General features: G+C 33.8%; 2 protein-coding genes across 2 annotated transcripts; one reads left to right on the top strand and one right to left on the bottom strand.

Annotated features, from left to right (window-relative positions):
• Nucleotides 1-24,374: 24,374 nt before the first annotated feature.
• On the top strand, nucleotides 24,375-26,552 carry LOC128558014 (uncharacterized). The gene has a single exon (XM_053546752.1). It carries the CDS (start codon nucleotides 24,375-24,377, stop codon nucleotides 26,550-26,552), a length of 2,178 nt encoding a protein of 725 aa, XP_053402727.1.
• A 5,318-nt stretch (nucleotides 26,553-31,870) lies between these two features.
• On the bottom strand, nucleotides 31,871-62,366 carry LOC128558013 (uncharacterized). Its single transcript, XM_053546751.1, has 2 exons — nucleotides 61,583-62,366; nucleotides 31,871-31,998 (listed from the first exon to the last, which is right to left on the bottom strand). Exons 1-2 carry the CDS (start codon nucleotides 62,364-62,366, stop codon nucleotides 31,871-31,873), a joined length of 912 nt encoding a protein of 303 aa, XP_053402726.1.
• Nucleotides 62,367-72,089: the final 9,723 nt, after the last annotated feature.

Raw genomic sequence — 72,089 nt, 5'->3', positions numbered from 1 at the left:
AATATTGCCAATGTTTTATTTTTGTTGAAATCCGCAAACAAAATTCTACACAAAAGTTGCAATCCAGCATTGAAACTTTAAATTTTCAGCAAGTTCGAGTTACATATGCTGACTACAAAAACTATAAATGAAAGAGAAAAAAGTAGTCTGCCGTAAAACCAAACACATTTTACATTTTGCTCACAGTTAACAGTACATCTTTGAATGATTTAGGGAGAAAGGACAAAAAAGAAGGCGTAAATTGAAGCCGCAAATTGCAATTTAGAAAGTTTATTGTCAAAATGATTGGTTTAAACATATTCATTCCAAAAATATACATCATTGTATTTATATACTAACATTACAAGTACAGTTGATGGAAAGGATTAGAACGAAAGACAAGTCTTATAGAGTTTTTCTCCTAAAATGGACAGATAAATAATTGTTTCGCAAAAGTACAATGAAGCTTAAAATATGATAAATACGGGAATGTAGTCTAGTATATAAAATGTGTGTGGAACATTAATATGAGCGCAAATGAGAGTAGAGAAGTTAGAAGTAGTTCATTAAAGTTTGAAGAAACTAGAATTAGAGAAATATCATAAGGTGGGGGGTGGGGGTGGTGGTGTTATAGTGTCTCATTGAGGTTCAGGAATCTCTTACTTTCAACTGTCAAAATGATTGAAATAGATTCAGGAATATGTCATGATAACTACTGGTTATAGCAAAATAGAACGGCAATTAAAATGTTATAAAGTAATGACCAAGAAATCTTGGTACGAATAATAGAAATGAAATGATTATTTTCTATATTCATCCTTAAAAATGATAAAGTCTTCTCGATATGTGCTTGGGATGTATTTCCTAACATTTTCGTATGGAGTAAATTTTCTACCTATGGACATACCTGCAACGACCAACAAGCTTGCCTTTTTCCTACCCAAACACATCTTTTTTTATAACAATATGTAAATATATCTCTTTAAGTTATGTCTTATTTGTCCAAACATGTTTACATTAGATAATCAAAGCCCTGAAAGGACTGACAGTCGGTGCTTATTGAGTGAAATTTCAGGGTTAGGGTTAACTTCGACTTTCCTAGAATATGGCGCCACTTTATGCTGTTAACCAATCAAAACGCCGTCTCTCCATGCTGTTAACCAATCAAAGCGCACGGAATTTTATTTATGCGTGTTGCATTACGAACAGAATTTTAGGTATGAGCGAGAGTTGGTTCATGTAGAAAAACTGATACAAAAGACAGAGAGAGAGCGGAGTTATTCCGAATATTCTGAATGTGAATATAAAGTTCATAATTATTCTAGAATCTGTTGCTGCTTGTTTTTGTTGTTTGAAACAGAAATCCTCAGTTGCTCACATACTCACAAAATACCAAGCTAAAAAATATAAATATGGAACTGTATTTTACATGTCCAGAATATATGTCTGATGCTGTCACATAGAAATAGAATGAAAACTCAAACGACGCGAGGTTGAAACTTGGTAGTTGATTTAGAGCTATAACCAGTGGCTAAAGTACTCACTAAAATCACAGTCGCAGTTGAAATAAATAATGTACCACAAAGCTTTTAGTTGCGTTACCTTTGATATTATACCTTAAATAATGCAAGACAAAGAACAATTATGTTCTTAATCATGGATGTACAATGTAAGTCAATCCTATTATGACCGTTCTTTTCATAATACATTATGTCATCACAATTAAATGAAATGTAGATTAAACTGGTACAATGTAAGTCAATCCTATTATGACAGTTCTTTTTATAATACGTTATGTTATCAAAATTAACTAATATTGTAGATTAAACTACCGTGGCTACAGTTTTTATAAATTGTGAAGCCACTTTGCTAAGTATTACAATCGTTCTCAAACTGTCATAGCAAGCTGACAGTTTACCGAAGATGTTAGTCAAATCATGTATTGTTGTATTGTTTCATTATAACTGAAAAAGTGTGTGGAGTTTTTACATTTAATCACACAGGTGCTTATAGATACGTACATTAGATTAGTAGTTATTGCAACTGTTCACAACATTATGTGACTTGTTTGATCCAAATATTGCCCTTTTGTAAATATTATCTACTTTTACATACCCAGTATTATGACGTTCAGATATGTAGCCAATCAATCTGATGAACTGGCCACTAAGAAGTTTTAATTATTCACTTTTGCGGAAAAAGGCCTTTGACAAGTCGTACGCTCATTTGACATTTAAGGGAAGACTGTTTCATTTTTTCTTTCAATGGCTTAAAATTCTTCGTATTACTATTAATTTTCATAGCATTTATTATCCTTATTTCAGTAATTTTTGTACGACCTCGCAGTCCTTTCTACAAGTAAACAATAACTACAAAACCATTCAAATTAGCAAACTATCATTTTACCAAATTATTTTATGTTTTGTTCATATTAATACATGTAATTGTTTTGTCAATATGAGTAAATGTTTGTGATTACAAAGAACTGTGCAACAATTTGCTCAGATAGCTATATTGCAGGTACTTGTAAGGTCAATAATGCATATATTAGTGGACATTGCTTAAAGTAAAAGGGAAAACTGTATTATATTGATATTAGTTTGTTTTCAAATCTGAGACGAAAAGTAAAAAAAAAGAACTTTGCAACACAGACACAGATGTGTAGTTATGATAATTTACTACTAACAATAGTACAAAAATACAATTTCCAGTCCAGATCACTGGCACCAGATCAGAAAGAAAATGCCTCCATACGTGTTATACCCTACCCCTAGGTATTCTATAAGAACCATGGTCGTGAACGGAAAAATATACTAACCCGTTTCAATCGCGCATTTCATACCTTAAACACGCAGTGGGGTAAATGTGTACTATGGATATCAAACAAGTGGTAATTTATCTTCCATTGTGTACCGGTCACATGTTTTCAATACATTTTATCTTAGAAAAACAACGCGTAGTTTATAGTAATTTCAACATTACACAAAAAACCTGCTTGAACTTCCCTGGTGAAGTTCCGTTCTAGATTATAAAACGATTCTGATTGGCTGTTGTAAAAATGTATTTCAATGGTCATTTTACTACACGTGTTCGCTAAAATGTGAAAATGCAGCAAAATGTGCAAAATGAATAAAATATGCAGAACAGATGCAGACCAATGTACGATTTCAAATTAAAGATCATATACAAGATGAATTTCATTCATCATTTCGAGTTTTAGTGTAAAATTGTGATTTTTGAAAAATCTGTTTTTGTTTGTTTACGTTTCGCCAGACATGTGCGCACTGCCGTGACCTCTAGACCGGATGTTCATTAGGGAAGTTCAAGCAAGTTTTTTCTGTAACGTTGACGAAAGCATAAAATATGTTTATAATCTCAGCAATATGGAATATTGAGACAATGTGACTGGTGCACGATGGAAGATAAATTATCGCTTGTTCAATATACTAGGTACCCATTCACCGAACTGCGCGTTTAAGTTGAGAAATGTACGATTGAAACGAGTTAGTGCACTTTCCCGTTCATGACCATGGTTCTTATAGAATACCTAGGGGTAGGGTATAACACGTACAGAGGCATTTTCTTTCTGATCTGGTGCCAGTGGTCCAGATGTGTATAAAAGGTATATAAAAGTTGTGAACTACACATTTTGATATTCAAATCAATTAACTTGCACAATAAAATACAGTTTGTAAATGTATGAATTTGGAAGAACTATCAAGTACTGAATTAATGTTATTGTAAATGTTTTGTTATGTGTATAAAAATCCGTAATTTGTGCTACTTACATACTCATTAATTTTTAAACAACTTACCCACCTGCTGCGATTATTGTTATATTACTGAAATTACTATACTATACCTTAGAACTGTTTACATTTTCTTTCAGCATATAACAACGGTAATAATACGGCTAGTTTTTTTGTCGTGGATTCAATGTTGTTATATTTTAGGGTTCTTTAGGATTATGGAATCCATTCAATATCTATAGAATTCCGCTAAAGCCAATGCTAGGTGGCGTGAGGGGAGTTGCACTATCCATCACCTCTCATGAACAGACTCTGTCAAACCGAGTCTGCTATTATTTTGCTTGGTTGTATTCTATGTGTCCAAAAGATCGTACAGATTTTATTGCTACGGCATAAGTAGGGTGTTAAAATAAGGTATTGTCTTATAAGCCAAGAAACTGTCAAACATCCACAGCAATGCCCTGCAAACCTGAATCACAGTAACGCAGACTTTAGAGAGGAGTTGTACCACTCAATGTACATTATCAAGGCTACTACCCACCGCCACAATCTCCACTAGACTCCAATTACGACATACGAACAGCTTCTGTATGCAATCCAATCGCCAAACAGATAAAGCGGAACAGGCCAATGATATATGGTGAGAATAAGGTTTTGATCACACTGAGTGGATTGTATATAATATGGAAGCCTATTTGTGACCTGCGAGACAATAGTAGATGGACTGCACACTATACGTCCAGACTCTGAATCAGTAAAATACCATGTTTTGTTTTACATTCGACAAGAAGGTTATCCGTTGACATCTGAGATGTTGTCATCCTATCAGAAAAGAATCCTGACATGTTTCGTAAATTTTCTACATTCTACCCAGTTAACTGAAAAAATAAAGTTCATTTTCGGTTCTCTCCACATTGGGTAATATGCGGTCAGAAACAATTCAAGAACTACTGTCAACACTTGAGAATATGTCTAAGAGTGTCACGACTACTGAAGCATCCATAATAAATACAATGTTATTGGATGGGGCTGCAATTTTGAACAGACTGAAAACGTGTCCCACTATTAAAGCGTTCATTGAGTATTCACCATAGATACTTCAACCATACATGTAAAGGTTCTTCCAAGAATTTTCAACAGATGTGACATCGTATGGGAAATCTACTTGTAGGATATTCTCAAAACTAGTTGCGATCAGACCCCATTCTTCTTTTGTGAAAACTGGAAGAACCAAGCACTACCCTTGAAAGCAACATCGGGGCTTATAGTGTGGCATCTGGTAATTTAATATTGCCATTATGTGAGTAGTTTGTTGTCCTTGCGTATGATAGAACATGTGCAACAGAATTATTGTGTCAATACTGCCATAATGGAGTTGTTAACACATAAGGGACAGCAGATTTGTCTACATTGCAGCCCAAGAGAGGGGTACCATGCAGTGCTATTTCTTCAATTATTTTTTGTTATTTGTTATTAATTGCTGGAATGAAACATGTTTAAGCTAAAAGTGAAGGTTAAATCTAGGGTCAGTCTATAACAGAAGAACAACATATACTAACATAAGCAATAGGGGCTGTATATGAATAATTAATCAAATGGCAATTATTATGATATACGAGGTCAGGTGTGCATTTCCGAAGTAATTCCATTCCTTCTGATCTTTTGCGGCCATCTTGCATTTCATTGGTCATATTCATGGACTTATTTACCTAATGTAAGTGTTAAATTTTTATGAGCATATTTTACAAATCTATATACCATCATGCAATGTTTCACAATATTCATACAATATGCCCAACTGACTGATTTTCATGAAATGATTTTTTTATGGCAACCATCTTGAATTTTATTGGCCATATTAAATTTATTTATTCAAAAGGTTCAGTGTCAGTTTTACAATTGTTTGAGTAGCGTATCATACCAATATATATATATTACCCATGCAACGTTTTAAAATTTTCACACAATATGACCAAGTGACGGACAGATTTCAAGGAAAACCTATTTTGTGGCAGCCATCTTGAATTTTGTCAGCCATATTGGATTAGGGTGCCGTAATGGACTTCTTTCTGTTTGCATATAGGGCTTATTTGCAGCTAAATATTACTTTCTGTTACAGTTTTATTTTCTCGCCATGTATACAATGCTAAAGCATTTTTTACAAAAATGTTAATCATGGTGGCCATCTTGAATTTTGGCGACAATTTGGAATATCTACAACTGCATCCCAGTCACAAAATGAAGGACAATACATCCATCTACAATCATGCCAAGTTTCATACTTTTCACAGGAAGTGCACAATTATTTCACGAATTTCTTGCACTATACTTCTAATATCAGGTCACGAGCAAATCTCCCATGTGCAAATACAATTAGCAATCTCCTTCATGGAGATGAGCACCTCACGTTCGAGCAATAGTCAGATGTTTCTAAAAGTGCTAAGCTTTTATCTTCTTCTAAACAATTTGGTTAATGTCCTCGTATTTGGACAGACGTCAACAGCTGTGTGAGCCCCTCCTTTCTCTTGTTTTCTTATCTATAGATTTCATTGTTCTAACTATTAGATTCATATTTCACACATTAAACGTTTTACTTGATAGTTGTAACGTGATACACACACATATTTAGCAGTGTCCGTATTATTTAGATTACTTCTCAATTTTCTAGCTCTTGAAATATTGCTCTACGTGTTAATTGAAATATCTCGCTACACTGTTTAACAACGTCTTGTACATGCAATTCTGTACATTTATCTACTGGAAAGGAATTTATATAACTACTAGTTTGTTTTTCAGTCCATGAATTTGAACTGTACATGTTATGTGTTATGTCATCTCAAGATAAATATCGTTTAAACTAAATCTCACTCTTCAATCCTCACAATTTTCTTACATAATACGACAAAACAGATAAAGTCAACTTCTTACATACTCTACAGAACACATCGTAAAACAAAACCGGATTTGTTCTCTTATTTCATACAGAAGACTGAAAGTGTAACGATATTATTCCACTTTCTTGCATAAAAACTACTTTTTTTCGCTGGATCCGCCCATGTATAAACGGGAGAAAAATCGTGTGCAAACAAGGCAATTCACGTGCTGTTAATACATGATTTTTATTTTTGAAATGCTTTGCCAGGGACGTATGTATGTATTTCTGCGCAGACTGATATTTGGCATCTGCATCTTGTTTCTTCCATAATAACCTCTTCTTGTAGCATGATAGATGCAATGTAATCCATAGTATGTTTAGCTGTATCAGTTTCCAACCCGAAACGTACTGCCCCCATCATTATACGCACAAGCTTCTCTTAGAGTTTACTCCCTTTACAAAGCGTCTGTTCAGTTATTGTAAATAACTGTGAATAAATAAGTATCGCGTGTAACTTGTGCTATTGCCCGTTTTTAGGTATTATATTATTGATTTTTGTTAGTATCAGCCGGTTTGTTTTTACCTGATTTTTCGCAGAAATCATATAATAAACCTCGGAAGCTAGTCACTAGCTTCGTACCCATCCGTACTCTAAGTGTGTTCGTATTCAAAATAATTCGAATGTAAAGTTGTTGTTCTTAAAATTGTGTTCCTGTTAATCAAATTTTTAAGATATATGCAAAATTATGTGTAATGTAACGTTTGTAATAACTAAAAATAAAAATAAAATGCTCAAAAACCTTCAAACCACGCTATTAGTAGTGTTTTGTTATGTGTGCCCCGGTTATGGATATTTAAAACATGTTTACCGTTTCCAAGAAGAACCGAATGGTAACTAAAAATGTACCGGAATCGTAAAGTCATCACATATGAAAACAATGCATTCAGTCGTCGTGTAATGTTTTTTTATGCAAGAATAGCGACAATACACGTTTGTTTTGTGTATTAACGCCTGCAGAAGCTCTTGGGATATGTTTGTGACCTCGACCTTCGGTCTCGGTCACAAACAATCCCGCGGGCTTCTGCAGACGTTAAGACACAAAAAACGTGTATTATCCCTACAAAATCACTGCTTGTACGTCACATTCAGTTTACCGTTATGTCATAGCGTCAACGTCATAGCGGGACGCTGGAAACAAATACAGCGCAAAATGGCAAATAGATCTATCATGTTGATGTCTTAAAGCAGCATGCTAATGATTCGTTTGACGAAACACATAAATTTTTTTTTAGTTTTTAGATAAACTTGAATAAATGCTATATTTCTTAGAAGGCTTTAAAACTTTAATTTTACTGAGACGAAACTTTATTTTACCGGAACGCATGGAATTTGGCTTTTTTATTCTTTTTGTCACGCTTTTACTCATGTAAAACTGTCTATTCCTTATAAATATCTATATTTTGATAGTCATATTCACTACTTTAGCTATAGCGCTATTGGTTGTCAGAACGAAGGGAAAATTTTTTATTGCCGCGGCGGCGGCGGTCGGGTACGATTTCCCGACGGCCATTTTTTCTTGACCTAGGAACTTTTACAATATGTGAAACAAAAATTCATATTCTAATTGCGATAATATGACCAAAGTTCAATTTGAAAAAAAGATATTTTAAGCCAAAACTGGAGGCATTGACATTATAAAGATAACGCTGTACTAAAACCTTCGTATATGGTGTCAGAAGCAAAACGATAATTAATTTTCTGCCAGCCATCGAATACAAGATTGCCTCTGGCCGGAATATAGCTCACAAGCGTATGACCCTAACAACAGTTGTCACTATGATCAAAGACATGACCCAACAAATGAAAACTTAACTTCTCAAATCAGCAGAAAACAAATTAGAAGTTCTAGAAGGTAAAATATTTGATAAAGAACAAGAAAACGACAAACTAAAAACTGATATTAGACATCGTAATAAAACATAGAGCCCAAAAGGTGTAAACGAAGCTTCGACATACCATGAAAAAACTATGACAGGCAAGGAATACAGTGAATAATTTGACATATGGCAGATCAAACAATATCAAGATTAGCGAGCTGAAGAAGAACCAAAAGGAGAATGCGCATTCAACATACGCAAAATGTAATAGACAAATAAATTTGAAAAAATCCGGATAAACGTGAATCCCTTATGATGTAGCCATTTCTTACAGATTAGGGCCTAAAAGGCCAAATAAAAAAGACAGGTTATAGTAAAATTCCTGTCCAGATTTTCAAAGAATATGGTGATGAACAATTTGAAAAAATTCAAAGGAACCAAACTATGTTATCTCATGAGGATCTGACCTGTTTATAAAACATGATGCATTCCTTTGTGTAAAGAACAAATTACAGAAGACCTAAAATCAGCGTGGACAAGAAACGGAAATATATTACTATGAAAACAAACGGAAATTTACTCACAGTGAAGGGTTTCATGAATACAAATTGGTTTGATCTTCCGTGGCGAAGGATTATAAGCAAAAGTAAATGAACAGAATAACGTAAAATAATGAGAAGAAAAAGTGTCCTGTATAATTTTTAGGAAACAGACAGTATATTTTCAGTGATTTAAATAATACATGTCGCAGTGTTTTGGAGGTATGATCCAAGTAAATATGATGCATTTTAATTTGCTAGTTTTCTTGCTTTGTCTATATATTCGTGTAATACTACAACTGCTCTTGAGATTGAAATATATAAATTTATAATAGTGGAAGTAAAATTTGACAATTTAAAACGCTTTTTATGTTTAATTTTAATGAGAGTATTACGTGTTTGCACCTGTTTGCACATAAAAAAGATCAGTTGATAAGTATATAGTAATAATTTTAGTAATATTTGTTGGTTAGTCTTGTTGATAATGATTCATTACGACAATACGACAGCATGCTTGCAAGGCTATTTATCTGTTATGAAATTTTTTTGATATATTGAACAACGGTATTATTCTTTCTAGGTGAAGTATATATGCATAATTATTTCATAGTTGAGACAGTAAAACGAATACAATAACAATTATAGACAAGAAATAATTTCATAAGAATGTTAAAATATGTTAATTGAAATATTGTGACATTAAGAATAAAACTATCAATTTTTTCGTTAGGCCTAACATACATATATAAATCATGGGTTGTATGATGATATACATAGGTGTGTCATTTTTTCAGTGGCATCATTGTACGGGGCAAATGGGAAATTAAATATGTGCAATCTAAATAGTATGCATAGCTTTCAATTTTATTTAGCTATTAGTGTCAGAATATGTTCAAGTCCTTAATATGAGCATCATGTCCGATGAGATGTTCATCTGGGGAGTACAACCCATTATCAGATTTTAGAGGCATATGTAGTGAAGTTAGAACTACTTCAATTTGTTGTTTGAACAAAAATAAATATAAATGGACTTATTAATAAAAAATATGTAGGATCTTTATGTATATATAAAATATAATAATATAAATTATATATATATATATATTTGTTATAATATATATATATATATATATATATAATATATTATGCGTATATATGTGTGTAACTGTACATTATGTATGTATAATGAAGATTAGGGTTATGTACTACATTAATAAATTTGTATATAATATTATTTAATTACAAGGTAAGTTATACATGACATCGAGAATTCTAACAGGCCTTGTAGAAAGCTGCATTTTCAAGACCTGAAATTCCCACTCTGGTTAAAAAGCACTTTTTACAATAGATAATGACTGTACTAACAGAAGGTATATAAAAATACCCTTGATCTAGAGAATGCTTCAACCTACTAAACCTTGAATTTAAGTTTTGAAAATTAATTGAACACGTTTATCTTTAATTTAAGGTGAAATATAAACTAGAGCTCTATGATAAAAACTCAATAGCTCATTGCGACAGTTAGACAGTGAGAAATGCAACATATCGTACGTATTATTTAGTATGGATGATTTTCACTGTGAATACATACTTTTTACACTTAACATTTAATTTCAAGAGTACATACATGTATACATATGAGCCACGCCATGAGAAAACCAACATTGTGGCTTTGCGACCAGCATGGATCCAGACAAGCCTGCGCATCAGCGCAATCTGGTCAGGATCCATGCTGTCCGCTTTTAAAGCCTATTGCAATTAGAGAAACCATTAGCAAACAGCATGGATTCTGACCAGACTGCGCACATGCGCAGGCTGGTCTAGATCCATGGTTGTCGCAAAGCCACCATGTTGGTTTTTTCATGGTGTGGCTCATATATATTTACCTTTACACAAGAAATATGTTTTGTTTTACATGTAAGATCAAAGCATTAATCCCTCGTGAAAATATAATGCATGTGGCGTTCACTGTTGATATATAATTGTAATATTATATTTTGACTTTACACTGAAACAAACAAATACCCTTTTTGCATATTCATTTATACAAACATATAAACAAACATACAAACAAAACGGGAACAATGTTTATTTCGTTTGATTGAGAGTAACATCGAAAGGACAAAATGAACTTTTCCCAGGTTTTGTTGTAGGGGAAAGACTCCAGGTGCCCCTCCAGATATTTTTGGGGCTCAGACTAGTACCTAGATGAGACAATAACCTCAGCTGGATGGCTTCCTTATGTGAAAAGTTTTACACCTCAAGTGAGGTTTTGATCCCACGTAGGTGATGGGCGGGGAATTCAACGCCAGCGACCATGACCATCAAGTTAACTTTTTCTTTTGCAAGTATAAAACTCAGATATTTAATTAAATTTCGTGAGCATAAATGATACTCTCAATATTTACCACGTCAGAAATTACAAATGGTTTGCCGAACACACCACACTTTTAATTACAAAAGTTTAATTACATACCATGTAAGGAAAGCACGAAATTTACGTTCTTGGACGTACATGTGAATCGTCATGTTTGAAATGTAAAAAAAGGAATTAAAGTTAACTGTTTTCATGTTCATGGTAAAGATCGACTTGTGATTGTCAATGTTCCCGATACGGAATATATATATATATGAATGTATAAACACGAGACGTTTCATCTTACAGGACTTACAAGAACATAGTTAGTGATTCTTTATTTATTGTATTTATGTTATAGTAACCTTTGACACTGATTTCAAGGACAAACCGGGTTTGTAACATATACATGTCTGTTGTTGGCCTGGAAAAATATAGGTCAAAAATTTAAGGTGATGTCACTTTTTGAATTCCGGTGAATAAAAAAACCAAAGAAATTCATTCTTTCTCAAAACTGTTATATATGATTAACCAAATAGTTCCATTGTTCTAAAAGAAAGGAACAATTTTTACTTATCTTAATATTGAGATTTGAAATCCTTTAACAAACAGTAACTAAAACAATAGACATTTCATATGTGACGTCGGTGAGCTCAACAAAGCAATTTCAAGCAAAATTTTTAATGTGAATGTAAGTAAGTTACACACGACAAAAATCCGTCCAAGATCTATTTTAAAAACAATGCATTTGCAGATGTGAGAGATAAAATTTTTTTGAGAGCTTGGAAAACTATTGACAAATTTGGACAGGTATATGATGAATTATGACCTAATTAATTGATTTCTGTTATAACTCAGTTTGATTTCATAAAATGGTTAATTCTTTATTGTAGCTTAATTCGTACATTAAAACATAAAAAATATATTGTTTCTCACTGTCGTTTGTCTATCATTCTCGTACGAATTCCTATTTTATCAGTCATTTGTCAGTAATTAGAGCAACTCACAGTGTATGCAATCATACAAAACACCATCCTTATTTTCACATAGTATTGAGTATTTATCTAATGAGCACAAAGTAAATTGGAAACACATTATTCAATACCGACTGTGTATTGTATAATGCTAACTATTCTCAGCGTGACATCTCCTTAAGGTAACTTCCGGCCATCTTGAATTTAGAGTGACCTTCATTGAAAAGGGGTGAAAATAAGTGAACAAAGGCTTCAATATTCAGTTGTTCCATAGCACCAAACAGCTCAGTTTTGCAAGACCTGAACTAAAAGTAGCTTATAAAAATAAATACTAAAATTTTTGAAAATAAACAAAGCAGATATTTTCCTTTTTTTTCAGATTCTTGGTTAGATTAAAATCCTTTCAAAATACTTGTTATTTAAAATATTCCTGAATGGTAAAAGATTAGTTCAAAGTTTCAGTTAGTGCGTAGGAAAATGTCATTTCTGAATAGAATGAAACGTATTACAAAACTCTGTTTCAAATCTACCATTCATGTTTAAAAGAAAATACATTTGTACATATTGCTATTTCAACATACATAAAAGTAGTGCAATGTGCGGGCTCTATGATTTTTTATTTAGGATGACATGGTAAAAATGAATATCTGGCCAGAAGAGTGGAATGGCTATCTTTGTATAGAATTTGATAGAAAATGACAATTAAATTGCAATTATGTTTTGAAAAGAGATAAAACCCAAAAATATTAACATTTTTCACATGTTTGGTGTATTTTTTTTCAAAAAACTTTGGTATTTAAGTGTTGTCGCTGACTATTTTCCTGGCCAAGCGTAAAAGTGAACATTATTTAACAGTTTAAAATGTGTACTTTGCATACAGATCAGAGTTTGAAAATGTGAAAACAGGCAAAACGAGGCTGCAATTTAAGGGTAACGCTCTTCAAAATTATGTCGCGAACAGCTATTTTTGACAAAATCTGACGCTTTGTCTTATGGTACTGAAAATGCCGTCAAAACTTGAAACTGTGATATCAAGCTAAAACTTATTTTTTCATGCTTTGGGGTTTCTTGTACATTCAATATAACCTGATGCCAGTGCGGGAAAAGAAAAACGTTTTTTCCATAAAGCAACAGACACTAAAAGAAAATGGCCGAAAAAAAATTGAGACATAATGGCCGGATACAAAAAGTCACTCAAAGTTATATTTTTTGCACTGTAGTAGCTATTTTCCTTCTTGATTTTGATTTCAAATTTTTTATGGCTAAAAATCATCATACAATTCTTCGTTTTTGACATGTAGATAGCATTTATAATGAAAAAACAACAATGAAAAACAAAAAAATTACAGAAAACTTAGATCATACACACCCTATATGGGTCTCATTTTTTGCTGATTTTCCAGTTGTGTGTTTGACGGAAATTTATTTTTCTTGCATGACATGACCCCACTTTCTTGATGAATTTGTTTTATTTAGCAACTGACATATTCTTCATAGAAAATGTAAGTTACAGATTTTAAAATGGGTCCTGATGTGTGCTGCGGTCATTGAAAATAGGTCAATTTTATATAGAATAAACAACAACAACTATTTAGTGTGTTATAACCTACATGTTCATGATTTACTGAATAATCTCATAAACATTTCTTTAATGTATATTCTCTGAAATTAACAAATAACTGGCTCAACTGAGATACCATACTTTAAAGTAAATTCAATTTATTCACCACGAGGTTCAAAATGCACGGGAGTCTCGTGGTAGTACATGCCTTTAATTTCACATGGTTGAAGTGTAAACAAATAGTTAAAATTGCTTCGTTTTATTTTCCACGGAAAAGATCGGACGTTTTTTTTATACTGGAATAATTATAGAACATGTATGCATATAAAGTTGAAAGTTTGATTGTTTTCTACAGGACGTAAAACTGAAACAAGTAAACACTTTTACTTTTTCAGCAATGTCCCTCAGGTGAACTTTGACATTGTTTACAAAGAGAAATCAGTTTTGTGTCATCTTGAAATGTGTTGTTCGGCTGAAACGTATAGTTCCCGGAAAAGTTCTAAAATGGTTTATTTTGGGGATTTTTGTTTTATTTATAGATTCAACACAATGTGCAATATTTCCAGTTTTTGAAAATGATTGAAATTGAACTTTATTTTAGAAAAAGTTCCGATCTTTCATTAATATTTTGCCAGCGGATGCTTACAAAATTTAAGTGGAACGGCTTTCTTGTCCAAGAGAGGTGAGTAAGGCGAAAAACTATCATTACACATTGCGTTTATTCTTTAAATGTAAAGGTTCGGTAACAGAATATGGAGATCGGACAGTGCAAAACTATACTAAATGGATATCTTTAACCATGAATAAGGAGGCATATATATTTCAGTGAGGAAATCTGTGGTAAAAGAGCAATCGCATATTTAATTCCTTGAAATAGACATGGCGGCGAAATATTTTAGAAAAAACTGTGCACGTTTTTGCACATTAAAATGTTTAACGACATTTTCTTGAAAAGTAACGCTCGTGTGCACTATTTTGGCATTTCTTTGATTTGAAAATAAATATTTGAACAATTTAGGTTGCATACGATACCAAAATTTTGCACCAAAAATGTTCACTCATTTTCTTCCAAAGCACTGTGGAGATAGGGTTCAGCGTAGGGTGTGTCCTTGCATTTCGAGGATTTTGATTTTTCACATGAATTTCTAATTTCAATGTGCGGAAGTACCTTAAACCTAAAGCTATATTGCATAAATTCTTCGTTATTTCTATGCATACAATTCGGTTGTTTAAAGGTTAGAATATCAAAAAAAAAAAAAAAAAAAAAAAAAAATACAGGAAATAAAACATATCTTTGAAAAAGTCCTGATCTTTCATCATCTGTTTAGTTGGCGCGTGATTACAAATTTAATGTTAGTAGGCCGTGATGTATATGAAGCCGTGTAGAGTGAAAATTTTGATGACACGTTGGTTTTATTTTGTAACTGTGAGTGATCGTTAAGTGATCAGAAAGATCGGACAGTGGAATGTTATAAAAAAGTGATGCTTTATTTAGATTAGAAAGTGAATCGTACTCTACAATAAGGAAATCTAAGGTAAAATACTCCTTTTATTTCGTTCACTGAAGGAAACATGGCGGACATATTTTTGTAAAAAACCGGTGCACGTGTGATTTGTGTAACACAGTTTAACGACGATTTCTTAGAAAACTAACGCTCAGTTCATTTACACGGACATAGCCTTAATTGATGAATATTAATATATATATATTGTATAGATATGGGAGACTTACGGTACCAAATACTGTCACCGAAAATTTCTATGCATTTTCTTCTACTGCACTGTTGGGACATGCTTTTGAGACTCATTGATACTTTATAATTTACTGGGAGATTATAATTAGTTTCTTTTTGATCCCCGTGCATTTCTCACGCTGTTACGATAATCTCAGTTTTACATCGGAATTTCGCATTGTCAAAATAGCATAGTCCTTAAAAATAGCGTTACACGCGGTCAGAATATGCTAAATGTAAACTTACAAGACTAAAAATAAGATTCACTCCTACTTAGCTACTTACCAGTTGTTATTTAATTTGAATTTGGTAAATAATCATCGTGAGCCATCGCTGTTTGTTTATATTCGGGTACTCTTCGGATTTTATCGCAACGTTTGAAATACGTAAGCTGTCTCCGCCAATGAGAACATTCTTTTTAAGTACCATTTTGTCATCGGTAATCTTGGCAGGCGAAGGCATTTTGCGAAAAAGTTAAAAGCGGATCTGTAAGTAACAAAGTAGGATCGAACCTGGTTTTTGGTCTTGTTAGTCTGCATTTAGTCTGTTCTGAACGGTTATAACGTTAATATTTTAAACTAGCACGGTGTGTTTGGTGTGTTTTAGGGGGAAGACTTTGGTACTAAAATTCGGATAGAGAAAACGGTTTGCAACTGGACTTTGAAGTAAGATTTTTCTGAAAGAGTATTTATTGCCAAAAAGACGACCAACCATTGGTAAAGAAATATTTTTTTGGAAAAAAAATACGGACCTGGAAGCAATGCACATGTCAAACTGTTCCTACTTACCTTTCTAATGGCTCATTCTTACGGGTGCAAAGTTTTTTCAAAATGGCTTTTTGGTATTTCTTTCCTTAGAAAACATAATAATTGTAATATATTTAAGTTTATATGACTCATGAACCCATACTGTATTCTAGGCACGCTACTGCCAGTTGTGGTAAGAAGTAAAGCCTCTTCTTAGGAAACTCCATAACATTTCAATCCTTTGATTTTCTGTAGGTCTTCCCAAAGAAACAGCGTTATAGCCGAAAATATTGTCGGTATGGTATATTCTTAATACAATTTGTAGCTTTTCTAAGATGCAGTGGAACTCGACCAAATTTCTTAATTAATTACATAAAATAAAATGCCACGAAACGTGGATTTTTGTTTGATCACACTGCCTTTAACCATGCAATTTTCCGGGAAAAGCCGTCTATAGCACCATGTATTGATACTCCAAAGCGTTTTATATAAGCCTAGCCGTCAACGTAAATGATATAAATCGGTCCGTTATTTAGATAAACTCTCCGTCTTAATCTTCTTGCTTTTCTGTTGTTAATGCCTACTGGATCTAAACCTAGGAGGGCATGTCTTACCGTATTCTGATGGGATCGTATATTGTACTTCAGAAATAACATTCGGCCTACCGCTCTGTAACCCAATGTTGTATACCCGCTTCTGTGTAGATGTAAAATCCCACTAACAATGTCCTCTGGCCTGCATTCCTCCCGCTGGCGTAAATTGAGACAATGTATTATTCGTTTTTTTTTTGTTTTTTTTTTGTACTTTTACTGAGTATTGTGTGATGTACAAACAATAACATTCAAAAACCATTTCTTCTACTGTTTATCTAAGGTTAACCCTTAACCTGCTATATTTCCGTAATGGACTGGTCCATCTTTCAATCTGGACAGTACCACTTATTACTCAAAGGGGTTTTCACTGAAAATTTACTGACTGAATAGCGAACAGTGCAGACCATGATCATACTGCACGGATGTGCAGGCTGATCTTGGTCTGCACTGGTCGCAAATGCAGAATCATCTGCCGCCAGCACGCTAAGGGTTAAAATAGTATCTGATAACGTCGTTAGTTGATTTCTCCACTTCAGAAGACAGACAGAATGAAATGAACACTTCACTGCTGCTAAAAGAAGCTGAAAAGAAAGTAAAAAAAAAAAAAAAAAAGAAAAATCGTTGAACATGCAAAACTTCTTGGCAATCTAAAATGCGATTCATTTTTAAAAGACTGTTTACATGCAACATATAATGTGTCACAAAAACTTAACGAGCCTTCTAATAAAACCATCTTTGCAAAATGCAAGATATAAAATATTTATAGCTATTAATAAAACTGAATAGGCAATCAAGGGAGGTAAACATGGTCACTCTGCCCTTTGTAAATATGATTACTTTTAAGAGCAAAAAAAGTAGACAAAGTCAAGTTCGCATAAACAGAATTATAGCTCGTTTGGTCCAAACTTTATCCTAAATGCTTCAAAAACAAAAGCATAGGGTTAAAAAGGTCACGGTCACCCAAGGCCAGCATCGAAGCGAGATAGATAGTCCGAGTTTCAAAAATTGGAAAGTATGTCAGAAAATTGAAATAAAGGTAACCCGTTATCCTAGGTAAATATTGAAAGTTTACAAAAGTGTATATAATGTCAAGTGTTTGTGTCACAGCTTTAACGTAATTGTCACCCATTGTAAAAATCTTGTTGGCAAAAGTGTACATATGCATGCTCCAACAATGATTGAAGTAAATTAAGAAACAAGAAAATACATGTATGTTAAAATGTCACGACAAAAAACTGACTATTGTTCATTAATAATGGACCTTAAAAGTGGCCTTTATGGCATACAATTTTTTTTTCAACATTTGGTTTTGTGACTTGTTTACGATTCAGGGCGAAAACCATCCTTGATTTCATCATTCTTACAAACGTTCAGAAAAGTCTTGCTATTGACATGGCCTCATCAACGTCCGTGTCCGTGTCCTCTTGAACGTAAGCATATGTAAGTCAATATTTCAATTCACAATGCTTGCATGACAAAGAAATTTTACAAGTGACAATTCTAAGTCGAATGTTGCAAATACTATAGTCCTTATGCAACAGCTTAGCAATTTTGAGACGTTTTCAGCCCAGGTTAAAGATCATCATCATTACCATCATCCTCAGTTCCAACATTTTCATCATTGGTCATTTTCAACATCATCATCACGCATAATAACTGATGATAATCATCATTATTATGATAGCAATAATAATAATAATTGATCATCATTGATCATAATTTATGATCATCACCAGTCATCATCCTCACAATATCTAATTTAGTAGCCACCATAATCAGTCATTGATAATCAGTCATTGACGACATTATCATTGCTCATCACCCGCACTTGTAACAAAAGCAAGTTAAAAGAGTTCGTGCCGTCCCCTGCGCTTTTGTTTTGGGGTTGTGGCATTGTGTCAGCAGAGCGATTGTAGCGTTGCGATGCGCTCTGTCCATGGAGGACGTGGGTTCGACCGCTAGTAAGTTCATAATATTGATATTACTTTGTAAGTGTTTCTTTGGCTTAGTTCAGCAGTCATACTTCTTCTAGTGAGTTTTCCTTCTAATAAATGTAACAATAAAATCATTTTTCTTAAGTGTACAATAAAATTATCTCTAAGAACGAAGAACTAAACACATTGAAATTATTCGTGAATATTGTAAAGTTTTCTTACCAGTATAATATATTTCTCGAGCATTTTATCCAGGTGTACCGTCTTTGGACATGTAACTTATTTTGAAAGATGAAAAGCAAACCATGTCGAAAACAAATGTACGAAATGTTAAAAGTTTTTTTTTCTTTGCAACAAGCTTAAGTCGAATGTCCAGAATATAATCTCTTCAAAGCGAGTATTTTAGGCGAGAATAGCAAATACATGTAGCTTTTAAGTGTTGCGTATAGATTTTTTTCTGCGATGTTATTAAAAAAACTATCTCGACAATAAAAATACGAAAAATAAAATGCGTCTGTCTATGTACGAAGATTCAAGTCAAGTTGTTTGAAAAGTTCGAACCAATCCGAGAATTTTAACGCGACAAAACCGTAATATTTAAGGGATCTCGCCTTAATTTTCTGTGATTGTGAAAACATTTTCTCACAACTTAAGGCCCTTCTAAGCTTCCGTACGCAACAAACCACTTATAAACTTAGTATCATTAAGCAAATAATTAAGTTGAGATACATGTTCATAGTTTGCTTATTCAAGGTTGTAATAAAGAATATGATGCATTTACAGCGTTTAAACGATTATGTTTCCCTATCCCACCCCTCACTCGAGACTGGATGACCTGGTATATTGAACCATGCCACTCCCACTCCCATCCCAAATCTACTCCATCTCTAACTTCGACACACTACGACCTTGTATATAGGAGCATGCAAAACAATGATTTTGGTAGTTAAGTACTGCCTGTTAAAAGTGGAGTTTTATGTATCCATGTTTATGCATACAGATTTTAAAAATACCGCCTCGGTGGGTTCGATCCCTGGCCGCGTCATACCAAAAGACGTAAAAAATGGTACTAGCAGCTTTCTCGTTTGGCGCTCAGCATTAAGAGGATAGTGCTAGGGCTGGTCAGCCCGGTGTCAGTTTAATCTGATTGGGTGGGATATCATGCCACGTGTCTACGGCGTGATATTCCATCGAGGCAGCACTATAAAGTTGGGCATTGTGCTCACTGCTACAAGTAGACACCGTCGTTTATATGAGTGAAAAACTGTTGAAAAATACGTTTAACCCGAACACACACACACACACACACGCACACAGATTTTAAAAATGATGTTTGATGTAAATGAAAACGAAAAAAATCAGGCCCCACCAAACAGTTTTTATTGCCAGGCACTTTTATTTTGAAACAAATGACAAATCCCCCATTTTAAATCTTCACGCAACATTGAATGCATGAAGAAGTAGTTTGAACGTGTTAAAAAGATAAATATTAAATTATTTTCAAATTCTTTAAATCCTCAAATTCTCAAAATTTAACATGAAACATGCATCAGATATTTAGAAAAATACAAGTGAAAGTTTGTATTGCAGCCATGTTTATAATTAAGGGATATGTGTCAAGAAGATGAAGAAAAAGAAACTGAAATATGCAAGGCTGAAGATGAAACAGATACAGAAAACGTCTGTGTGACGTAAATTTTATTTTCTCAGCAAACTTGAGAATGTAAGAGTTTTGTGAATTAAATTGTTTTAACAATGTTTAAAAGAGCATACCAATAAGTTTTACAATGAACTGAACACAGTGCTGTTTGCTATTGTCAGCTAGTAATCATCTCAGTAACATTACACACTTCTTTGCCATAATATTATCAGCTACGTTGTACAGGTTAAATACCTGTTTCTTTCATTTTTATGCTGAACCTTTTTTTTCATTTAATGTATATATATTGTAACATTAATGCTATAGAAAATCACTTTTTAGCTCACCTGTCACAAAATGACAAGGTGAGCTTTTGTGATCGCGCAGCGTCCGTCGTGCGTGCGTGCGTGCGTGCGTGCGTCCGTAAACGTTTGCTTGGGACCACTCTAGAGGTCACATTTTTCATGGGATCTTTATGAAAGTTGGTCAGAATGTTCATCTTGATGATATCTAGGTCAAGTTTGAAACTGGGTCATGTGCAACCCAAAACTAGATCAGTAGGTCTAAAAATAGAAAATCATTGTGACCTCCTTGGACGCCATATTTTTCATGGATCTTCATGAAAATTGGTCAGAATGTTTACCTTGATGATATCTAGGTTAAGTTTGAAACTGGGTCACGTGCAGTCAAAAACTAGGTCAGTAGGTCTAAAAATAGAAAATCCTTGTGACCTCTCTAGAGGCCATATTTTTCAATGGATCCTCATGAAAATTGGTCAGAATGTTTACCTTGATGATATCTAGGTCAAGTTTGAAACTGAGTTACGTGCAGTCAAAAACTAGGTCAGTAGATCTAAAAGTAGAGAAACCTTGTGACCTCTCTAGAGGCCATACTTTTCAATGGATCTTCATGAAAATTGGTCAGATTGTTAACTTGATAATATCTAGTTTAAGTTCGAAACTGGGTCACGTGCCATCAAAAACTAGTTCATTAGGTCAAATAATAGAAAAACCTTTTGACCTCTCTAGAGACGAAATTTATCATGGGATCTGTATGAAAGTTGGTCTGAATATCTTGATGATATCTAGGCCAAGTTCGAAACTGGGTCAACGGCGATCAAAAACTAAGTCAGTAGGTTTAAAAATAGAAAATCCTTTTGACCTCCATAGAGGCCATATTTTTCAATAAATCTTCATGAAAATTGGTCAGAATGTTTATCTTGATGATATCTAGGTAAGTTCGGAACTTGGTCAACTGCGGTTAAAAACTAGGTCATTAGGTCTAAAAATAGAAAAACCTTGTGACCTCCCTAGATGCCATACTTTTCACTTGATCTTCATGACAATTGGTCAGAATGTTTATCTTGATGATATCTAAGTCAAGTTCGAAACTGGATTAAGTGCGGTCAAAAACTAGGTCAGTAGGTCAAATAATAGAAAAACCTTGTTACCTCCCTAGAGGCGATATTTTTCATGGGATCTGTATGAAAGTTGGACTGAGTATTCATCTTGATGATATCTAGGTCAAGTTCAAAACTGGGCCAACAGCGGTCAAAAACTAGGTCAGTAGGTCTACGTCGTCCGTGTGTCCGTGCGTAAACTTTTGCTTGTGACCACTCTAGTTTAAGATTCAGCCTTGAAATTTGGATGACATATACAGTTTTGCACACCAATCTTTAAACTGTCTTTCAGTGACCATAAATGTGACCTACTGATCTACTTTCTAATATTTTAGCATCAGTTTGCCATTTGAAACATGTGGTTCAATATACTTAGGTGACCGATTCAGGGTCATCATGACCCTCTTGTTTATTTCTATTCCCGCATTACCGAGAAATAAGGAATGCATGTCTTGCTAAATATTAATGTCATTGGCCTACATCACAGAAATTTAAAACACTTTAACTACTCAACAGTCAAATGTTTTAAATGAATTAGCAAAGTTTATATATTTAGCAAACATAAAACGTTCTTCTTATACCGAATAAATTGTAAAATTTACTTTGATTTATCACATATACTATTCACTCTGTTTAAACGTAACATACAACTTTATTTTGCTTGGCCTTGGCCACATTTTGATTTTCAAGTTTTACCCAGGTATGTACTATAATTATATTTGTCCGATATATATTTTACCTCCTTACAATAACTATAATCCGTCATTCATGATCCATTTTAAATTTAGCCGTATGCACATAAGGTTGTGTGCGTACGCATTCGTGTGTTACGTTTAAGGTTATCATTGTATAATGACGAGAATCATCATATTTCATCATTCATTGTATATTGTCCATACGTCTCATTTTTTTTGTCGCCGCTTATCTATGCATAGACAAAGAACTGTATATTTGTTCATATGACTGATAAAACATTGAATTTAATTGAATATAATCCAAGAACGGTCTTAAACTCTATTCATTAATCTAAAAAATACCCATTGTCGAACATTAAACAAAAATGCCATTACTTCACAAACTCAATCTTTTTTTTTCAATATCTTGAGTTAGATTTGTTTCATGTTAGATTATTTCTGTGACCAAATATGAGAATGAATTCTTGAATGGAGAAATCATAAGCATTAAAATCCTTTCACTGAACATATCAATGGCCAGCCAAATAATTCTTGATCACTGGCATGATGTACCGAATTACCTAGGTGATTTTAAGAGCCATAGATGCCAATCAACTCTCCCAGAGTATTTCGGAAGATACCAGACTGGCATTTGTAACTAAAACATTAAATAATGCAGAACTTGAAATTTCTTTATTATCAGTCTAGTGGCTAGTCTAGGAGGTTGGCCGGTGGTTTAATGGTAACACGCTTGACTGTCAATCCAGAGGTCCGGAGTTCAAATCACTGTCCTGGCACTGGAAATTTCTGAGATGCTATGGAGTGTCTCCCACCTAACTAGAGGCCTGGTTCTTCCCAGGAAAGAAGGCTTCGCGTGTATCGGTGCTATACACCGGTCACGTCACAAAACCAGTATGTCTATTCGAAAAGAGCTAGGCTAAGTTAGCATGACACGTCTGTATCTGAAAAGTTCTCTCTGTCTGTTCTGGGGGCTTTGTCTAGCTCTGTCCGTCTGGTCAGATCGCTTTGTGTCTGTACTAGTAGAGTATGATTTCGCGCCCTGTGTGGCTGCAGTAAAGCGCCTTTGAACGTGTTTATCATGAAAAGGGCGTTATAAAAATCTGGTATAATATATGACAAAGACAGCAAACCGTTTAAATTTGAATCTGAAAGAAAACTGTGAAATATCAGCATTCAGCACCTTTTTTTCTTTATAGGTATCTCGCTAATAAATTGCATGGTAAAAAATATCCCTGATCTGCTGGTTACACTCTATTGGTAACACATAAACTCTGCCTGACCTTTACCTAACCCTAAACCCTATGGACTGGAATACCTTAAAGTGGCATTACAGAATAACTGTATTCTTTTGTGTTTTCATGATGGTAATTATACATGCTTTGCATGAAGAAAATGAGAAATAACAAGTGAATAGTTACAAATTGACAGTGACATATATTAGGCCAAGACAATGTGTGTAATGTCTTAACCTTTTATTGAATAACTGTAGCAATATGTACAGAAATCAGTGTATTTGGCGAAATTTCAATCACATTTTGGAAGAAACACAACAAAATTACGAGAAAAAAAATGTTAACTTTATTACATTAGCCCTGTTCCTTACGTGTAATTTGACAAGGGGTGTAATATTTCTAAAACTGGCAACTATATCAAAATTTGAGATCAATAATGTAGAGGCACTCTACTGTATGTTAAAACCTCTATTTAGTTTACGCCTCGACATGATGAAGTTTAATAAAGTAGATATTTGCCTTGTACTTTTAAGTGCATTATACAACACAGTAGATGCGGTCATCTCAACCAATGCCACGTTTCAGGGATATAGAAAATGGGCACCGGCCAACAGCACTCGGAATGATATGTATTGCCCTGAAAACTGTTACAACAATCCTGGTGAAGATGAATGCTGTTGTTGTTGTAGGGCTGTCACGTGCTGGGAACTTGATACAGCGGCTTGCAATGTGACTGTTGGACAGTTAAGTGTAGAATATAAGGATGTTTACGGATCGGCAAAATTTGTTTCATCGGAAAATCATACATGGTATGAAGCAGTTCATAGAAATGGACGACTTACCAAATTTCCTGATAATTTGTGCGACTTTGCTGACAGTCTTGTAAAGTTAGATCTTAGCTATAACAGAATTAGGAATATTAGCGACATCCGATGCTTGAATAAACTTGACACTATCAGACTTGATGGTAATAAAATAACGGAAATCAGTAATGACACCTTTTCGGACATGGAGTATTTAAGGATCGTATCACTGTCGAGAAATAATATTGAAACATTACAGCCGAACACGAATCAGAAAAAGAATGGTAACATTTTGATGATAGATTTTTCATACAACATTGTAGAGACTATAGACATTACAAATATAATCCGGCCAGGTCCATTTTGTAATTTCAGTTGTGAAGGATGTGAAGTAACCGAAAAGACAAACTTACTGAGTTACGTCATTGACGAGAGCAACATTCATGGCCCTGGTGATATTAATCTAAAAATCAAAGGTACTTCAGGAGAAGGTTTCATAAACTTTACTACGCTTGGACTAAATGACTATTCAATGCTTGGAAAATACTTCAAGGGTCGGTTGAACTATAATGGAAGTTCTGTGCATTGTGATTGCAGCCTTTATCCCTTTTTTACGCATCTAGGTAAAAACGCACATAAATACTGGCCAGAGATAGACAATCAAGATATTATCTGTATAAGCCCAGAAAATATGAAAGGTAGGAATCTTACAAATATGTACCAAACACAAAAATTTGAGGAACTAACATGCAACATACCAGATTGTCCTAAGAACTGTATATGTACGGATATACCAAGTGATGGTGTTGTTAAGGTGAAGTGTACGGGTTTAACTAGTATGCCAGATTTTGCACCGATAGGGTATTGGAAAAATGATAGAATAGACTTAGATTTGAGTGACTCTAGTAATAAAATATCTCACTTTTCTAACAGAAACTTTGTGAAGAGAATCATTACGATGGACCTAACAGGAAACACAATTCAAACTTTTGATGTCAATGCAATAGAAAATCTTGGGGAAAACGTACAAATCGATATGAGTTATCAAAATCTCAAAACTTTACCTGTCGCATTTAATAAGTTACATCCAAGAAGAATAAAATTTGGTTCACATCCAGTTGAGTGTGATTGTGACAATTTATGGATAGGAGACTGGATCAGATATAATAAAGCGCAAGGGAGTCTGCAGTGTATGACCAGGAAAGGTGTTGTACCAGCTGAACTTGTCACAACAGAGTTCCTCGAGTGTCTTATTGAAGTGGAAATTCCTGGCTTCTTTCCTGTGCTCCTTGCTTTGTTGGTTTCTTCTATTTTTGTTGTGAGCCTCTTATGTTACTATTTTAGATATGAAATTATGTTGCTTAAACGGAAATGTATAAATAAGAAAGCAAAATGTGGTGAATTTGAATTTGATGCGATGCTTACATTTTCAGTAAAAAACCCTAACGTTTTTAGATGGGTTGAACGCAAAATCGTCCCCGCTCTGAAAAGAGAAGGATATTCGCTTTTTGTTCCATTTTATGACATCATATTTGGCGGAAACAGAGAACTAGAAATAGCTAAAGGTGTTGGCAAAAGCAGAAATTATGTGGTATTTCTGTGTAACAAATATCTCTGTGATGAAAACTCTGTTCAAGAATTTGAAATATTATGGAAGCATTTTTGCATGGATACGAAAAAGAACATCATTGTTGTAAATTTTGACAATTTTGAATGTTCTGAGATAAAAATTCGCCGTTTAAGAGCTTTCAGAATAATCCGAGAAGATTTGAATTTCATAGAACGAGAAACTAAATTGTTTGAACGTCTAATACAACGTCTAGGTCCTCCGAGTAAACTTCTAGGTCCTTCTAGGTCCTCCAGGTAAATACGCAGAAAAGAGGAATATTTTTATTACAAATGACGATACAGAAGATGAAAGTGGTGAAGGAAACGACTCTTCTTTGGAAAACGGAAACGCTGTATTAGATGAAACTTCTGAAGATGGCGAACTAGACTTTGGCAATAAAAACGAAATATCAGACAAATTTACAGAAGAAAACGGAAAAGACTATGTAAGTGAAAGTCTGAAACCCGGAGATATTAGCAGAAAAGCAACCAGAAAGAAAAGATGGTATAATAGGTTAGCAGTAAGAAAAACAACTTGTAACTGCACATATAGAAAGTGTTATTTACATGCGGAGAATTCATACAATGCAAATGCGAAAAGTGACTGGCTGAGAAAACGTGTAAAGAGCGCTAAAAAACGGCAAATTGAAAAGCTGAATTTTCATGACACCTTAAAAGACAGACCAGAATCGGTTCTCTCAACCAGAGCAATTAGTTCTATTTTTGAATCAGAACAAGGTGTACTATAATTTCAACAACTTTAATTTTAAGACTTCATTACATAAATATGTCAGATATTCGCATCCACCAATATAAAATGGTGGAAAAAAAACTTTTGTTTGCAATATGACATGTAATAATACAGATGTTTATATTCTAATGATTTGATACTGTTATGTACAAAGAAGTATATACAGTTTTTAAACTTTCTCCATTCCATCGATGATTTGGTATATGGAAGGGTGCGTACAAAGAGAATGCCGAAAGTGACAGACTGCTTAAAAACGGCAAATTGAAAAGCTGAATTTTCAAGACACGTAAAAAGGCAGACCAGAGTCGGTTCTATTAAGCAAAGTAATAAGTTCTATGTCGGAGGCAGGTCAATGTGTGCTGTAATTTCAACAACTTTAATTTTAAGATCCTATAACAAACATGTCAGATATACGTTTCCACCAATATAAAGTGGAAAAAACGTTTGTTTGCAATATGACATGTTATAATCGTAATAATATTCAATACTATTATGTACAAGGAAGTATTTACAGCCTTTTAATTTTCCACCACTCCCCGGTGATTTGGTATATAGTAACATGCACAACTATTCGGAAGATTTTGTGCTCTCACTCCCTTTTGCATACAACATGATTTTCTAAATACGATGTATATTGTATGATATTTTTTTCTGCGTTCCTCAATCTATTATTTGTTTTTTGTTTTTTTTTTCAATATAATAAAAGCTCATATGAGCCATGCCATGAGAAAACCAACATAGTTGGTTTGTGACCAGCATGGATCCAGACCAGCCTGCGCATCCGCGCAGTCTGATCAGGATCCATGATGTTCGCTAACTGTTTCTCTAATTCCAGTAGGCTTTGAAAGCGAACAGCATGAATCCTGACCAGAATGCGCGGATGCACAGGCTGGTCTGGATCCATGCTGGTCGCAAAGCCGCTATGTTGATTTTCTCATGGCACAGCTCATATATAGTACAGCTTAAAATGGGATTTTATTTTGCGAACTTGCCAAAACCAGTCTATACAATAGCAGTTTTATCAGATCGATAACCATTTTCAGCGTGTCGCAGCTGTACATTTTATAGGACGCCTTAATAGATCTGAGAGAAATAATGTACTATGCCCCAACGATAACTTGATATTTACAAACATGACTATAAATAGATTAAAATGGAACATAGGGAATTCAGCATTTTTCTAGCATGTTACAATCTAAATATTTCTAGATTTTGTTCCAATTACAAATTAGCTCAGTGGTAAAGCATACTCTCCATGGTCAACAGATCTTTTGCCGTGTGGGTTCGAAACTCAGCATTGAGAATTAATTTTTATTTCACTTTTGCATAAAAATTTAGTTTCCTTCATGAGCTCTGTGACAATACGACAGAGAGGTATCTAAAGCCGATATGGCAGATCAGAATAGTTTATTATATATCAAAGATGATAGATTAAATGCATGCACTCAAGCCATGCGAATAATGAACATGCTATTGTGTTATATAAAGACATATATACAAATTCAAACCATCAAAGAAAGAAACAAAAGTAATGAAATAAAAATGAAAACGAATAGAAAAAAAATCTGAAAAAAAAACCCTCATGAAGATTCGAACCCACAAAACGATTTGCTTATATCCAATTGTTGTCTGCAGTTTACCCAACTGAGCTATGTTGCCATATACATAGTGGCTATTTAAAATAAAAGAAATACTAATATTTAATTGTCAAGTAAATGGGTAACCATTATGAATTATTATTTCATCAGTTATCATGAAATAGACTCGTCCTTGCGTTTCGGCGGGAATCGCGTTATCATTGGGGATTAGTATCTGGTATTCCCCAGTTCTATCCGATACGAATCGATTGTTTGCGATAAATAGTGTTTAATAGTTATACAATAACGTTATTGGTTGAAACAATATTTTTTTAAGAAATATCATGTAATTACAATAAATACATATGTCACAAAGGCAAGGGATCAAGCAGAAAGCTAATAAGCTTTTTTAGAAGCTCTTTCTCAGCACAGGTTCATATTAATATACAGTGACAACATTTTACTTCGAAATTAATGTATGCTTGCTCTCATTTCTTTACAAAACGTTAGGTTCGAAATATTTGGGATTTACTATAGTCTGCCTATATATCCAAAAAAGAGGCCTAGAAATTGCCTTTGATTGAATTTTTTGTTAATGCCCGACAACCATGTTTATTGTTAATTTTATAAATATTGGAACCTTTTCAAGGGGCTGTCGCCTTCTAAGGTCATAGAAAGGTCACAACACAAGGTCAAAAATGCATTTTTGTTATAAACTTCAGATTTTTTGCTACAAACTTGTAATTTTTCGGTGATAATTATGAATCTGAGAATTAAAATAGATTACTTCAAATAGATTTATTGCATTTGAGACTGGCAAAATTCAAAACGACTAAAGTTATTTCTATAGAATGAGCTTACCTTTTCGTACGATCTGATATTTTGTTTATTTCTGGAAGTTATCTTTCACATGTTTCTTAAATTTCCGTTTCCAGGCTAACAATTTCTAAAATGGCTAGTTGGTTACCTGTATGATTGTCTGTAAAAACAGTACAGGTAGAAAAAATCTTTGCCGCGTATTTCATAAAGACTAGTACAGTCAAACTTCGTTTGCTCGAATTCGGATTATCCAATTACTACTTTTTGCTCGAACTCAGCGTCAGGTCTTTATAATGTATACTTCACGTTGGTTTGTACTACTGATATCTCGAACATATTTTGCTTGTCCCGTTGAGCTCTAGCGAACATAGTTTGACTGTACTAACTGTTGAACGATCTAAAGATTCCTTCGGAAGCATAGAACTCAAGGACGTAAAAATAGCAAACTCGGTTTGATTAAGTCTGTTTATGAGATAGTATGAAATGTATGAAATGTGCAAATTCTCTCAAGCATTATCTAAAATGGTCTATGCTGTCAATTAAAACTCTCTTCTAGTGGTTTATGCATGTGCTGTAGCAATTTCATGAATGTGTGGGCGTTCAGAAATACTACCTATGTTTAAAAATCAAGCGATATCAAAGTGTAAATATAGATATTAGATAACTGCAAATGTTATGTTTTTTTATGTTTTTATTCCATCAGCATGAAAATAGTCTTTTTCATATTTTTGAATCAGCTAAAAAATTATTTCTTTGCACATTAGCATTAGGCTATTATAAGGACTGGTAATCGCTCTTCAAGTGTTTTCAATACATTTGTATCTACAATTTTGTAAATATTTGTTCATGTCGGTTCTTTAGATATCATAACTTCAAAAAGGCTTGATAATTGTCAGTTAATTTGATAGTATATCGAATGTTATTAGTATGACCTTTATGACTGTGAATATAGGGGCAAAGCATGTTTGTTTTCCTGTTACAACGCCTTTAGATTTCCGAGTGATTGGTTGGTGATAGGTCCGGGTAGAGCAAACTTACCAATGTGTCACGAAGGAATCTACTGATGTTATAAAATAAACAATTGTGAGCTAACGCTATTGTAGCCTTAAACGTGTTAAAATAAATACATTGTCAATTAAAACCAATGCGGAATGTTAGAATGAACTACCCTTATATAGAAATAATTTCTTAACCTTATATAAAAAATGAATAAACCCCAAAACACTTCACAAGCTATATGTCTAAGCCTAACTTATTCAATCGGCATTATTTGTTCATTGTAAATCTATCGTTTTGAATTTCAAATCTCTTCTTCATGCTCTTCTCATCATGCAGGAAGTTATTTTACGCATTGTATATATCTCTTGGTAACTATCGAACCACCATATTTCATCATTTTGATTAGCTGAACCATCATCTGTCAGTAATCATGAAAATATCGGAAGGTATAACTTCAACATTTCAGTGAATGAGCCTTATTTTTTCTATTATAAAAAATTCTAGAGCAACCTTCTGATGTTTTTATATCTTTATTTTTACATTTTTATTTGTAAAATATCTGAATGACTAATGTTCAGTGTCAAGACACAAGCTTTGTTTTCACAATGTTATCAAGGACATCCTGTCTGAAACCAAGTGTCAGATCTGTATATTGTTACGATCTGAATCGTTTTCAACTTTGTTTTGAACAGGAAGTAAGAGTGTAGAAGTAAAACCAGATGGAAACAGAAATAGCGTGCTGAATTTTCAGAATAAAATGATACAAATATCGAATTAAGAGCTTCACTGATAGAAAATCTAGTTCTTGAAAGGTGCTACATAATTGCAAATACATAAAATATGATGATAAATGCCTGACCGATAGTAAAAAAAAAGAACTATATTACAGGAAATTAAAGGAATATTGTATAGATTAACTAGTTGAAATCCTACAGATCTGTTCTGTTTAGTTAATTACCGTACATGTACTGTGTAAACCTATGTTGTGACCAGTATTTCAGTTATTCTTCTAAAATGGTCCTGTTTAACCATCCCCGCGCGGACAGATTAACATAAATATATATCGTATAACGAATCATCACCAGATTTGAAATCATTTCTTTAGGAGCTGGAGAAGGATTCCATGTAATATTATATATGTTACTTTCAACAGTATTTCAGTCATTTAACGGCGGTCAATTAACCTAATCAGTGTTCTGGAGTCTCTGCAAGTAGTAGCCTTTTCCCCGCAAATAACTGCCGAAATTAACCCTGACAATGTCTATTATCAAATCGTCATAGAAAACATTCACCTCTCCCGGGGATCGAACTCACGATCCCGCGATCCTTAGATCTGCGCTCTACTGATCGAGCTAAAAATACTTATTTGTATACATGACAGTAAAGTAATTGTAACTATTTACGTGAGAATTTTATACATTTATATGTAATTCATTTTCCGCTGTAGTATTCTTCCTCAAAACCTATCATATTTTCTCTTTCACCGACATTTCTCAAAAAGTGTACAATATGTAAATATTCTATTCTTTTTACAGTCAGTTCAAAGCTTTCATTGCTGCCTGAAATGCAAGAAATGCATTTGCAGTGTCATTTTATAATCATTTATTCAAAATTTTTTCTAACTCCACACCTGACTTTTGTTTTTATGTCGCCAAATTTTGACAGATTTGAATCAAAATTGGACACATTGTTTAATGACCAGTTAAATTAAATAAACATAACAGCGATATCAATTGTGCGTACATTCGTTGTAACATGACAGTTCAATTAAGACACCCCTCCCCCCATCAAAAAATGTCAAAGTATGAATGCAACTTGGTCTGTGAGCGGCAGGTACTGCCATCTGCGGGATTAAATGTTCCATATAAAGGGAAAAGCAGGTGTGGAGTTGTTGAGTATATCGTTAATATACGCAAAATTTTGCTACCTTTAATAACTTAGAAGTCATTTTTAAAGATCAGTTTTGATCTTGACATGTCTGTGACCTTGAAATTACATAGAAATATGCCTTGGATACGACAGTTTCAAAAATATTTCTCTAGTTAATCCACATATAAAGATTAGCAAACATGTCAAGTAAAACACACTTTGCCATCGTATGCCACTTTTCCCAGATATATATTATTCTATATAATATTACCGTATATATATTATATTATATATATTATCATCAGTTTTATTTATAAAATACTAAAGGGCGTTGAGACACAATATTTAAACCAATTAGATGGTATATGAAAATAAAACGAGTGCACAGCAGCACAGTTTATTTGTAAATACACTTATTTGACCTTTGGCTCCATTGCACTGTAATAAGGAACCCTAGAAGGTGACAGCCCCTTTTAAATTTCATGTTCGATCCTAATGAACATTTTTATACTATTATCCGAGCATTAACAAAAAATGCCACCAGAAGTCACATTTTTCCAAGATATTGGTGGACTACTATGTACTAGTAACTTGTGGACGTGAAATAGAAATGTGATATTTGTAACGTTTTGGACTATTAGGAAATAGCCGATGACTGTTTAACTTAAATGTAGAGAGAGAGAGAGATAGAGAGAGAGAGAGGTGTTTGGTTGCTTTTGGGATGGGGTTACTTGTGGGATGTTAATAACGTTTTCTTGCATACCAGACGGGGATTTCTGGTGATTTCACCGGTGCTGGAAAATTCCATCTTACACCCCGGGGTGTAAGATGACTCTCGTGCTGTATATGACGTATAACGAACTACATATGTACGAACTACATATGTACAGAAGATGTGTGTAGTAATAATACGGGAAACCCGAAGGTTTTACCGTCTATAGATAATGTGTACGTGTATATGTCAAAGTAAACCTATATACCGTTCAACTTGGGAATATGTTCTGTACCTTCACCGTTTTTGTTGTTGTTGTTTCTACCCATAATTCCCGGAACTGCTGCTGCGCAGTTCGGGCACTAAATAATTTTCAGGACGACATTTGATCAAATAAAATTGCTTATGAACGGTCCGGCGCCGCATTACCGTTATAGATGTGTGAAAACAACAACACATTATTCTATCGTATTCTAACGAGCTGAAAATTCGCGGTATTCATAGAATCGGTGTTATTCGGGTTTCTTCATGTAACGAGTTTACGGATGATACAAGCGGCCCGCGTTTTGTTTCCAATATGGAATAATGATGTATATTACAGCAGTGTTTGAATGACAAAATCATCGCCATTTTTTTCTTTATTAATGTAGAAAAACCAATAATTTCAAAAATGTCGAAGTAAAACGAATTTAGACACGCTACCGTAACAAAATTTATTTATATACATAATTTTATCACCAATTAATGTCAAAGTCTTCCGTGGTCCATTTTTTTATTGGTATTTATCACAATTTTTGCAAATGTTGGAACAGAAATAAATAATGTGTATAGTTTTAAAACCAAAATTCTGTCTGTAAATTTTGAACAAAAATTCAAAGGCCTGGAAAAGCATATCTCCCTCCCTTTCACAGTCTTTCACTTATATTGCAACTACTTTCTTAAAAAATCAATTTATTGATTAGAGTTTTACACTTGGAAAACAATGCTGGCTATAATCTTGAGAGGCCCCAACTACAATCCCTATCGAGCTAAGAAATTAACCTTAATCCTATTCAAATAAGGTTCCAGACTGTTAGTTGTTAGGTAAATTAAATTGGATTTCGACAAAGAGTGTTTGTGTTATGGATATAATTCTGGTCAAGAACTTTTTAGAATTAATTTGAAATAAGAATTTTACATGTAAATGGTTGTTTGTCGTTCTCACATACAAGAGGTTTAACATAGCTGTATTAGTGGGCCAAAATTTGTCCTAAAAGAGAGTCATTTGACAATAATGGCATTTAAAAAGAATTGCAATAGTCTGTGTTTAGGATAACAGGATTATGGAAGTTCCGGTATCTATACTACAAAAGAATATTAGAAGAACATGAGGTTGAGCGTGATGTTACATAGGCTTAATGTGTAAATTGTTGTGGTTTTATTTTTTTTTATCATTTTTAAAAACTATTAGTAACAAATGAACTGAAAAAAAAACTGCATTCCCTGATTCAGAAATTTGTATTAGAGAAACAAATTGACAGCAAAGGCATGATCGTTGAGGCGCATAGTGTAGGTATGTACCGAAGGGGGTATACTGAACAGTTTTTAATATTAGTACGTATGTAATTGGTGGTCTATGAATGCATTTTGGGACTAGATTCTTAGCATCCAAATATCACTAGATCTTATTATCTTTAACTCATTAATACTGTTTTCCATTGTCTGTCTAGTTTTGACACATTTGAAGAAATGGTTAGATCTACGTTCATTAAAAACAAAACTTTTAAAAATATTTTCCTTTGTTCATAACTTTTATAACAAGGGCAAAACCGTCAGGCTTACAGTCAAAACTCAAAATATCAGAAAGAACAATTTATGCAGAAAGAAGAAAGAATCCGTATGACGGGTTTTCCCGTCAGATAGGCAGCGCCTAATTTCATATTAGGGGATGAAAATCCCCGAGACGGTAACGTTCGTATATAGTTATTCGTCTTTGTTGTCTGCATATACTGAGGCAATTTTTTCGATGTTTTCCGGTTCCGGTTTATGTACACAACGCAGACTGGTTGTCTGCATGAACATCCGAGCACCCCAAATCAGTCACAGAAATTCGTAAACCGCTCCAACATGATTCTTTTACAGTAACTTCTTTTTCGTAATGAAAAAACATGCAACAGAAAAACACTTTTAAAACGCAAGTAAGGAAGTGTAAAGACCGTCAAGTTTCTGCGTGGAGTGCAAACAAAAAAAATAATCCTAAAGCCAGTGCGAGAACGCGGTGAATGACGTCATGGTCACGGCTTCCCGTAAATTTTGTAAAGTATAATAATCGCTGTAAGAGGTATGATGACACTAAATGTAAACTTCACAGTTTAGAGCGAAGTTTCATTTTCTTTCGAGTGTTGAATATTTCTTTGTAAGTGGATATATAGAAGATAAATCCCAATGCTAGGCGGTGTCTTAATTCATATTAATGTTTTTCGTAAAACGGGATAAAAATTAAATACTTTGATAGTTCCTCTTTGTTCTTTATAACATATTTCTCGATTCAAAAAACGTTATTTTAAGGAAATAACATAACGTTCCATTGCAGATGATGAAACAAATCCGGAACTCTTACGTTGTTTTCGTCTCTGTAACGTCATGACATACTTCCTATTTACGGATGTAAAGTTCCCGCGCTTTGTTAATACGCTACTAAAAGAAAAAAGTGCTATAAGAAATCATTTGTTTGAATTAATTTTTTACTCTTTTCTGTTGAATATGGTACGCAAGAAAAAGATTCTATCACTGGCTGTAGGTGCAGATGGGAATATCCGGCTCTCGGATAACTGTTTACGCAGTCACTAGGCTGGAGCCTCGTAACCGCCTGAACAGTTACCCTCGAGACCGGAAATTCCCATCTGCACCTACAACCAGTGAAAGAATCTTATAATTAACAACTCAATACATAATTCATTATTGACGATATAGAAGTCAAGGCGATACTGATGAACAAAGCAACCCTCGAGAATGAAGAGGACAAATCAGATATAGCCATTGAAGAAAGCAAAATATCAGGAAGAAAAAATATAGAAAAACATACTACTAGTACTGCAAAACTAGAAAATATTTTAGGGGGAGAAAAACTGAAACTGGATAATTTGATTAAACGAATATTTTTATACTATGATATATTCAATGGCGTTGTACATTATAATAATTATTATAACACTAGGCGTAAAAAGATGTTTGTTTCCGGTATCCCGACCTACCCTAAATTTTTGGCCCGACCCTAAATGTTTTATTGCCTTGGAGAGTATTTTTTTCAACCTTTTAATAAAAAGTTGCAAAACTGCAGTGCGTGATGTTAGAAATCAACTTACTAGTGCTCTAAAGGTATTACCCCCTTATTTGCATTCATTTTTGACACAAAAGTAATTTCCGAAAAGTCTCACAATAAAAAAAAAATCAAAAAAAAAAAATAGAAATCCGACCTACCTATTTTTTTTAGCATGTTACCGGAAACAAAGAATTTTTTAGGCCCTATTAATAATGACAATAATAATAACAGCCTTATTGTAACAAACAGTCATGACCGCATCCCTCCCCTTGAGGTCATTGTATCCCTATTGCTTATACCAGTGCCTAAAGCACCACATAGCACGCCAAGACAAGCCGCATAGTAGAGGTTCAACCCCCAACCCCCTCCCCGCCGGTTAATGGTGCCATCATATGCTATTTAAGAAAGAAATACTACACACTAGCCTACCCATAGAGCCTTACCAACAAGTGCGTTTGATTAAACAAACCTTCGAAATATAAATGTTGAAATGTAAAACTTTTTACAAACATTTAAGACCTATTACCTGCAGTTTTCGCATAATAAACAGTTATCAAATTTTTTAAAAAAAAATCGCGAAGTCTCTGAAATGCAACTCGTCTTAAGATTTTTTTTTATGTGTCAAGTGATTTACTTTTGCGTAGTTCTAACAGAAGATCTGTTTGGTAAGAGGGGGGAACAGGTAAGCAGAAAGACAAACAGAAAGAGACGCTGGTGCAAACGACTTGTACATATAAAAAAATTGTGATTTAAATCTATCCAGATGTCAAACTGTGTCCAGGACATGTACCTACATTTGCTGCTATATTATTTCTGCTGGTAAGGGCTCGATCTAGTTCTTAAACTTTCCAGATACGGGTAAAATAGAGAAATAAGTCACAAGTTCGAACACTACCCGGTCGCATTCAACGACTTCTCAAAATCTAGAGCTACACACAAGTATCAGATTTTGATCGGAATTATAAGTACACGTTCAGTTAGGGTATGCCAATATTTCCTTGCCATATGGGCTCAGACCGGGTTTAAAACCTTCCCGACTTATACATGGTTAAAAATATAGTGTCAGTTCGCAAGAGAGAACTTATATGACTTTCTAAGGCTGCACGGGTTTCATGAGATACCTAATCTTGTATTATGGTTACTAATAACGCGTAATTTCAAGTTATAATAATAATAACATAAACCTGACATTATGCTGTTCCGTATAAATATAGTGTACTTTGAACACGACCCAATAAGTATTTACATGGACTATTAATTGGAAAGACAAACAAATCGCGCAACAAACCACTTGTAACCTTAGTCGCTTTAAGCTAATAATTACGTTGAGGTACATTTTCATAGTTTGCTTATTCAAGGTTGTAATAAAATAGATAGAATGCATTTACAGCGTTTAAACGATTATGTTTCCCTATCCCACCCCTCACTCGAGACTGGATAACCTGGTATATTGAACCATGCCAATCCCACTCCCATCCCGACTCTTCCCCAACTCCAACCTACACGCACTACGACCGTGTATACAGAAGCATGCAAAACAATGATTTTGATAGTTAATTACTGCCTGTAAAAAGTGAAGTATTTTGTACTCATATTTATGCATACAGATTGTAAAAATAATATTTGAAGTAAATGAAAAAGAAAAATAATCAGGCCCCACCAAACACTTTTATCTGAAAGTTTATCTGAAAATAAAATGGGAATTCATACCGCAAACGACGTTTTCTGAAAAAAGTTAGATACAAAGATCGTCACGTGCTCAGACATAAGCACTTTCTTTCATTTGTGACGGATATTTCTCGTGTTTTTTTTTTTGCTATTTAGTTTCTTCATTTTTTTCACATTTCTACCTGCTGATGACTTCAATAATGATATTTCGTCGTGTTATGTAGTGGCGTAACGTCATTTATCCGGAAAGCTAAGAATGACATACTTGGCATATGGAAAACAAAATCATTCTGCAAAAAAATTACAGCAACGATAATACAAAGTGTTCACACGCGATAAAATTCCAAACTATATCAGGTTAATCTTTGCGGATCTCTTAAACATCATAAGAAAATATCTCAAAGATACTCATGCTGTACTTTATTTCACAGGATGGACAATAAAGATGCCATCAAAATACCATACTTAGTGATTTTCTCATAGATTCCCAGTATGAAAACTTGCTTAAGGTCCATTTAAAAAAAAAACAATCTAGCTAAAAAGCAAGCCTATGAACCTCTCTTACTTATTTACAGAATTATGAAGTTTAAAATAACAAAAGTTTAATGAATTCTACATTGCAGGAAAAACAATTATCCAGTGTTGGAAGACGATTAGTTGACAAACAACAAGAGAAGTCTTTTAATGACGTATTTTTCCAAACGTTTTCGATGTCTTATTCAATATTGAATTTCGTTTTTACTTAATATACAAAATACTGACCCTTGAAAATGGGACTCAATTGCGCGAATCTGCCAAAAGAAACCCCAAAACATAAATATTTAAAACAAAGTACTATCAGAGTATATGCAGCTCACAACTGTTCAAGCTCTTTTTGTTCGCTTTAATTGGTTGAGTAAAACAGAAAAAATAAACCATGCATCTATTTCTTCCAAAAGAGCCTGCGTATCTCTTTAACCTTTACCCTGTTGAACTTCTAAACATCATTCAATTTAGGCAATACCATTTATTATTTGAAGGGATGTTCACTGATAATTTACAGACAGTTCTGTTCGCTATTGTCAGCAAGTTATTATCTCAGTAACTTTACACACTTCTTTGCCATGGTATTATCAGCCGAGTTGTACAGGTTCAATACCCATTTCTTTCATTTTTTCAGCCTTTTTTTTCAATTTGGAGGCAGTCGTCAGTCTGTCAGCCACGAATTCTTTAAAGAACATCTTAAACCAATAAGCCAATTTCCGTTAATTTCCTTAAAGAGAAATATGAGCACTTTGGTATTAGTAAATTGTTCGACAGTTTACTTAATATTGATACCAGTTCCCTGTGTGGTGTAACTTCTCCAGAAAATTAATGCAGTCATTTTATATTTCAACATGAAGCTGCAACTCCAATTATGGGTTCTTTTTCATGCAGTGTGCAAGCACCACAGTCGTGCAGATTTAAAATCACATCGAAAAAAACGTGGTGAAAATTTTAGGTTTGAATTTGTGATCCAAGGTTTTGTAGTTTAACAACCTATAACTGGACAAGTTTTGTTGTAATCCCTATAAAAAGCTGACTAAAAATACATAAAATCTGGAAAGTAGATCCCTCGGAAGCAGAACCATACCCGCTTCACTGACCTTTAAGATGAGAAATGGTGTCTTTGCATTCAAGTCTCAATAACTGCTGTATGGTGACCTCTCTGGGTCCAAAATTCACTTTTATGACATACACTGGCAAATTTCCATTTTCAGCTTCAAAAAATATGCTTGACATTAAGTAGACATTAAGCCTGCTGGCGGCAAGTGATTTTGCCTTTGTGACCAGTGCAGACCAAGATCAACCCGCACTCACTGTTCGCTATTCAGTCACTAAAGTTTCATTGAACACACTTTTGAATAATAAAAAGTACTGGCCAAATTGAAAGACAGACCAGTCCATTTTAGAAATTTAGCCTGGTAAAGGTATTTGATCATCAAGAACATTCTACTTTTCTTGTATTCATCATCATGATAGGCAGTTGGCAGCGCAGGTAAGAACGAACAACATGATTATTAAAGCAATTTATTCTAGTTCAAAGCATAAACAGGATTGAACTTCTCTTAAACAGATAAAATAATCTTCACATACATAATCAGTATCATAACAAGTAGGGCTCAACGTATGGAGTACTATTGAGGTCAACAGGAAATACACCAGAATTACCATGCTCAATGATTTGATGCAAGGATGAAAAAAAAATATATATATATATGTATGTATGCTATGTGTGAGGATGCACAAGCCTGTTATTAATGATTTATATATAGAGGTACTATAAAGCATTTTGGTTCATGTTGAACCATTTCAGATTTGTTCACTGAACAAAATATACTACAGAGATACGCTTATCAATGCAAATTAATATGTTTTTCCTAAAATCACATGTTTTATATTTATTTTTTGATTAAATTTTGTTTGTTCAAGGGCTATTTAATATACACACGGTATAAGGAGGTAAAATATCAGTTTGGCTAAGGAGCGTCTAGGTAGCCCGGTGTTGGTTTTCGTTTTCTTAGCATTTCCTGTGATTGAAAAAAAAACCCCAAAAAACAAAGAGAACGTTAACTTTCAGAACAAGGAATTTGTACCTGATTTTAGTGTCAAAGAATGGTCTCCTTTTTGCACTTGTAACCTTATATCAAATTAACTGGTGCTTAATATATAATTTTAGTAATACTGTCAGCAATATAGAAGGAATATATCGGTATATGGAATCCGAAAGTTTGACATAAATTTTCGCCCTGATCTCTCTTTTATAACAGATGAAGAATGTGATTAGATCATCCCCATGTATACGCTCTCTTCAAAAATGTACTTTATTAATATATCGTGGAAACTTTGTATATGTGTTCTCTTAATGTGCGTGGTTTAAGTAATTACAAAAAACGTCAGCAAATATTTCAATGGTTACGTGATAAGAAATATAAAGTATGTCTGTTGCAAGAAACCCATTCAACAACCGATATAACTGATAAGTGGAAAAGTGAATCGCAGGAAGAAGCTTTCTTTAGTGGGAATAAAAGTAATAGAGCCGGAATATCCATACTTTTTGGCGAATCATTTTCTTTTTTAAGCCACAATATGACTTATAAGGAACTAATTACAGGTCGTCTAGCCAGTGTAGAACTCACTATTAATGTTAGAAAAATAACAATATTTAATAGTTATGATCTAAATGATGATACTGCATTAGTATTTGGTCAACTTTTGGTCAAACATCATTTTAGGGGGAGATTTTAATACGGTTTTAAACATTGGCTTTGACAAAAAACATGGAAGAAATGATACCCATAAAATGTGTAAGAAAAAAATAATCGATTTGATAGATTCCTGTAACCTTGTTATTATTTGGAGGGAACATTATCAAACACAGTTAAAATACACATTGCACTCTAATACAAAATCAATAATGTTTAGTAGATTGGACATTTTTTTGATATCTGATACTCTGGTAAATGTTACTCATAGTTGCAAAATAAAACCAGGATACAAAACGGATCATTCAGTTGTAGAGATTCAAATTGATTTCACCGATATTAAAAGAGGTCCTGGTTATTTTAAAATGAATAACAATCTATTAAATGAAGAGGAATATCAAACAATCATAAAAGGTAGTATAAATGAAGTCGTTGAAATAAATAAAGAATGTAATCCAAATACATTGTGGGAAGTCATAAAAGGTACAATTTGAAACCAAACAATAAAATATGCCTCAAATAAGAAATAAAATATACGCGGAAAAAGAAGAAAACTCACAAAAGAAATAGAAGACCTAGAAGACAAATTAGTTAATGTGACTGATGACATAGAAAATAATAAAATTAGTTTAGAAATAAAAAAACAAGAACTTGAAAAACTTTATGATTTAAAAATAAATGGAATTTTGGTAAGAAGCAAAGCAGTAAGCATTGAAGGGAATGAAAAGAAAAACTAAATATTTCGCAAGTTTAGAAAAGAAAAATGCAGAGAGGAAAACATATTCAAAATAAAAATTGGAGATGCTGAAATAAATGACCAAGTCGAAATTTTTAAAGCAGAAAAAGCATTTTAGGAAGATTTGTATTCAAAACGACCAAAAATAAAAACAGATTACGACTTTTTTAATCAGCCTATAAAACACTAAATGAAAGTGAAAAGGAACCATGTGAAGGGTATTTAACTGAATATAAATGTTTAGAAGCTTTAAAAGAAATGAAAAACCAAAAGAGTCCTGGTTCAGACGGAATTACTAGTGAATTTTACAAAGTTTTTTTTTTGGAAAACAATTAAAACACACTACGTTAAAGCAACTAACTATTCATATGGAACAAAACAACTAACAGACCTACAAAAAACAAGGAATTATTACATAACTACCAAAAGAGGGAAAAGATACATTGTCTTTATCAAATTGGCGCCCTATAAGTCTCTTAAATGTTGACTATAAAATTGCAACCAAATCAATAGCAAATCGTCTTAAAAAGTTATAAATTCCATAATAGATAAAGCACAAACAGGATGTTTGAAAAACAGATACATCGGTGAAAATATTAGATAACTATTTGAAACTATGGAATATTTACAAATCCAAAATGAACCCGGCCTACTAATGTTTGCAGATTTTGAAAAAAAGCATTTGATAGCATCAACCACGCTTTCATGTTTCAGTGCTTACACCACTTAAATTTTGGTGTTTCTTTTATTGGTTGGGTAAAAAATTTTTACAGCGATATAAGTAGCGTAGTTATAAATAACGGAAACTTGTCCGAACCCTTTCCAATAAAGAGGGGTGTAAGACAAGGATGTCCATTATCATCTCTGCTTTTCATAATATGTATTGAATTCTTAGCAAATTATATCAACACTGATAATTCTATTAAAGGTGTGACGTTCAATGGTAAAGAAATTAAACAAACAGTTTTTGCAGATGATGCTACTTTCTTAAATATCGGACAAAGAAACTTATTCGAAAAACTTCTTGATGTCATCACTAATTATTGATACGTATCGGGTTTAAAACTTAATTTCAATAAATCGACAATTTTAAGAGCTGGGTCTTTAGTAAATACAGATATGAAACTATGTAATGATAAAAAATTTAATTGGACATCTGAATCAACAAAAACACTTGTCATGACATTCTCGAACAATATTGATAAAAATTTAGACCTTAATCTAGACCCAAAATTAAATAGCTTTAAAAACTGTTTGAAACAATGGGAACACAGAAAACTAACATTATTAGGAAAATTTACAGTGATAAAAACCTTTGCATTACCGAAACTTATATATCCCTTTACAGTTTTACCGAGTCCGTCTGAATAAAAATTGAAGGAAATAATAAAAATAATGTATAATTTTATATGGAACAATAAACCAGAAAAAATTAAACGAGATGTACTACAACTTGATTACGAGAGAGGAGGACTAAAATGATAGATATTAATTTTTTTTGAACTCGATAAAAGCATGTTGTGTAAAACGATTTATGTGTAACAGCGAAAGTGTGCTTTAATGTACTTTTTACAATGCAATTCTCAACACAGCAGGGGGAAAGTTAGTATTTGAATGTAATTTGAATGATAAAAGACATTGAAAGTATATGCAAAAACAATGTATTTATTAAAGATCTTCTTGTTTTTTTTTTATACATAATTTATTTTAGGTCGATTTTGCAGCAAGTTCTACAACTTATATTAATCACTCTCGACACCTCATTTTTGATGGAATCCATCGCCACGAGGGTATGAGAGAAGAGCCCAGTTTCCCGTTTAATGCTGGGCGCCAAGCAAGGGAGCTACTGGTACCATTTTTCACGTCTTTGGTATGACGCGGCCGGAGATCAAACCCACGACCTCCCGCACTCGAAGCGGACGCTCTACCACTAGGCTATCGAGGCGGTTAAGATAAGATGTTCTTATTGCCTGGCATAGCATTAAAAAGGTTAAATTAAATGATATAAGTGGAAAACAGATAATCTGGAATAACTCTGACATAAGGAATGGAAATAAATTGTTTTATTACAAAGAATGGCATGAAAAAGGAATAAAATATTTAGAACATTCATTTGAATATAGAAAAAATGATTTTATTCCTTTGAACAATTCAAGTACTTATACAGTCTTTAAAATAATGAATTCCTAAAATATTATCAAATCATCACCAGCCTTAAGCCGGTGTAATGAAGTATTTCGACCCCCATAGAATAACGACCCCCCGGTCATTATTCTATAGGAAATGTGACTCCTTTCCTATAAAATATTGACTCCCCTTATAAAAAGCTGACTCCCTTTGAAAACTATATAGAATAACGACCCCCCGGTCATTATTCTATAGAAAAACTGACCCCTCCAAGTAAAATACTGACTCCCTAAAGATGACTCCCTTCGAATCTCATAGAATAACGACCCCGGTTATAAAGTGACCCATTCCATGTAAAACACTCACTGCCGAAATTACTACATGTATATTCGAACTCTCATACAATATCGATTCCCGGACATTATTCTATTTAAAAAAGTTTCCGTGAAAAACACCGGCTCCTAAAAAGACTTTCGACGATAATATCTATTAAAAAGTGATCCCCATCCAACCTAACGGACAATTTTACTAGATCTACAACTCTAATACCCTCCATTGCCAATAGTTAACATTTTGATTGTACTACTACTACTGGTGCCGCTACTTCTATAGCTATTACTACATGTACTTCTTCTTCTACTACTACTACTACTACTACTACTACTACTTCTACTACTACTACAACTGCTACTACTGATACTGCTATACCTGCTTCCACTAATACGTCTTGTACATCTACCTCTTCTTCTCTTTCCCGCTGCTGTTGTTGCTATCACTTATTCCTCTGCTGCTGCTGCTGCTGCTACTACTGCAACTGCCACTACCACTGCCACTACTACTACTACTACTACTACTACTTTCTATTGTTGCCGTTACCGTACTTTACTGCCACTGCTAAGTATTGCAACTTCTGTTAATACTAAGTTCTATGCTAGCAGTTTCTTGTGCAGTTTTCTTCTGAAGAATTACTTCATACCGAAGTTTGCAGGGATTATTGACACTGGTGTGTTTTGTGAACGTATTGTGAATTGTTATTTTCCTGAAAAAAATGTATACACCAAGATACAGCGTCTAGAAATAGAATCCCTTTTCCCGTTGCGGAATGCTCTGATTTCTGTGTCAAGTGATGGTATCTGGGGCTAATGGTCAAACGGACGGACGGACGGACGGACGGACAAGGGCAAATCTATATGCCCCCCTCCCCGAGTGAGGGCATAAAATGCAGCAATTAGGCCTTAGATACATGAGTTATCACTAAATTTGACCAAATGACCGGGGGCCGTTTTTTTATGGGAGTCAATATTCTTCGTGAGGTTCAGTTTACTTCACGTGGGGGAGTCATAGTACTATGATTTGGAGGTCATAATACTATGACCGGGGGTCACTTTTTCTATGGAATAATGACCGGGGGGGTCATTATTCTATGGGGGTCGAAATACTTCATTACACCGGACCTAAAAGAGTCACTTAAAAAAAAAAACATTATCTACACTCCTACAGAAAACCTGCTAAATAAAAGACAGCTAAAGCACCAAACAAATTACTATACACCAAGCAATTAAACGTAAAACTAAAACCAGAAATAAAATCAGAAAAGAAATGGTTGAAAACAATAACATAAAATGGAACATAGTTTATGGACAAATTTTTAAAGCAACGATAGACACAAAAATTAGAAACTTTCAGAATAAACTTTTAATGCGAATAGTTCCAAACTAATAAGTGTTTGTTCAAAGTGAAATTGTCTAGAACAAACTTATGTGATTTTTGTAACATGCAAGTGGAGAGAATAAAACAACTATTTTGGGAATGTAATCATGTTCAAATTTTGTGGGACAGACTAAGTAACTTTCTTGCAGCAAAGGGAATATCGTGCTATTTCAATCTAGAATATATAAGTTTTGGCATTTTTGAAACGGGGTTAAAACGCAATATTATAAATTTCATGATTTATTTGATGAAATATTTTATTTTTTTCAAATGAAAAATAGACAAAAGGTTCCCGTATTCGACCAGTTTTTATCCTATTTAAATATCAGAATTTTTCTAGAAAAAGGAATAGCAATTATGCAAAATAAAATTGATTATCATTTGAAGAAATGGTCTTTCTTAAATCTATAGTATGTATCCTTACCACGTACAGCACTGAGACACATGCAAAAAATATTTAAAATAAAATGCAGTAATCATGAGCACACATGGGTATACTCTATAATTTCTTTCTCTCCTTTTATCTTTATATGGTGTTAACTTGTTTTCACTTTTAGCGTCTTATCATGTAAAGTGGATACATTTTTTGACATACAAAACAATTCTATAAACAGAATTGAACGGGAAATAATGCAATTGTTTTATATATTTCAAAGATATTATTTCTGTTTTGTTATTATTTGATAGGTCTGTAGAATTATACAAAAAAACAAAAACAAGTGTAACATGTTTGTATGTATGTCATAAAAGAGAAAATAAAAAAATGAATAATAAAAGAACGAACAAAAAACAACAAAAAATAATAAATGTCACTGTGTAGGCCTTACAACACAGGCATCATGAAAAGCACTTTCTGTACTTGTGAAAGAAATTAATTTACACAAAGGAAATGACGATATGTTATTAAAATTGCTGTTAACTTGTTATTATATTCAGTATAAAAATATCTAAAACTTAATGATTTAGAAGAAATTTATCTTGAACGTTTTGTTTCTTTCGCGGGTCATATCACGAAAATCATACAATTCATTCAAATTGTAAAATAAGCGAAGAATACGAGCTCAGACGTAGTCAAGTAATGTTTACCTTTGTTGTGTTCTTTATTGAACTTACGATTATGAGATCTTGAGTGTTACATATTGTAACAGTTTTGGATCTGGCGTTAATGATAGCGACACCTTGAACCGTTGTTAAGCAGCAACGTGTTATATGCCTTTATGATTTATTTCCAGCATGCAATGATGATTTACAGAATTACTTATCTTTTTCTAAACACAAAAAACATACAAACCAAGCGTTTACAAACATGTACATCATAAATAGATATTTTAACAAATTCGTAAAGTTATCAAAGTTTGCTCATTAATATATCTAAATAATCAAAGAGAATGTAACACTATGTGGATCTCTAGAACAGAAATATAGAAGAGACATTCAGTTTTCGGAATTCATATGTTACGAGAAATAAATTGGAAGGATTACAAACTACACAGGGATCTATCACATGATATGTTGAAAACTGGGAAATGTCGTAAAAGTATACTGTGAAATCATTTAAATTCGCTGGCATGAAATTTCGCGCAATCATGAAAAAGGACTGTTTCGCGCGGACTTTAATTCGCGCATTTCAATCTTAGAAATGAAGAAATAAAATCAAAAAGTAATAATAGCGCGGTCTTAAATTCGCGCACTGGTCCTAGCGCGAAATACGCGAAAATTCTTCCTACGCGAATAAAACTGATTTCACAGTAAGTGAAATTCCCTTGAGAAAACAGAATTCTAAAATCTACACATGATTTTTAAACTAATGGACTCCTGATTTTTTTTATCATTTTATGCACATTTTCATTGTATTTTTTTAATATTTACATTCACCCTATTCTTTTCCATTGAAAATTTTGATGTTTATTTTGTATGAACAGCAAAAGGAAAGGGGGCAAAATTACAATAACGCTGCTTAGTGATAACGGACCGCTGTTTTGACGACGTCCGCGTATAGTCAGGGAGAACGTTCCTTAGATGACGTCGCAGTTGTTCCATCCGGTGAACACAATGACCGGAAAGCTGATTTTAATGGTGAATGCCACAAAATGTACGCAATTCATAATATAAACTTGTTTACAGATGGAAAGGAAATAAAATATAAATGTAAGAAATGAATTAATTTTTTCGGAATAGGATCGGCAAATTAAAATGAATCGCTAGTTATACCCATAAGAATAAGACATTTCTGTCATTGTTTTTTTATAACCTGTCTTTCACTTACTGGTAATAAATGACTTTTTTGAAATAAATGAAACTTATTATTACTATGAAATTTTATATTGTAGATGATTATTTCAAAGTAGAAAAATACAGCTAATTAAAAATCTTCCATATTTTCTAAGAAAACAATGAAATTGCGTTACTCTGGCAACATTATAAAATAGTACTTAATAACAACAATAAAATATGAATATAAAATATAATATGTTAAATATTTGAACGTATAAGAATTCAGAAAAGAAATCTGAAAATTTCACATTAAAATCTTTAAAATATCAAAAGTAGTTATCGTAAGAATGAACCATTTCAGTCATTCCTTCCTCATAACTTGTTTTTCACTGGCTAGTTATAACTGACAATATTGAGGAAAGTGAACATTCTATTACAATAAAATTATATATTGTAGATCCCTAATACAAATAAAAATCCATAATTTCTATGAAACATAACTTGACTCATGTTAATATGGCAACATATATGCTAAATTCCCTTTTCTAACAAGAGCTGTCCTTAAGACAGCCAATGCTCGACTATTCGAATTGTTGACCCAGAAGCAGGAATATTACCTTAAATGTTAAAATATCTATAGAGTTTCAATCCAGTATCTGCATTAGTTTTGGAGATAGTAACTTGTATGCAAAACTTTAACAAGCATGGTTAAGTTCATAGGGGATATATTTTGGCCAAAATGCACGTCAGAGTTATGGCACTTGATGCTATCACTAAGTTTTATATCCCTGAAAATACATGTGAAGTTTCAATATCTGCATTAATTTTGGAGATAGTAACATACATGTAAAACTTTAACTAGGCTTGAAATTATTTTTTAAGTTCAAAAGGGGGCATACTTTGGCCAGAATACATGTCAGAGTAATGGGACTTGGCCCAGTGAGGTTAGCAATTGACCTAGAAAAAGAAAAATAAGTTTCAAAGCTGTATCCCTTTAAATGATAGCCATACTTACTTGCATGCAAAACTTTAACCAAGATGTGACGCCGACGCCGACGCCAGGGTGAGTAGAATAGCTGGACTATTCTTTGAACAGTCGAGCTAAAACATACTTAATAAATACAACAGCTTAAGGTCAAGTACTTTTCTATTAAAGTGCATATTTTGATAGCATAGCCATACATACTCAAGTTTCTCTCATCACTTATCTGTTCCCTTGGTGCCATTCCCCTTGAGTAGGTTCAATCTCATGAAGTTTATTGAACGAAGCATTGTTCCATGACGATTGCCATTTAGATAAAATGTATGGCCTAAAATCAGTATATGGTAATTTCAAATTAGATTGTGATAATAAAAGGGATTTCTTTGCTGCAGTGTCAGCATCCTCGATTCCATGAACACCAACATGACTAGGAATCCAACAAAATATGATACACATTTTAAAGATAGTGTATAATATTTTGAATGAAAGGATTTTCCATATTTCGATTATGAATTGATTGTAAAACAGAAAGCGAGTCACTATATTTTGATATAAAATTTAGGGCTAAATCAATAGCTTTTGTCTCAGCTGAAAATATTGTTGCGTTTTTTCTTGGCAAACGTAATTTTGATTGATGAAGGTGGCTGACAGCAGCACGTCCAGCCTTTAATTCATTTTTCGAACCGTCTGTGTAACTTGTAAGTTGACTTGATTTCATTATACTTGGACTTGAATAATTCAGGGTTTGTTTCAGACTTTCTAAAGACAGTCTTCATATCAAACGAACTTTAGGGGAACTTAAGGGCCCATGGTGGTGTATCTGGAATTGAATTATCTTCAATATCATCGAATTCAAAGTCATTCATAGAAGATTTTATGCGAAATCCAAACGTTTTTAATTTGTTTTAGTTTAAATCATATGAATGAAAGTACTTGGGTTTAAAAATGATTTTATGATCATGATTAGATTTGTTTGCCGCCAGCCACCCTCAAAGCATATTGCAATGATAATTTTTCTCGACATGTGTAAAGAGAGGGTTCGTTTGCTTCAACATGTTCCGAATGCCCCAAGAGAAATACGAAGACCTTGATTATGGATGGTATCTAACATTTGTAAATAAGACTGCTTGCTGACCCATAAACAACACAACCATAATCTAGCTTAGATCTAATTAAAACTCTGTAAAGCCTTAAAAAACCTGGCGATCGGTTCCCCAATCAGTATTTGAAATTACTTTTAACAAATTCAAACATTTTGCTTTCAGATATTTGATATGTGGTATAAAAGAAAGTTCTGTTTTTTTATCAAAGATGACAGAACATACACATATACATTCATTCTTAAGCAGAACCTACACATATTGGTTAAAACTAACGGATTAAGGATTTGGAATGACGTTCAGTGCTTAACTATCATGATAAGTTCAAATATCTACAACACTTATATTCATTCTACAGTAACATTTATTGGATTTACATACATATTTGTGAGAGAAAAAATAACATACAGAATTAAGGGTTTACAATGAAGATTACTGCACAACTATCATAAAATTTTAACACTTTACCTAAGTTTTAAGCATTCCAAAGCAAAAAAAATATTGTATTAACATATATATTTTTTGAAAAACTGAACGGACTAATGATTTAGAAGAACGAATTTTGTTCACGATTATCATGATTAGTTTCAACACTTACATATTTTCTACATTTTTGACAAACTGGACCGATTAAGGATTTAGTATTGAAGTTATATGATCAACTAGCGTGATACGTTTATATATTTCTTCAACACCCACATTCATTCTACAACAACATTGAATTTTATGGCACATACACACACTCACACACACACACACAAACGCACGCACGCGCGCACGTAAGCACAAGAACACGCACGCACGCACGGACACACACATTATGACATTATGATAGCAGAACTGATTATGGATTTTGAATCAAAGTGTATGCTCAACTGTGATGATATGTTAAATTTCTAAATCATTTACATTCATTCTTTGTCCAAAAAATATTGCATTTACATACACATTTTGACCAAACTGAACGGACTAAGTAGTAAGAATGAATTTTGTGATAACCTTAATTTCCAGAGCACTTACAAGCTTTCTACATTTCAACAAAACAGATTAAGGATTATGAACGAAGTTTTATGCACAGCTATCAGTAGTCTACAACAGTTACATTCATGTTCATGCTACGTCTAAATTAAATGAAAAAATAAACGACTAATGATTAAGAATTAATTTTGTGCACAACCTTTATAATTAGTCTAAATTTCTTCAGCAAAGTGTTCTTGTCCTTCTTTGAGTTGGCAACAATGTTCTTTGCAACTACGAAGATTAATTGTTCAGTCTGTTTTAGGATAGAGCTGCTGTTAACTTCGGTGATTTACTTTTCTGCTATTAACTTCGGTGATTTTATCTCCGAGGAGCTTTCTCATTATGTTTATAAGACATTTTCTTATCCAGTGAAGTGCTCTTGTATCTCCATTGGTTGTTACACTATTCTGTTATTGTTGAAAGTAGATCATTTTAAGCAACGTTTCGTAAAACTATCAACACTTTAATTTTTGTTCCGAGTTTCCTATGGAGATTAGTTCCTTTGATAATACAATTTATAATTTGTTTTGGCGATCGAATTGCATCATTATTAGTCTATTTCATTTTTAATTAATCTTTCATTAGACACATTCCTTGCTTTGTCGCTGAATACATAAATATCACCAGACTACATGCATTCGATGGTGTAAATATACATCTCTAATGGTCGTTTGCATTTGTCGGTGCTTGAATAATATCTCCAGGCTGCTTGATTTTGATATTGGGTTGATTCACTCATGTTGATTAAATTTTACTTTAAAATAATTTTCCTGTTAACGTATGTTACTCGTTACTTATAAAGTGACCGCCATTGCTCGATGATTTTGTTGCTCTCGATCCATTATTAAGTTTTGACTTCCAACAAAATAATTGACGCAAATCAGCTCTGAACAACGGCGCATTAAAAAAGTATAGAAAAAAGTTAGCCGCTGCATTTACTTGAGATACCGTAGAAAACATGAGGAACGTGTGAAATCCCTCCTCATCAACTGGCGGAATCGGGTATATAATGTTGTAAATTCTGCTAGGTGCAAGGGTAATCAGAAAACAAGCATTGGTTGACAGTAGGGTCTTTGTAACAGAAGAAATCTTTCTGTCGTCTTTCATTTGAGCAGATATTGCTGGTCTCAACTTCATTATGATGATGACGGAGCAGACAGCGATTACCACAAAGGGGACAGCAAATCCTAGACAGAAGTCAACCCAAGGATAGACGTGAACGATGGTGCTCAATAAAATGTCATTCGAAGAGCAATACATTTCTTCAAAAAAGTTATCTTCTCCTGCGTCATAACTAACTATCAAGGCTGCATTCAGTCCAAAAACAACAATCGTTACTGTTGCCATTATAAGTATAGCATTTCTTGTTGTGAACACGAATCTTGCTCTATGTGGAAACAGAACGTTGACCGCTCGCTCAATTGCAATAGTGGCTAGGATGCAAGAGGACAACTGACCAGAGCTCAACCAGGTGAATGTAAATATCTTACAGTCTACTTTAGCGAACATGCGGACTGTAAAAATGTTGTATATACCTGTTATAAGTATGGTTATGTCCGAGACGGCGAGGAAGGAGAAAAATACCGCAGTGGATGACTTACGGTACTTTCTTTTCAATAGGACACACAGAACAAGGATATTTCCAAGGACGCCTATTGGCACCACACACAACGCCTCAAACCACTTCAAAAAAGTTTCAAGTACTGATTCTTCATAGGAGAAAAAATAATCATAGCTTCCATTGTTCATCAAGGATAAATCGTGCCAGATGTCGTAATCTTCCATATTTTCAATACTGTAAAAGTATATTTTTATAGTTTTACAAAAGAATTTCCCTCAATTATGCAACGCTCCAATTAAGTTCAAATTATCATAACACTTTTTATGCTGTTAAATCTGACACTTTTTACAATTACACTTTTCACAATTACACTTTTCACAATTTGTATATTTTCTAAAAATAAATATACGGAACTTTCGTAAATTATCAGGGTAGCAAACAGCATTGCTTATACATGTAAGCACAACAAGTTTGATTTTGTCTATTACGTTGCTGAAAAGAGGCTGTACTGTTGTTTGAACTCAGTTTGATTGTAACAAACTCCTTCGTTATTTTAAAACATAAATAATCTTATCATCGCTGCATCAATACAAAATAATTGTGCTAAATTTTAATATTATGCTGACGAATTGAATATATACTCAATATAACATATATATTTAAGCAACCAATGCATCTTAAGCAAAGTTATTCCAAATCTATTTATTTAGCAGATTTAGACTTTCTACTTAAAATTATGTTCAATACAGTCAAAGATTTTCGAGCAAACAAAGGAACTTTAATAATACTGTTGTATAAAGACTGCGCTTTTATAGACGTCTAACTGACTCTTTTTAAAAAATATGATAGTGAACGATCAATTCTTGTAAAGGTTGGACAAAGCCTACGCAGTAAATCAAACGGTTAAATTTTCCTGCTATAAGGTTACAAGCATCCAATTACATCAGCTGTAAATAATGGGCGGCTTGTTAAGGAAAAGGCTAAAAGGCTCGTTAAATTTAAATTTTCAGTAAGTTCGAGTTACATATGCTGACTACAAAAACTATAAATCAAAAAGAAAAACATAGTTTGCCGTAAAACCAAACACATTTTACCTTTTGCTTACAGTTAAAAGGACAATTTTAATGATTTAGGGAGAAAGGAAAAAAAAAAAAAAAAAAAAAAAAAAAGGCGTAAATTGAAGCCGCAAATTGCAATTTAGAATGTTTATTGTAAAAATGATTGAAATAGAGTCAGGAATATGCCATGATAACTACTGGTTAAACACGGTGAGGATGCATACACCGGATATTGCCATTTTGTGATAAGTATTTTCCGAAAACGTGATTGCATTTTGTCAAAAAGGCAAATAAAAACCCCATTTACTACTCTATTTTACTACTATAGAGAAAGGGGATTTTATATTTAGTAACCAGCTACTGTGTATATGCTCTCGCAAGCGTAAAATAAGTCAATCCTACATAGAAACGCTAAACTTTGTGATAAAATGTCAACTTTATCATTTGATAAATGCGGACCGGGGACATTTTTCTCCCGATATCGTCACCTATTGTCTTTGATGCAAATTCTCAATCGTAAGATTTATTTAGTGACATACAAAGAAAACATGTGCAAAATTTCAGCTTAGCAAACGTTCAAATGACGGAAAAATCAGCCATAAATGAGCGCCGACGATGTACTGTGTATTGAAAATATATATATTGTGTATTGACCTGTATCACATTTTACTGTACTGTGTAATGTTGACATTATCACCGAGTTTTATTGCAAAATTTACATGACCATTTCCTTTTAAATGTACAAAAGAGTAATGTCTTTAACCCTTTAGAAACAGGCTGTTTTTACATTGATATTTATAACGTTTACTTTGTTGTAATTTATGTAATAAGGTCGAAATCGTAACTCACAGTCATAATAGTGCAACAGAGGGCAATGATTTTTGTTAGCTTAGTAGTTGTAAATGTATATTCTATTCCTACGCTATCTGATGCTGAGCATTGTTTCAGTTGATATTACATGAATTATCTCAAAAACAGTTAAAGGTATCTATTTAAATTTGGCATTGCTATGCCACTAAAGTGTTACTCTCAATATCTTGCAGAAAGCCCGGCCCCACTATTAAAGTACTATATTGTGCTATTTTTTTCCGTCGCAGATTCAACATGTTTATAGCAATCTGTTTGAATCGAAGAACGAGTTTAAGGCCATTGTATGACATTTTGTTGAACACCACCCAAATGACGAAAATAGATAAAGTACGTTAACGACCAAAACAGCAAAAAAGTAAATTATAAGATCACCAGATATATGCAGAGAATAAAAGCAGAAAAAATACTGTTGATTCAGAAAATATTAAAATACATGTTTCATAAAGGAACCCACTTACGAAAGGGACAAATTTCCAACAGAAAACACCTTCAAAACGGTTGGTAAAAACAAATTTGATTTGGGCAAATTGTGAGATCTGGGGGATGAAACAGAAAAAAATGGAAAAACCAAAGGTCGCCCAATATAAATGAAAATGATGCAGGCTTGGTTTGATCGAGCCCGTTCACGGACGGCAGTGGAAATGCATGCTAACATCCACAGGCTCTAGCAGAACTCAGTACCAAAATTATAATTTAGAGACACCCACAGATGTAGTTATATACGGTGGTGTACATGAACCCTTCAATGATACACAGAGTGCAATTCCGCGGTTTTGAAAGGGTATACACAGTTATACAGTCTTTGACAAAATAGATGGGTAAATACATAACCTTTAATCAGTTTATTTGCCAAGGAAAGTTTCCTTTAAATTATATAGATTTCTGTATTTCTTGACGTCGCAAGATGTTTTCCACCGACAACTTGGTTAATATGGGTGAGATATAGTGAAGAATGTAAGTTGTTGTGAAAAACAGGCTTAAACTCTTCAGAGGATTTATCAATTATACAATTTCTTGCATAACAGAGACCACATTTCTGACGCTGAATTAAGAGGAAAGAGAAAAGCCAGACAGACGAAGACTTATTGACATTAAAAGAAGCAAGTAGTTATTGCATAAAGGAGATGAGAGTACATTATTCCCACATAGTTGTGTACTTGTGGCTGGGCCTGTACTTGGCAATGGCTAGTCTGTAGACAGTTTCTCGGAGTGACTACTGGCATGCCGCTGTAATTGTAAGTTGTATTTCAGTGTTCAAACTGCTTTTGTTATTTTTGCAGTGAAGTCTAATGCCATCTGCAAACAGAAAAAGACATTCCATCATTTGGGCCGATGCCATTACATGCCTTGTCTATTTAATGACGAACAATACTGAAAATATGCACGATTTTCAATATCAATACTCAGTACACGAAACTGCAATACACAGTTCAAATATTATTTTGAAAACACAATACACAGTACACAATCGACGCTCATTTATGACCAATTTTTCCGTCATTTGAACATTTACAAAGCTGAAATTTTGCACATTTTTTTTCTTTGTATATAACTAAATAAATCATGTGATTCCGAATTTTCACTACAATGCAAATAGGTGATGGTATTGGGAGATATGTGTTCACGGCATGCATTTATCAAATGATAAGTTTTCATTTTATCACAAATTTTAGCGTTTCTACTTAAGATTGACTCATTTTACGCTTGTGAGAGCATATACACATTATCTGGTTATTAAAAGTAATGCTCTTTCCTTCTATAGTAGTACAATACAATAGTAAATTGGGAGTTTGCTTACCTTGTTGACGAAAAATAATTACGTTTTCAGAAAATACCTTATCACTAAGTGACAATATCGGTGTACGCATCCTCACCGTGTTAAACAACAGCCAAATAGAATGGCCATTAGAGTGTTGTTAAGTAATGACCAAGAAATCTTAGTACGGATAATACGAGTAAAACGTAGATTATTTCTATACCCGCCCTTAGAAATAATAAAGTTTTCTCGATATGTGCTTGAGATATATTTTCTAATATTTTCGAATGGAGTAAATTTTCTACCTATGGACATACCTGCAACGACCAACAAGCTTGCTTTTTTCCAACTCAAACAAATCTTTATAACAATATGTAAATATATCTGTTTAAGTTATGTCTTATTTGTCCAAAAATGTTTACAGTAGATAAAAATCAAAGTCGCGATTGAGATCCGGATTCCGGTGTAGATAATCAAGATGGCACACGGTAGCACAGTAGGGTATGAGCTTAGTTTTCTTGAATATCTTATTTTGACCACGTCAGACAGCATGTATTCGCTTAATATTTCAATCGTCTCATAAATAACAGTTAATTGACAGTGAAATTACATAAATAATATACTACAAAGCTTTTAGTTACGTTCCCTTTGATATTAAATAATGCAATACAAAGAACAATTATGTAATTTTAAATGTACAATGTAAGTCAATCCTATTATGACAGTTCTTTTCACAATACGTTATGTCATCACAATTAATATGTAGATCAAACTACCGCGGCTACAGTTAATATGAAATAAGGCCCTGCCTCGATCGGGAATCGATCCGACTTCAGCTCATCCCATAAGATTTGAAAAGAACTATCTAATGACAGCACGGAAGGACACATTTTTTAATTCGGTAGCAAATATCTCATTCGGTATCGAGGGATCGATTCACTATCAATTTAAAGGTAGATGTTGGAATAAAAAAAACACTGTTACACTGCCCATATTTGTACTGATGTGCAAGACGTTGCGGTTCGGACAAGTTCTGTGGACGCTTATTAGGGACAAGGAAAAAGCGTATTCTTCCAAAAAATCCGAAGTCAGACGCTCTCTGCACGTGCCGGAATGACACATTTTTTAATTCGTATATGTCTCATTCGGTATATCGCATGTTACCGTAGAGGGATCAATCCCGATTTTCGTCGCCTCGCGACGAAAATTGGTAGGATCGATTCCCTATTATAAATTGTGAAGCCATTTGGCTAAGTATTACAATTGTTATTCCGATTTGTTCTCAAACTATCATAGCAAGCTGAAGACATTTTACCGAAGATGTAAGTCAAAATCAAGTATTGTATCATTATACACTGCAAAAGTTTGTTGACTTTTCACATTTAATTACGCACAAGTGCTTATAGATACGTACATTAGATTAGTAGTTATTGCAACTGTTCACAGCATTGTGTGACTTAAGCCATGTTTGATTCAAATACAGTGAAACACCACTCGCTCGAGGTCGCAACGGGATGAGCAAAATGCTCGAGTTATCCATGGTTTCGAGCGACCCAAACATTGACCAACATACGAAAATTGAAATTTGTTTTACTAATTGTCATCGGGACCATTTGCAGAGTAAACGGTGATGCGTATTAATAACACACTTGTGACAGGTTAAAAAAACAACGTATTACAAACGTTTAGTTTTATTTATCAACAAGTGCATATCAAAATTATCGTCTCAATTTTATGAAAAGACTATATTATTACCTTCATTTGCATGCAAATATATGCTGATTAAGATACTAAGATTTCATAAATATCTTCTCAATTCCGCAATTCTCACGGCGTGTGAAAAAAATTTATTACTAGTAACAGATACATTCTGGCCGCCGAAGGTGTGAAAAATTTTGACACCTCTGCTCGAGTTTGCCAGAAGCAACAAAGAGTAAATTAATACACAGGGACCATGTGTCATGCTCGAGCGATCGAGTTATCGATGCTCGACCCAGCCATGGTAATTTCACATAGAAAATAGAAGGAAATTGGCCGGGACCACATGAATTGCTCGAGCGAGCCCGGGTGCTCGAGTCATCGATGCTCGAGCGAGCGGTGTTTCACTGTATTGCCCTTTTTTATATATCACATATGTAAATATTATCTACATTCACGTACCCAGTATTGTGACGTTCAGATATGTAGCCAATTAATCTGATAAACTGACCACTAAAAAGTTTTAATTATTCACTTTTGCGAAAAAAAGTCCATTGACAAGTCGTATGCGTAGTAGACTTCAAGGAAAGCATGTTTCATTTTTTCTCTTAATGGCTTAGAAGTTCTTCGTATTACTATTATTTTTCATAGCATTTATTAGTACGGTATCCTATTTCAGTATTGTTTGTCCGACCACGCAATCCTTTCTACTAGTAAACAATGATAATACTTTATTAATTTTTCTCATTCCTTTTTGTTCTATGGTGCTCACACACTTTACCATCTCCCAACACGAATTTGCTACATTGTTTTGCTCCTACGTATGTTCTTACGCACTGAATGCTCTCAAAAGTGAAAGGTATCACCCACCATGACATTCGTATCTGAACGTGTTCTAGAATCTAGCAGAGCTTTAGTGTACCAGCTTTTCTCCATGCATGTCGTACTTTACATTGTTGTTGAATTTTCCTTGACTCTTCTACTGCTTCTAATATCAGGTGACGTGCAAAGACAAGAACACCTTAGCAATCTCCCATTTAATCTTATTCTTGCTATAATATTTCTAAACTTTGGCATTTCTATAATATTTAGATAATAAGCACGTCGAGATATGCTAGTGTTGATATGTTTCCCAGTCCAGCGTGCCATTCTAGTTGACATACATCTCTAAGTCGAGTATGAAACAAAGATATAAGGACATGTATATTAACTGGTTCGGGAAATAACCACACATCTGGAAATCACGAGGTTTGCAAACTATTTCGTACCTTTGACGACCAGTTTGTAATATTGCTAATTATTTAAACTCTTTGTTTATCTGCAATGGTTGTTATGATACAATTATTTTGTTCAGCCCCTCCTTTCTCTTGTTTTCTTTTCTATCGATTTCATTGTTCTAACTCTCCAGTTCTATTAGATTCTTCTTTTTTTCTCACATTAAACTTTTTACTTGATAGTTGTAACGTGATACACACACATTGTCCGTATTATTTAGGTTACCTCTCAATTTTCTAACTCCTGAAACATTGTTCTACGTGTTAATTGAAATACTGTTCAACAACGCCTTGTACATGTAATTCTATACATTTATTTATTGTAAAGGGATTTATAAAAGCCACTAGCTTATTTTCCAATCCATGTATTTGAACTGTAAAAATTTGTTGTACATGTTATGTGTATGTTATTTCAAAATAAATATCGTTTAAGCTAAATTCCACTCTTCAATCCTCACAATTTTCTTACATAATACGACAAAACAGATAAAGTCAACTTCTTACATACTCTACAGAACACATCGTAAAACAAAACCAGATTGGTTTCCTTATTTCATACTGAAGATTGAAAGTGTAACGAAATGATTCCACAAAATCACTGCTTGTACGTCACATTTAGATTATCGTTATGTCATAGCGTAAACGTCATTGCGGGACGCTGGAAACAAATACAGCGCAAAACAGGCAAATAGATCTATCTGGCGGGTGTCGTTAAGAACGTTGGTATTAAAATCTTTGATATGGTGTCAGAAGCGAAATGATATATTGCAGCTATGGTCTCTTGAACGATATCATTGTTTGTCTTTCAGACGGGTACTATTACATCATATAATTCCTTCGCATCTTATATCCAAACAGTTTGTTTATTCAACTGCAAAATCACTTTTTGGAGTATATTATTTCTAAAATAACATACAGGGATTTCTATTAAAAATGATTATTAGATTTGTATCGAGACTTATACACTCGTTCTTTTGCAGACTAGAGTCGGGCAATATTTCCGCTGCAGACCTCATACATATTTCTCGATACAAATCTAATAACCTATAAATATGTCCCCGTGATATTTCACCTCTTTAGGTCCAAGCAGTGCTACATTTCCTTTGATCATATGTTCTTTTTTAACACCGTGGTATCAGTGCGTATAAATATGCTACTTTCTTAAAACTACATATACATGTAGTGCCAAAGTTAATTTTTTGTTTGTTTGTTTTTCTTTTTTGTTTAAAAATGTATACATAATTGCATGTATCATAAAGTGTTTGAACTTTAATCTCTTAACTGGCACAGTTAATAAAACCAAACTAGAAAAGGTTTTCATTCCCTTGGATATGCAATATTTAATTTCGCAACTACTAGTATGATACAGTCAGCATAGAAAGACTGAACCATGCCAATTCACACGAATATAACAAATATTGACTGGGCATTAGTCGCAAGTATTTGATAACATCCCCACGTGAAATAGGTATTAACAAATAAGAAAAATCAACAACAACACGTGTAGCGTTTGTTCATAGATAATTATTAACTTCCAACGTTTCGGCGTTAAGCCTTCCTCAGGGAAGAATAACAATAAAAACAACGGACGTGACGTCGTTAAACAACGTCGCGTAAAAAGGCGGTAAAATGTATACAAAGTTTAGATCTACATTATTTACAATGTTAAATAAATTAAAAATAACGTTCCTTTAAACGGATTTAACAAACATACCGAGTAAATTGTCGGATAGTGTTTTATACAAAATTTCCTATACTTATGTATATAAAAAACAGAAATAGGAAAAAACAACGATATACTCGGCATTACAATATGTAGATCAATACAATTAGTTGATTGGTCAATTAATATCAAATAAAACTTTAGAATTTAAACCATCTGGATAGAGCGTTTTCAGTTTATGTATCCACACTGTTTCTTTGCAGAGACGATCAATGTCATTTCTTACAGCATCAATAGGCATAAAAGAAAAGTCCTTTAAGCAATGATCTCGTAAATTGAAATGTGATGCAACCATTGAGGAAAAAGTAGGGTCAGTAAAACTATTAATATCAAATCGGTGACTGTTCATGCGTTTTGATACAGGTTGCTTAGTTTGTCCCACATACTGTTTGTCACATTTTTTGCAAGTAATCAAATAAATTACACAGTTACTTTTACAGTTTACGTTATGATGTAAACTGTATGCTTGACCAGTCATTTGACTGGTAAATTCTGAACCTGTTTCGATATTGGTACAATGCGAACATCGGCTACCATTACATCTCTGTGAGAGATAAAGTTTATCACTTTGCTTATTGAACTCTGAACTTATCAAATAGTCTTGTAAATTTTTCGGACGTCTATAGGCAACAACAGGTTTACAGTTCTCATAAATGGATTTAGTTGTAAAGCTTTTTGATAGGTTCAAAATACTCCAGTATTTATTAATAGTGTTACCAATACGTGGAAGTGCTGGATCATACACAATAGTAAAAGGAATTACACTATTTTTGTCCCCAACTTGAGTCTGTAAAGCTTCTTGCTGAGATATATTGACTACTTTTTGGAAGGCATGGTCTAACACATCATGTGGGTAACCTCTGTCAACGAAGAATTCACGAAGCTGTGATAATGAATGTTTGAACTTGTCATCATCTGATATTATACGTCTATAGCGTTTTGCTTGACTATACGGAATACCGTTTTTACATTGTTTGGGATGACATGATGTATAGTCCAGGTACTGGTGGTTATTAGTTTCTTTCACATATATGTTAGTTTCAACACATAAATTCTCTCCCTTGGATATATTTACATCTAGAAACGAGAGCGAATCTTGTGAAATAGTATGCGTAAACTTTATGTCAGGATGAAAACTGTTTAACTCTCTGATGAAAAGTTCTAGTTCTTCCAAGGAATGATCCCACACCATAAAAATATCATCCAGGAAACGCAGCCAAAGTGTCGGTTGTAGATCTCGATTTCTAAGGAAGTCTTGTTCAAATTTTCCCATAAATAACGATGCGTATGATGGTGCCATTGAGCTGCCCATCGCAGTACCCATTTTTGGAGATAAAAATCTTCATCAAATTTGAAATAATTATTTTGCAGAACAAGTTTAATGAGGTTTGCGACATCGTCACATTTCAATCTTCCATGACAATGCTCGTCCAAAAAATATTTACATGCGTCTATTCCGTCGCTGTGCGGTATGTTTGTGTATAGAGAAGAAACATCTAGTGTCACTAAATAAGTAGCCTTACTTTTGAATTTGAAACTTTTAATCTTTTCAATAAAGTCAGTTGTGTCTTTAATATAAGACGGTAAGTTTATCATGTGCGGTTTGAGTATATAATCAAGATATTTTGAAAAGTTCTCCGTGGGCGAGCTGCATGCCGACACAATGGGTCGCCCGGGATAATTTAGCGGTAGGTTGCTGTCGGGAGTCTTATGTATTTTCGGCAGCACGTAAAATACCGGAGTTCTAACAGACTCTGGAAACATGTCAAATTCCTTAGTTACATTACTATTTGTCTCTTCTATACTTTCAATACATGTAGATATATTCTTAAGAATATTATCTTTAGGATCTTGTTTAAGTTTTTCATAATATTTTCCATCACTAAGTTGCCTCAGAATCTCTTTCTTGTAATCCTCCGTGTTCATTATAACAATTGTATTAGATTTGTCAGCTTTCTTGATAACAATCGATTCATCTTGAGATAATTTTCTGAGCGAATCTAGTTCAGTTTTTGAAATATTACTATATCGTCTTTTCTTGTTACAATTCTGTAATATTTCTTCAGTAACAGCTGTTATATAAAAGTCTAAGTACATATCGCGACCAGCTGGAGGAGTAAAAGATGACTGAGATTTATTGTAGAATGGAAGACCATGATAATTATCTGTATCTGTATCTGTATAATTATCTGTATTTTTTTTTTTTTTTTCACGTGAAATAGGGAATCAGAAGCGGGTGACAAACTACGTTAGGAAATGCTATCTTCTGCCAAGCCCTCTGATACAACATTTGCCTCTGGCCGGAATTCAGCTCACAAGCATTTGACCCTAACAACAGATGTCACTGAGTAGGCCTCACAACACAAGCATTATGAAAAGCATTTTCTGTACTTATTTTCTGTGAAAGTAATTAATTTACACGAAGGAAATGACGATTCGTAAATTAAAATTATAGAAATTCCTGTTAACTTGTTATTATGATAACTATAAGAAATATCTAAAAATCTCACATTTATCTATAACACTTGTTAAAATGAAAACTGTGAAACTGTTCTAGGATGCAGCTTAAACCTTGATTTACAAACTTCATAATATACTTAGAAGTTCAGCAAAAAAGATAGGGTCGTGTGCTTGATTTTTTGCTAGACTGATTTGAAAAATTTGGACCGCACGCAAAATTTCATAATGGGAGTCTATGAGAAAATCACAAAAGCGCAATGTCCGTGCGGATTTGGAAAACTGAGAGGCTTGCCGATGCTCGCACGACTATCGCAGGGGACTCGCACGGTCAACGTACGAAGTCCGTACGATATTAAAGACACCGTGCGGAGAACGAGGCTCGCAAGGCGTTACGATCGCCGTACGGGCTCCGTACGATTACCTTGGTGATTCAAGATGGTACGAGTGCCGTGTGAGCACCGTACGAACCCACGAGCACCGTACGAGATACGACCGGGCTCCTTGCGAGCTTGATTCTTGAACCGTTGTTGTTCCTTCTCTTGAGAAGGAACACTTTACTTTGGTAAGTCACACTTGACTGAGTAACTGACCTCGAAAGCTGTTGTCATTACAAGCTGGCCAATCAAACTCCGTAACCTTAGAAATAACCTCTGACGTTAAAATTATTCTTTCCTAATTGAGGCAACTCTTCCGCGGATTACATATTATTAAATCCGTGGATGGTTGATTGATTCTTTTATTTCCTCCATTCTCGAAGAGCATAACATATGTACAAACAGATAGACATATATCAGCAAATTTATATGTAAACAACTAAATATTATCGTTACCTTCGAATGCATGGTTAATATGTGAAAACAAACCCCATTACTCAACTGAAAGTGGTAACGGATTTACTTTGATGTTGGATTTAACAGTTTATGTAGTCAAAAAAATTCGACGTTCAGATTGTTTTATATTTGTGACGGGCAACTTCGAAGGACCAAAATAATGGAGGATAAATCACAGTACACAGTCATGTAAAGTTATAGGTTGTATCACTTGCGCATAATGCTGTGTAGACATTGTAAACGTTAATTGTGTACAGTACATACATCTGTTTAAATCACCAGAAAATTCGTAATTCTAGAATTTATTTGATAATTTTTACATAAATTAATGAGGAATTGAAAAATTGAATCCCCTTTTGATGCATGTAAGTTTTATTTGAATATATGGCCAATTTGTGACATAATCGGAATTTAAAACTATGGCATGTAAAGCGTCGGCAGCGATGAAAAAATCATCGGAAGCTTCCACCTCTATTTTGGTCTTTCGAGTGATTGACGCGAGTGGAGATATTGCCCATATGAAAAAAAATATCTCAATATTTCCTAGGATCGCGTCAAATTAGTTTGACTAACAATTTATGTTAAATAACTAGCGTAAAAACTTACTTGACATTTTTGGCAGTATAAAAAAGCATCGTTCTTTTTTCAAAAAATTTTAGTTATTTTGGTACAGAAATAAACGCCCCCTTGGTGCAAAATGTAACGCCCCCAGGGGCGCTATTTAACATGGGTAGTCGACGAAAGTCCCCACCTGGAAAGGATGGAACAACTTATTTCCAGGCGTCAAATTTACCTCCCCAGCATCCAGTCTAGACTGATACTGTTGGAAAGAATACCAAAAAAAGTAATTCACCCAGCACTGAACACTAGTTGGGATATCAGCCGCAACCGGGAATCGACCCGGGTCCGGGAATCGAACCCGGATCGCTGTCGTTGTAGTCCAAACTGCTAACCACTGCACCACTGACTCCTTGATTAAACAGAAGGATACGGAATTGTCAATAAGGTAGAATGGTCTTGTCCTTGTGTCCGATCCTGGAGTTCTACACACTGATGACCAATATTAAAATAGACATTGCAACCATAATTTTACAAGATAATCAATATATATATATAGATGTGCCCTAGAAGGAACTTTTGCTATGCTTTAACTTGTTAAGCAGAACGTGTTATATGCCTTTATGTAAAATCACTGCAACATATAATATCGGATTTATTTCCAGCTTGCATTGACGTTTTACAGAATAACTTATATTTTTCTAAACATAAAAACATACAAACCAAGTGTTTACAGACATGTACACCATGTATAAATATTTCTCAAAATAAAGTTGTTTATAGCATTTTAACAAATGCGCAAAGTTATCAAAGTTTGTTCATTAATATATATAAATAATCAAAGAGAATGTAACTCTACGTGGATCTCTAGAACAGAAATATAGGAGAGACGTTCAGTTTTCGGAATTCATATGTTACGAGAAATAAATCGAAAGGATTACAAACTACACAGGGATCTATCACATGAGATTTTGAAAACTGGGAAATGTCGTAAAAGTATAAGTAAAATTTCCTTGTGAAAACAGAATTCTAGAATCTACATATAATTTTTAAACAAATTGTCTCCTGAATTTTTTTTATCATTTGATGCACATTTTCATTGTTTTTTTTTCATTTCAATATTTACATTCACCCTATTCTTTTCCACTGAAAATTTGACGTTTATTTTGTATGAACAGCAAAAGGAAAAGGGCCAAAGTTACGATAACGCTGCTTAGTGATAACGGACCGCTGTTTTGACGACGTCCGCGTATAGTCAGGGAGAACGTTCTTTAGATGACGTCGCAGTTGTTCCATCCGGTGAACAGAATGACCGGGAAGCTGATTTTAATGGTGAATGCCACAAAATGTACGCAATTCATAATATAAACTTGTTTACAGATGGAAAGGAAATATAATGTAAATATAAGAAATGAATTATTTTTTTCGGAGTTCATTCGAAATGTACGACAGAATAGGATCGGCAAATTAAACATGAATCGCTAGTAATACCCATAAGAATAAGACATTTCTGTCAATGTTTCTTTATAATCTTTATGTCTTTCACTTACTGTTAATAAATGACTTTTTTGAAATAAATGAAACTTATAATTACTATGTAATTTTATATTGTAGATGATTATTTCAAAGTAGACAAATACAGCTAATTAAAAATCTTCCATATTTTCTAAGGAAACAATATTGAAATTGCGTTACTCTGGCAACATTATAAAATAATACTTAATAACAACAATAAAATATGAATATGAAATATAATATGTTAAATATTTGAACGTATAAGAATTCAGAAAAGAAATCTGAAAATTTTACATAAAAATCTTTAGAATATCAACGATATTTATCGTAAGAATGAACTATTTCAGTCATTCCTTCCTCATAATTTGTTTTTCACTGGCTAGTTATAACTGACAATATTGAAGAAAGTGAACATTCTATTAATGTAACAATAAAATTATACATTGTAGACCCCAAATACAAATATAAATCCAAAGTTTCTGTGAAACATAACTTGAATCACATTAATATGGCAACATATATGCTAAATTCCCTTTTCTAGCAAGAACTGTCCTTAAGACAGCCAATGCTCGACTATTCAAAGAAGGAATATTACCCTAAATGTTAAAATATCTATAGAGTTTCAATCCAGTATCTGCAGTAGTTTTTTATGTAACAAGCATGTTTAAGTTCATAGGGGATATATTTTGGCCAAAATGCATGTCAAAGTTATGGCACTCGATGCTTTCACTAAGTTTTATATCCCTGAAAATACATGTGAAATTTCAATATCTGCATTAGTTTTGGAGATAGTAAGATGCATGTAAAACTTTAACCAGACTTGAAATCATTTTTTAAGTCCAAAAGGGGGCATACTTTGGCCAGAATACATGTCAGAGTAATGGGACTTGGCCCAGTGAGGTTGGCAATTGACCTAGAAAAAGGAAATTTGTTTCAAAGCTGTATCCCTTTAAATGATAGCCATATTTACTTGCATGCAAAACTTTAACCAAGGTGTGACGCCGACGCCGACGCCAGGGTGAGTAGAATAGCTGGACTATTCTTTGAACAGTCGAGCTAAAACATACTTAATAAATACAACAGCTTAAGGTCAAGTACTTTTCTATTAAAGTGCATATTTTGATAGCATAGCCATACATACTCAAGTTTCTCTCATCACTAATCTGTTCCCTTGGTGCCAATCCCCTAGAGTAGGTTCAATCTCATGAAGTTTATTGAACGAAGCATTGTTCCGTGACGATTGCCATTTAGATAAAATGTATTTGGTGATATCTGGCCTAAAATCAGTATATGGTAATTTCAAATTAGATTGTGATATTAAAAGGGATTTCTTTGCTGCAGTTTCAGCATCCTCGATTCCATGAACACCAACATGACTAGGAATCCAACAAAATATGATACACTTTTTAAAGAAAGTGCATGAACCCTGAGAAGAATATTTTGAATGAAAGGATTTTCCATATTTCGGTTACGAATTGATTGTAAAACAGAAAGCGAGTCAGAAAGAAAATAAATTTTTCTTCACTATAAAAAAATTTGGGGCTAAATCAGTAGCTTTTGTCTCAGCTGAAAATATTGTTGCGTTTTTTGGCAAACGTAATTTTGATTGATGAAGGTGGCTGACAGCAGCACGTCCAGCCTTTAATTCATCTTTCGAACCGTTTGTGTAACTTGTAAGTTTACTTGATTTCATTATACTTTGAATTGAATAATTCAGGGTTTGTTTCAGACTTTTTAAAGGCAGTTATCATATCAAACGAACTGTATGGGAACTTAAGGGTCTGGAAATGAATTATCTTCAATATCATCGAATTCAAAGTCAGTTTCATTCATAGAAGATTTTATTTGTTTTGGTTTTACTCATATGAATCAAAGTACTTGGGTTTAAAAATAATTTTATGAGCAGGATTAGATTTGTGCAGCCAGCCACCCTCAAAGCATATTGCAATGATAGTTTTTCTTGACGTGTGTAAAGAGAGGGTTCGTTTCTTCAACATGTTCCGAATACACAAAGAGCAATACGAAGATCTTGATTATGGATGGTATCTAACTTTTGTAAGTAAGATTGCTTGCTGACCCATAAACAACACAACCATAATCTAGCTTGGATCTAATTAAAACTCTGTAAAGCCTTAACCAAAAATTGCGATCGGTTCCCCAATCAGTATTTGAAATTACCTTTAACAAAGTCAATAATTTCAAACATTTGGCTTTCAGATATTTGATGTGTGTGTATAAAAAAAGTGTTGATTTTTTTATCAAAGATGACACCAAAAAATTTCGCTTCGTCAACAACGGGCATTTTTGTATCATTTAGAAAAGCTCAGGGTCACAATATTGTTTTCATATTTGACAAAAGTAGACATTTGAAAAATTTAAAACCATTTTTCATGGTCCAATGCCCAAGTTTTATTCAAAGACTGCTGTAATTGGCGGTCAATTGTAGCATATTTTTCGAAATGTAACATAGTGGAGCTGGATATTGCAAAAATACTTCAGTTGATGATACAAGCATCAAATTTACAGGACAGTTACTACCTGGCATGCGCTTTAACATAAGATCAAGGACCACTTGAAATAATGTCGTTTTCAAGATGGCCGCCAAAAAAAAATGGCCGCCATTTTGTATTTACTTTTCAGTACTTTATTTGAGGCAAGCATGTAATACATTAAAATGATAGCATTTGTATGCCCCCAACATCTACTGATGCGGGAGGCATTTAGTGATTGTCCTGTCCGTCCGTCCGTTCGTTCGTCCGTCTGTCCGTCCATACGAGGTTAACCAAAAGGGAACCGGTTTGTCTTGCATCAATACCCCTTACTAGAATGACTTGATACTAATGAAGGTGTAACCTGTGACCACTCCTCATCTTCAGACATCACCTGACCTCAGTTTGACCTTGACCTTGACCTCATTTTGGACTTAGGTTGCTTTATATGGGCCATCTCTTGGTTAACCAAATGAGACCGTTTCGTCTAGCATCAATACCCCATACAAGAATGAATTGACACTAATACAAATGTAAACTGTAACCATTCCTCATCTTCAAACATCACCTGACCTCAGTTTGACCTTGACTTTGTTTTGGACTTAGGTGCAAAATCTATCGACAAGGATGCCACTGGGGGCATCAAGCGTTTATTGAACGCAGCTCCTTGTTTTTATTTATACATTTCGTTTCAGTTTAGAACAGAATACCAATCTATAGTATTCATATTCTTTTAATTTGTAATCAATTTTGTATGACTAAGCTCATGGTTTTAGACATCTCAACACTTAAGTTTTTATAACTTGCAGTTTTGTTTTCGAACAATGGTAAAATCTGAAGCACACCAACCAATATAAATTTTATATACATTACACTCAGATTACATTCAATGCAATAAATTAACATCGTTAAAATGCGTCTTATAAACCACGAAGGGATAAAGAAATAGGACAGCGTGAGCAATTGCACAGTCAAGAGCAACATTTTCTTATAATGCAAACCATGAAACTATACATATCGTGTTCTAATCGAAACAAAAAAGAAAAATATGCATATACTGCACTTAGTCATTTTCTTAACAGTTGCAACATCAAATTGCTGTGCATAACAGAACTAAGCGGTGGCACATGCAATTTCCAGTACAGGAAGTCCTTTTTGCAGCCACACTTTTGAAGGACCTGGAAGCATTCAGCTATAACCCACAATTCCATCCAATAAGGGATCCACACATTGTTCTGCTACAGCCATCCCCAGTTTGACAGAGGCGGCAGTTGCTTCATGGTAACAGCTGCTTTACCCCAGACATGACCTGCCTGTAAAATTGCTCATTTGATGAATTATTTCAGAGCACCTTTTGTTGGTGGAATCGCATTATATGCTCTTTGTTTCCGGGCAAACAAATCAAGTCGAGCTTCATCCATGTTGCATGTCGTGCTTGATCGAGCATACAATATAACTAAAACTTTTTTCTAATGTATCCATTTCCTACTCAGTTATTGTGTATTGGTCAACACTGAGACTATGAAATACTTTGAACTGTAGCTGTTTCACAAACATTCCATTCATGCCATGCAGATTTCTTGCCCTTGCCGACAAATGCAGAAACAGTGTCGCAACCGGTGAAAGCAAGAAACAATGGCAATGCCTTTGAGTGAGAACCAAGTAAGCAAGCCACAAAACATCAATACACTGCCATAGCAAGAACTAACTAATAATTGTAATTGTTCGGTTTCCTGTCAATGCTTTGCATGAACAAATATACGATTATCGGCTTCTTCGTGATTACATGGAGCAAGTGAATTTCTGTTTATATCTAAATTGCAAACAATATCGGCATTTTTTGTTGCTATGATCATTTTATTGGCTTGCACAGTTATCATTATACCCCGAGATATCTAGGGGCTATTCTGGATTCCGGTCCGTCCGTCTGTATACGGAATGTCTGCGCTATTTCTCAGCAATTATTTGCCAGTTTTCAATCAAACCTTGTAATTATTATCAATACAAAGCCAAGTTGCGCATGTGCGAAGCGGGTTCCATTTGGATGATTTTTCACTTAGTTATGGCCTTTTATTTTTCTTTCTTTATATGTATATGGAAAACTTTTGTCCGCGCTATTTCACGGTCATCATATGCGAGACTTTTATCAAACCTTGCAATTATCTTTGGTACCAAGTCAAGTTGTACATGTGCAAAGCATGTTCCATTTGAATTATTTTTCACATAGTTATAGCCCTTTATAATTTTTTTCTATATATGTATATGGAAAAAAATGTCCGCGCTACTTATCAGTCATTGTATGCTAGACTTTTATCACACCTTGTTATTACTATTATCATAAGTACCTAGTTATGCATGTGCGAAACATGTTCCATTTGAATGATTTTTGACTAAGTTGTGGCCCTTTATTTGTTTCAAATACGAACAAAGTTACATTGGATTTTTTTTAACATACTTTATATGTTAAGTATAACTAGTTGATGACCCTTGGTGATATAATAAAACAAAAAAGTAGAAACCCACAGGTCTCCAAACACGACATAAACGAAAATGTTGCAGGCTTGATTTGATTTGTGGTTATGGAGCCTGCATATCACAGAAACTGCCAAAATACAAGATTAAAAAGCAGATTACATGGTCCCTTGACCATGACCTTGACCTACTAACTTAATTTCTTCTTTTTTAAGATATTGTCATAAAATTCGAACCACTTGTACAGTTTTGAACAAACATTTCAAAACTGACTTTCAGTGACCTTGATCTTCACCTACTTTCTTCTTTTTAAGGTACAGCAGTGAAGTTTGGAGATATTATACAGTTTTGCACAACATTTTTTGTGCGTCTTTATACATTTTCTCCCTGTACAATATACAAAGCAATGTATCATATTTTCAATAACCCTGTTCCCCTGACAATAAGCTGATGTCTGGAGGTATTCATCACCATTAGTGATACGTCTTGTTTTATCCGCACGAAAACTAAATAGTTTAGTTTTATTTTCAACGCATCTAAGAAAGCTATTCCATAGTTTAGGAGGTCTTCTATTCAATTCTTTTCGACATTATCAAGAGTTTGAAATAGAACATAAACAAAAGCACAGATACTTAAACTTACAATGATATATTCAAATTTGGTATCTGTTAATACAAAGTATGTACTATTATAATTTGAAGGCCAAGGGACTACCCTTTTACC

The sequence above is a fragment of the Mercenaria mercenaria genome, chromosome 6 (assembly GCF_021730395.1).
Source record: "Mercenaria mercenaria strain notata chromosome 6, MADL_Memer_1, whole genome shotgun sequence".
NCBI classification, from domain to species: Eukaryota; Metazoa; Mollusca; class Bivalvia; order Venerida; family Veneridae; genus Mercenaria; species Mercenaria mercenaria.
The sequence above is the reverse complement of the archived record's forward strand: the minus strand, read 5'-3'. Positions and strand labels throughout refer to the sequence as shown.

Bases quoted from the DNA above. Each gene is read 5' to 3' on its own strand.
- LOC128558014 (XM_053546752.1), top strand. From the start codon at position 24,375: ATGAAGTTTAATAAAGTAGATATTTGCCTTGTACTTTTAAGTGCATTA.
- LOC128558013 (XM_053546751.1), bottom strand. From the start codon at position 62,366: ATGGGTACTGCGATGGGCAGCTCAATGGCACCATCATACGCATCGTTA. The intron at 31,999-61,582 runs GTAATGGTAGCC...CTTGCATTTCAG, and splicing joins ACTTTATCTCTCACAGAGAT to GCAGCAATGAAAGCTTTGAA.